The sequence below is a fragment of the Lactuca saligna genome, chromosome 5 (assembly GCF_052625555.1).
Source record: "Lactuca saligna cultivar CGN05327 chromosome 5, ASM5262555v1, whole genome shotgun sequence".
In the NCBI taxonomy this organism is placed as follows: Eukaryota; Viridiplantae; Streptophyta; class Magnoliopsida; order Asterales; family Asteraceae; genus Lactuca; species Lactuca saligna.
In genome coordinates this window covers 150102584-150174672 of record NC_136421.1, presented here as the reverse complement: position 1 = coordinate 150174672, position 72089 = coordinate 150102584, and the positions used below count along the sequence as shown (strand labels likewise).

The 72089-nt window shown below is 33.4% G+C and overlaps 2 protein-coding genes across 3 annotated transcripts; both read right to left on the bottom strand.

Annotated features, from left to right (window-relative positions):
- Positions 1-30158: 30158 nt before the first annotated feature.
- LOC144997135 (protein FAR1-RELATED SEQUENCE 6-like) lies at positions 30159-34560 on the bottom strand. Of its 2 annotated transcripts, none has more exons than XM_078956968.1 (3): positions 34008-34560; positions 31789-33908; positions 30159-31702 (listed from the first exon to the last, which is right to left on the bottom strand). In XM_078956968.1, exons 2-3 carry the CDS (start codon positions 32212-32214, stop codon positions 31430-31432), a joined length of 699 nt encoding a protein of 232 aa, XP_078813094.1. In that variant the 5' UTR covers positions 32215-33908; positions 34008-34560; the 3' UTR covers positions 30159-31429. Both variants share the same exon structure in this region; 1 of them encodes a protein (XP_078813094.1).
- Positions 34561-35242: 682 nt separating this feature from the next.
- Positions 35243-36938, bottom strand: LOC144997136 (uncharacterized). The gene is made up of 5 exons (XM_078956969.1): positions 36767-36938; positions 36066-36180; positions 35859-35948; positions 35664-35762; positions 35243-35510 (listed from the first exon to the last, which is right to left on the bottom strand). Exons 1-5 carry the CDS (start codon positions 36832-36834, stop codon positions 35403-35405), a joined length of 480 nt encoding a protein of 159 aa, XP_078813095.1. The 5' UTR covers positions 36835-36938; the 3' UTR covers positions 35243-35402.
- Between the last annotated feature and the right edge of the window lie 35151 nt (positions 36939-72089).

The following is a 72089-nucleotide window of genomic DNA, read 5'->3' as shown; positions in this document are numbered from 1 at the left end:
GAGTCAACAGTCCATGTTGACTCAACTCGCCGAGTTCTTCCTGAGTTCGAGAAGTCGTGGAATCCTCGACTTGCTCGCCGAGGTCTCCTTTTAACTCATCGAGTTCATATATGGCCAAGATTTTGGGAGAAACCCTAGCAAACTCGCCGAGTTTGCTAACACTCGCCGAGTTCAAGGCAATCTTCAACGAACTCGCCGAGTTGTTCATCCAACTCACCGAGTTCATGGCCATCTTCAACGGACTCACCGAGTCCCTTAATCAACTCTCCGAGTCCATGTAGATCTTAATCCATGCAGATGCTCTTTAAGCCATGGCAAGGCCCCATATTACAGATCCAAGCTCCTAAGGCATGTTTATTACGTAAAGTTGCAATCTTTACGTACATGCAAGGCTCTAAAGGCCCAAAATGATCAATCTAAGCTCTTTAATGGAGTTTTACACCTTGAGAGAGTTTCAACCTTGCACAATCTGGGAACTTTATGGATCTAGAGGTCAAGGGAAGTCCAGATCTGAAGTTATAACTTCAGATCTTAGCTTAAACATGGAGAGTCCCTCATAACACCCATCCAAGGGAGGTTCAAAGTGAAAAGAGCTTAAGGGAATAGCCTATTACCTTCCAGAGAGTGATGTCTGATGCAATCCCTTAGCTTTCCCGAGTTCTTGGCCTTGCCTTTTCTTTCTTCTCCAATTGCTTCCTTCCAAAGTTACTCCTTCAATCTTGGACACCAAAGAACACACATACACACACGTTTTAGGGTTTGAGAGGGACAAGAGGCATAAGGGGAGGCTGGTGGAGGCCAATGATCCTTTAAATAGGGTGTAAAAACCCAGAATTTAGGGTTTCATCTGCTAGCTCCTACTCGCCGAGTCCCTTGGTGGACTCGCCGAGTAGATCACTAAACACGCGTTCCATTCCCACTACTACTCGGCGAGTAGGGCAACCAACTCGCCGAGTAGGACATAAGACCAATCATTCTTTAATTATGTTTATACCTGGAATCAGGACGTTACAATTCTCCCCCACTTGAACTAGACTTCGTCCTCGAAGTCTGCTGCGGTGAATAGTCCCGGATAATGTTCTCGCATTTCTGCCTCTGCCTCCCACGTCCATTCGGGTCCCTTCCGATGCTCCCATTGTACCTTCACCAAAGGTATTTCCTTGTTCCTTAGTATCTTCACCTTTTTTTCTAGTATGGCCACGGGCCTCTCCACATAGTTCAGGCGCTCATCGGCCTGAATATCATCCAACAACACCACCGCCTCTTGATCCATAACGAACTTTCGCAGTTGCGAAACGTGGAAAGTGCTATGTATGCGACTAAGCTCTTCCGGCAGCTCAAACCTGTAAGCCACCTTGGCAACCCTGGCAGTGATCCTGAACGGTCCGATATATCGGGGACCCAATTTTCCCCTCTTCCTGAAGCGAATCACGCCCTTCCAGGGTGAGACCTTCAGGAGTACCATGTCTCCTACCTGAAATTCCAACTCGGATCGGCGTTTGTCGGCATAACTCTTTTGTCGAATCTGAGTGGTCTGCAAGGGCTGTCTAACTTGCTGGATCTTTTCGGTAGTCTGCAAAACCACCTCCGTACTACCCATCACTCTGTGTCCAACTTCGCCCCAACAAACCGGGGTACAACATCTCCGCCCGTACAACAACTCGAATGGCGGGGCGCCTAGACTGGAGTGATGGTTGTTGTTGTAGGCGAACTCCGCAAGCGGTAGGTGGGAGTCCCAGCTCCCACCGAAATCAATGACACATGCCCTCAACATGTCCTCGAGGGTCTGAATAGTCCGCTTGCTCTGGCCGTCGGTTTGCGGGTGGAATGTTTTGCTGAAGTGCAACCGCGTGCCCAACTCCTCGTGAAACTTTTGCCAGAAGCGAGAGGTAAACCTGACATCCCGATCGGAGACAATGGAGATAGGAACCCCATGGCGCGACACGATCTCCCGAACGTACAATTTGGCCAGTTTCTCGGCCGATGAGCCCTCTCAAATAGCCACGAAATGGGCACTCTTGGTTAATCGATCCACGATGACCCATATAGCATCAAACCCCCTTGTCGTCTTTGGCATTTTGTTAATAAATTCCATCGTGATTTGTTCCCATTTCCACATGGGAATCTCTAGGGGCTGCAATTTCCCATGCGGCCTCCGATGCTCGGCCTTGACCATCCTACAGGTCAAGCACCTCTCAACGTACCAAGCTATTTCCCGCTTCATGCACGGCCACCAATAACTCAACCTCAAATCCCGATACATCTTGGTGGCCCCCGAGTGAATAGAGAAATGAGACTTATGAGCCTCTTCCATAACCGTCTACCTAACCCCACCCGTCATCGGGACCCAAACCCGACCACATCGGGTTAATAGTCCCCGACTATCCTTCACGAACTGGGTGTCCTCGCCTTTGATCCTTTCCAGCTTCCAATTTTCCGGGCGGATGCCCTCGACTTGGGCATCTCTGATCAAACCCACGAGCGGAGAATCCACTGATATCCTCATACATACCGCTGGGGAGGAAGACCCTGCTAACTTGCGGGTCAAAGCGTCTGCCACCACGTTCGCTCTACCGGGATGGTAAAGAATCTCACAATCATAGTCCTTGACTACGTCCAGCCACCTGCGCTTCCTTATGTTCAGGTTTGGCTGATCCATGATATGTCTCAAACTCTTGTGATCCGTGTAAATGGTACAATGGACCTCATATAGGTAGTGTCTCCATATCTTGAGAGCACACACCACTGCCCCCAACTCCAAGTCATGCGTAGGATATCTCTTCTCATGCGGCTTTGGCTATCACGATGCGTAAGCTATCACTCGTCCTCTTTGCATGAGGACCGCCCCTAAACCTGTGATGGATGCATCACAGAACACCATAAAATCCTCAACTCCCTCCGGGAGTGTCAACACTGGAGCCTCGCATAATTTCTGATGGAAGGTCTCAAACGCCCTTTGATGCTCGGGACCCCACCGGAATTCTACTCCCTTCCTAGTCAGACGAGTGAGTGGCACTGCAATCTTGGAGAAGTCTCGTATAAACCTCCGGTAGTACCCTGCCAAACCCAGAAAGCTCCAAATATCCGAGGGAGATTTCAGAACCTCCCATTGCATAACCACATCGATCTTGGTCGGATCGACCAAAATCTCCTCTTGGTTAACGAGATGTCCGAGGAACTGAACCTCCCGTAGCCAAAACTCACACTTCGAGAAGTTAGCGTACAGCCGTTCCCGTCTCAGAGCTCCCAACAGCTCCCGCAGATGCTCCGCATGCTGCTCTCGGGTCTTGGAATACACCAAAATATCATCTATAAATACTATGACCGAGCGATCAAGCATCAGTCTACAGACTCGATTCATCAAGTCCATGAACACCGCTGGCGTGTTGGTGAGCCCGAACGGCATCACCACTAACTCGTAATGCCCATAACGAGTTCGGAATGCGGTCTTCTCCACGTCCTCCTCTCTGACCCTGACCTGATGATACCCAGACCTCAAATCTATCTTATAAAACCAAGATGCACCCTGTAACTGGTCGAAGAGATCATCTATCCTCGGGAGCGGGTAACGGTTCTTCACCGTCAACTTATTCAACTCCCGGTAGTCGATACACATCTGGTGTGAACCATCCTTTTTTCGGATGAAAAGTATCGGTGCTACCCATGGAGAACTACTAGGCCGAATGAACTGCTTGCCCAGCAGTTCCTGCAGCTGCGATGACAGATCCTGCATCTCCGGTGGTGCCAACCGGTACGCTGCCTTAGCAATAGGGGCGGCACCTGGCACCATGTCAATCCTGAACTCGACTTGCCTTTCCGGAGGTATCCCTGGTAATTCCTCCGGAAATACATCTGCAAATTCCCTGACCACCGGAACGTCGGAAACTGAAATATGCTCCCTGGCTCGCATATCTATCATGTACGCTAGATAACCTGTACACCCATACTGAAGGTACTGTCGTGCCCTGGAAGCTGAACAAAACCCTGATCCCACTCTGGTGCCCTCGCCATAAACAATCAGTTCTCCCCTACTTGGGGTTCGAACTACCACACGCTGCCCCTCACATTCGATCATGGCACCGAATCGACTGAGCCAATCCTTGCCTACAATCACGCATACCTCCCCCATGGGAATCAGAATCAAATCTATCGGAAATGACACCCCGAAAATTTCCAAGTCACACACTCAATAAACTAAAGAAGCAGAAACTTCGTGTTCGTTGGCGATAGACACTCACAACGGACACTCTAACTCGCCCACTGGTGCACTGAACCCCCTACTAAATGTCTGAGATACGAAAGACCGACTCGCCCCCGAGTCAAATAAAACCAAAGCAGGCAAGGAGTTCACTAAAAACGTACCTAACCATAGGTGCCACAGATAAGAATGCAACATATATAAAAATAACGAGATAAGGATAGAAACATACCAGCAACTACATCCGGTGCTGCTCTGGCCTCCTCCGCTGTAAGCTGGAAGGCACAGCCCTGAACCTTTGGAGGCTCAATCCTGACTGGTCTCCCATCCGTGATCCTCAAAGTAGCCGGAGCTGGAGCCTGCGCCGTCTTAGCGGCGAGTAACGGGCAATTGGCCTTCAAATGGCCAACCTGATCACAATGGTAACATAACCTCAGACTCTGAACCGGAGCGGCCTGGCGACAGTCCCTCGCGTAATGCCCCTCCCTTCCACACTCTTGGCATCCACTACCAGCTCGACACACACCAGAATGACCCTTGCGACACTTCCCACATGTGCGGCTCTCCTGACCCCCAGTCCTAGTATCAGCGGTCTTAGACCGCTTCGGCGCCGGCTGAGAATGTGTCGGGGCTTACCGCTGTTCTCTCAACTGATGCTCAATCTCCAACTCACGTCGTCTGGCGGCTTCCTACAACTCTAGAAGAGTATCACATTAATGGGTAGACACAAACTGACGGATATCCGTCTTGGGCATACTCAGATAACAAGTCATCTGAGCCTGCTCTGAAGCAAACTCCGGGCAAAACATCGTCCTCTCGGTGAACATCCGGGTGATCTCCGTCACTGACTCCCCATCCTGTCTCAAACTCAAAAACTCCTGTGACAATCGCTCCCGTTCAACCCGTGGAATGTAACGGGCACGGAACATATCCCTGAACTGCTCCCAAGTAACAGCAGCTCTCTGATCATCAGAGAATGAGCCAGTCGCAAGTCTCCACCAGTCCTTGGCCCCCGACCTAAGCAGGTTCAGAGCACACATGACCTTCTGGTCAGCAGGACACGAGCAGGTGAAGAAACACCCCTCCACATCTGAAATCCACATCATAGCCTTGATGGGATCCTGCGTCCCATCATAAGTAGGGGGCTTCGTGTTATCGAAGTCCCTGTACTGGAAACCCCTACCAACTCCTCCCCCCGTCGCTGATACAGCTGATGCAGCTACTGCGGCGGCTGTCTCTGCAAGGGCTACATAGCACTCATCAAAATACTCCACAATGGCAGTCTTAATCGACCCGAACATGTCTGGTAACTGAGCCCGGAATGCAGCAGCAACCTCATCATGCAGGATTTCCTGAATCCTGGCATCCAACTCCTCTGTACCCATCTACACCACTGGCTCAGGTGTTGTCGGCCCCTCCTGGCCTCCATCCCCTGATCCTGATCCCGAACCGGATCCAACCACGAAGCGTCTCGTCATCACCATTCTGAAACATATCACAAGATATTAAATAATTCATATAAATATTTGGGAGCCTACTCCCTACTAACCCTAGGGATTGCGACTTACTTGGCACGTGTATAGGTTCTGTGCTTTCAGTAGCATGGGCCCATACTACCTTCCACACTTACCCATATTCGTCCCAAGTATCCCCATAATGCCCTAACAATATGCACAATAAGGCGAGCACTCAACCCTCACCACTATAGGAATGCTAAATATCTCATATCTGACCTCTCAGTCTCACTCAATCCTTCTTACCCGTGAAACTTCCACCAACCCTGCAGCACTAATATATGCTAGCCATACATAACGCTGGACCCTATAGACTTTCGAATATCCAATCCTACCCCAAGCTCCCAATCAAACAAGAACAGAACATAAGGCCAAATCAAACATTCTCAGGCTATAAGATCTTAATTAGGTACAACTGTGATGCATACATTAGACAACTACAGTAATGATGTCAATCTCACATAAGGGATCCCTAGGCTATTAGGCATCATATAAGCAGGCAATTCTATCATGCAATTCCTGAAGATCCTTATCCTAGTACTAGCATATCACAATATCAAATAATTGTATGGTATTTTGGGGTTTACTTACTGGCTCCGGCTGATCGTACACCCTGCATCCTCCTTTACTTATTTTGAAAACCATTTAAAACCATTTTGAAAATCTTTCCTCGATTTGAGACTGGATTCACATGAATGTTCCTCCAATTCACTCAAACCAAGGCTCTGATACCAACTTGTAACACTCAAAATTTAAGCCAAATTTAAATTTTTAAAAACACATCAAATTCATCAAAACATTACAACTTTGTTTTCAAAATAAATTTATATCAGAGTTTTTCTCAGAAACATAACACAATAGGAGGAGCTGTACGATCAAGCCTTAGCCTTGCCACGATCCCCTGAGGTACCTGAAACAATAAACTTAAACTGTAAGCCTGAGAGCTTAGTGAGTTGCCCCCAAAATACCGATACACATACAGTTCACATAGCAATATCAACATTAGCATATCATATCAATCCAAACAGAACAGCGTGCACTGGGTCCACAGCTTTACAAGTTGGGCTACCCCTGGGCCCTCAGTACGAGTCTAGAATGCCTACCGGGCTCGCAGCTCGTATCTGGAATGCCATCGAGCCCTCAGTACGAGTCTGGAATGCCTACCGGGCCCTCATCTCGTATCTGGAATGCTCTCGGGTTTGTTGGCTACCGCACGGAGCAGTACAACCTCAACCCACCCCACATGACATGTCGACATGTAATAGATAAATGCACACACAGGTAATCAATCAGTATCACAGGCAGTCTTACAGATCTACCCGACTAGCACATCAACTGGCATGCATTACTAACTCAAACTCTACATAACAATAACTACTAGGATATCAAATCCAATGGGTCGGCCTTGGTGCCTTAAACCCCTTAGTATAGTGAGGATAACTCACCTCGCAACTGTCGTCGGAAATAAGAAAGCTCAACTCCCGGGTCCAACACAAACTTCACCACCTAAAATACCACACGACCTTTTTCATAAATCTCCCAATCCTAGAAACCCACAGAATTCAATTGGTCAACCCCTTGGTCCAAGTCAAATTCCACAGTCAAAGTCAACAGTCCATGTTGACTCGACTCGCCGAGTGCAGGCCTCCGACTCGCCGAGTTCTTCCTGAGTTCGAGAAGTCGTGGAATCTTCGACTTGCTCGCCAAGGTCTCCTTTTAACTCATCGAGTTCATATACGGCTAAGATTTTTGGAGAAACTCTATCCAACTCGCCAAGTTCAAGGCAATCTTCAACGAACTCGCCGAGTTGTTCATCCAACTCCCCGAGTTCATGGCCATCTACAACAGACTCGCCGAGTCCCTTAATCAACTCGTCGAGTCCATGCATATCTTAATCCATGCAGATGCTCTTTAAGCCATGGAAAGGCCCCAAATTATAGATCCAAGCTCCTAAGGCACGTTTATTACGTAAAGTTGCAATCTTTACGTACATGCAAGGCTCTAAAGGCCCGAAATGATCAATCTAAGCTCTTTAATGGAGTTTTACACCTTAGGAGAGTTTCAACCTTGCACAATCTGGGAACTTTATGGATCTAGAGGTCAAGGGAAGTCCAGATTTAAAGTTATAACTTTAGATCTTAGCTTAAACATGGAGAGTCCTTCATAACACCCTTCCAAGGGAGGTTCAAAGTGAAAAGAGCTTAAGGGAATAGCCTATTACCTTCCAGAGAGTGATGTCTGACGCAATCCCTTAGCTTTCCCGAGTTCCTGGCCTTGCTTTTCCTTTCTTCTCCAATTGCTTCCTTCCAAAGTTACTCCTTCAAGCTTGGACACCAAAGAACACACATACACACACGTTTTAGGGTTTGAGAGGGATAAGAGGCATAAGGGGAGGCTGGTGGAGGCCAATGATCCTTTAAATAGGGTGTAAAACCGCAGAATTTAGGGTTTCATCTGCCAGCTCCTACTGGCCGAGTCCCTTAGTGGTCTCGCCGAGTAGGTCACTAAACACGCGTTCCATTCCCACTGCAACTCGGCGAGTAAGGCAACCAACTCACCGAGTAGGACATAAAACCAATCATGCTTTAATTAAATTTATACCTAGAATCGGGACGTTACATAAATAATAAATTTTATAATAAGTTGGTATAAGCATTTTTTTTTTTGAATTATATGATAAAGTAGACATCTTTTAAAATTCTATAATCCCAATTGTTTCAATGGCCTCTACTCGCGTGTTAATCGTGAATAAAATTAAATATAATATATTGTTTAATGATATTTATAGTTTTTGTTATGGTTAATTAATATTACAGCGTTTCTTCGCTTAAGATTTTAATTTATATCATTGTAATTATTTAAAACATCAAACATTGCTTTTGTTGTTTAAGGTAACAACGTATTTTTATATATAATGTTACTTTTAACTATTGTTTTGTAATTAATTTAAAATAACATATTTGAAAACTCTTAATTATTTTAATTTGATTCCAAAATTTGAACTTTTTTTAAATTTATTTGATGAATATTGTTAGTTTCTTTTATTGTAACTATTTAAAACATCAAACATTATTTTTCTTTTTAAATATAATATTATATTTTTTTATAGAATATTACTTTTAAATAGTCTTATTGTAAGTTATTTTTAAATATTCTTGTGCGATTATTTTCTAATTTCAATAACGATGTTCATTTAAAATATAATTTATTTTTTGCTAACGTTATGTAAGTTATAAATTGATGTTATTATCATTTAAAATTATTTTCTTTAGTTTTAAGCCACTTATTATTATTAATAAGTTAAAGAAGACTTTTAAAAAACACTTAATATCTTTATTAAAAATATGAAACATACACTAAATAATAAACTGATAAGATAGATAATTTTTATTTCAAAAGAGATTTGAATGGATACTATGACTTATCCATGATTTTTATAATTTGATTTTATTATTTATAATTATTGGTCATTGATTTTAAAATCACTTATTATTATTAATAAATGAAAGAAGACTTTTAAAAGACATTTCTTATTATAATTAAAAGGTTAAGCATATACTAAAATATAAAATGATAAGATAGACAGATTGCATTTTAAGAGAGACGTACATGGATATTATGGATAATATGGCACATCCATGATTTTTAATTAACTATTATAATTAAAAGGTTAAACATATACTAAAATATAAAGTGATAAGATAGATAATTTGCATTTTAAGAGAGACTTACATGGATACTATTGTTGGATTAGGTTTCTAAGCTCATAACTATTTTGGTATGTACTTGACCCGATTATGAGCATGGTCATTTTAGGTTGCCTTCACCATAGCAACTAATAGGATGAATTAAGGAGAAAAAGGATTAAATATGATTTATTAATATATTATGTGAATAATAAATATATTAAAAGAGAAATCATATTGTTTAATTAATATTGATCAAAAACTAATTTTGTGGTCAAAAGAGATTAATTAAATTAAGGGGACTGATACTGTAATTATAAGATAGTTATAGAGTTGGGCTTAAGATCTATAAGGAAGCAATTGACGAATTCTATATGGGAGTCCATATAGAAATCATCCAAGGGGCCTTCTGGAAGGATCTTTGGGCTGCTTAAGGACTAAGTGGTATCAGAGCACCATAGGAATGATGTAATGTTGAAAACTCATCAGTGGTATCAGAGCCTAGGTTGTTTATCTAATGTATTTGATGCTATGTTTGATCATTCAAAGCTGAAATATTGCGAATTTCGAATCTTCCAGATTCACGTCGTGAACACAGTGTGTTCACCTCGTGAACACAGTCTGACAGCAAATTTCGAAAACTTTGCCCTAATTTGATTTGGATAATTACCATAAATTGTTTTTTCCAAATAAAAATCAGATCTTTCAACTATGGTAATTGATATCCTAATCAAATTAATGGATAATTGTCAATTTAAGATAATTACTTGTTTTAGAAGATAAAGATTAATTATTTGTATTTTGATTTGAATTATCTTGTAAGAAAAAAAATTGATTAGGTCAAATTTTGTGATAATTATTAATTATGTGATATTTAATTATTTTTCAAATGTAATCTAAAAGAATATTTTGAAAAGTTTCAAAATTTTCCCTCAAATTTTGGAATTTATAATTTAACTAAAAGGTATTAGTTTTGAAATATTAAATTCTAAAACCTTAGTATTTTGAATAGTTCAAATTACCCCCTTATGATCTTATTAAATTAATTAAGTGTTTAATTAAAAGAGAAAATTCATAAATTCATAATAATTTGGTTTAAGATTAATCAAATTAAAAGTCTAATTTGTGAATAGATTAAACCACCTAGTATTTTAAAAGTGTAAAATACACCTTTATACTATATAAAACTAAAAGTCTAATATTATATATGTATGAGTAAAGAGTCAATCTTACTGTTAGTAGGCCTCATTGACGAAGTTGGTCTATAAGGGGTGTTTAAGGAAACGGCCTGTAAAATGACCGTCATTGGGTATCTACTCTTACCCACCGCACTCTTGACTAGTGGAGGGTCGTTAGTTGAACAGGTAGGATAGGACACAACCTTCCATTATAAGTATAATGAAATACGAAGTAACTAAACACTTTTATAAATTCCCAAATTTTAGTTACTTTAGGAAAAATGTGGAGTTGGTGCTAATCCATGAAATTGCACATTGCACCTTGTTAGTCGTTAGTGGAGCGTGTGTGGTTAACTGGCACACTAATATGGGACCAATGAAAGATGGAAATAGGTTTCTCGATCAATGGAGCATGTGTGGTTAACCGGCACATTGATTGGGCGGTGATTAACATGGAGAGTACCAAGCTAATTTGCATGGTTATCCACACCTTGTTTGTGATCCTCGGCATCCCAGTCACAAACTTGAAGGGAATAATCGAGATTAAACATGCCATTAAAAAATTCAATGAATTTTAAAAGATCTAGGATTTTCAATTCATTTAAAACCTAATTTTCAATTTTCATTTTTCATGGTGGAAATTGGTAAATCGTCATTTCCCTACCTTCAAATGTTCTGCAACTGGATTACGACATCCCTCTTCCAAGTTGTAGAATATTGTGTTGGGTCCTAGCCTTAATATCTCATTTGGGTGTTTTATTAAGGACTCAATCAACTAACTTGAATTTCTCCCATTTTGTAGATGTCAAAGTCTATCAACTATGATCTTCCCGAATCCTTTGGAAAAAGTTTTCCACATGAAGATGATGTTCCACGATTGGATTGTGGAAATAGAAATCATGCTTCACTTCCTCCACCTCCTCCAATAATTATACCTGACCCACGTGTTCGAATACTTGAAAAGTTCAAAGTCACTCAAGCCCTATTGGCAACAAGACACAAAGATGGAAAGTTTGTGCGTGCACACGTCTTAGAGATGAAGTCACACATTGACAGGTTGAGGATGTTGGGTGTCGATGTCTCAAGGAAGTTGGTTGTTGATTGGGTTCTTCAATCACTTCCTGACTCATATAGTGAGTTCATTAGAGAGTACTATATGATGGACCACGACGTGACCCTCATTGATCTTACCAATTTTCTTATTGCTACTGAATTAGCACTGATTTGGCGCACTGGTCAAGCAAATTTGTTGGGAAGATCAACCTCCCAAACTTCCATGGACATTGCCAATGGCAACATTGGAAGTCGAGAAAAGTCTTCTCTTCCTAATGGAAACGGATTGGCCGAGGTCAAACCGTTTGACCAAATGGTAAAGAGAAAGGTTGGATTTGAAATTATCCCATGTACCATTTTAGAAGAGTCCATATCTTTCTACTGCCAAGAGAAGGGGCATTGGATGTGAAGCTACCATGTTTAACTGAGAGATCAAGAGGATGGGAGAGTCAAGATGTATGGCTCTGTTTCAGGTAAATCCACTATCTAATTCTATTAAGTTCCTATTTGGAGATTCTTAATACATGATGTGATAAGATTACATTTTGATGTTTTGTAGGATCGAAGAAAAGAAAGGAAGCTTAAAAGAATAGTGAACTAAGTTTGATCGCAAAGAAATGGATTTCGATCGCATGGTTTGATGATCGAATTTTGAGCTGCTACTTAGAGAGTTATGATAGATTGCTTAGGAATATGTAATAACATAGTTTTCATTTGAATTGTGTTGTAAGGACATGTTTTTTCTGCATTTTTATAAATATAATAAATTTTGATTTTTTTCTTATTTATAATTCCTTGCAACGACATTTGTGAAAATTGATATTTGTTTGTTTTTATTATTAGCAATGTTGAGATGGATGTGATTCTTAGATATGTTATTTGTGGTAGTGTTAGAAATTTACCAAATAAGGAAAGATTCTCATCGCCCAAGTTTCAATTGGACAGAAACTTGGAATCATATAGCTTGTATTGTGTGATGAATGAGAGCCTTCGTATTTGGGAAATTAAGACTTATTCCTTGTTCACACAAGTATGTGAGTCAAGTGAAGGACTAAAGGACAAGAACACAATGTTGTGCACTGGTCAAGTCCACCACAAAAATAAGAAGACTATTCGTCATGATTTACTAAAGGCTTAGTAAATATGGTTATGCTTACAAGATTAAGTGTGATTCCGAATCACTGGAAAAAGTTCCAATGAATAGCAGAATGAATAAGAAGAATCAATTAGGCAGAAAGATAAAAGTTTCTCCAATATGAAAAGGAGGGAGAGTACTTAAGTATCATGTTTATGATCAACTTAGTGATTATGAAACCGTATCACAATTGATCCTCCAAGGAAACCTTAGTACATAAGTATGACTAAGAAGAGGAATCAGGATTTTTTGAAATGGTTAAATCAAAAGGATGAGTCATACTTCGTTCCAAAATCGAGTCTTAGAGTAATACTCCAATATTGTGACTTGAGTGACATAATCTTATGAAAAAGGTTGAAGAACACTCATCAAATGTGGAGTAGAAAAGTTTCCTACTCTTGTACATGTGAAATTGGTAAGTTATGATGTCTTGGATAAGACAAACACCAACTAGAACCAATTGTGCAAGGTGTTTAATCTTGATAAGAAACCGCACTAACTCTTGAATATTTGTTTGACAAGAAATGTTTCTTGACAAAAGAATCTTATATGTCAAGAGGTCAGTGGAAGTCTTAAAGATCTTGAAAAGATTCAAGAATTAATCAAGAGTAAACCTATTATAAATCACTAGTTGACACAATTTGTTTCTATGCCATTCCAGTAAGGTTACTTATGCATATGAGTTCTACGAGTTCTCAATTGACTGCATAAAGGCAAGCACCTTATTCAATGAAATTGCATTGACTAGTATAGGTGAGCTGCTAAATAACTTGGAAGCAATGGTGGGACCCTTGATAGCAAGAAATTAAGAATGAACAAGTTCTGTCCATAAGAGTTTGGATTTGTCACAAACATTATCTTATGATTATGGTTATGAAAAATTCACATGGATAGGAGCACATACACCATAAAATCTAAGTGTCATAAGGTTTCTCTCCATTTCATGAAAATGATTGTGAGGAAACGCTTTCACCAAGAGAGATTTTAAGGAGATAGCAATGGTGATATTTGCGTTCTCAAATTCGATTATGATTACGACATCCCTCTTCATAGTTCGAATTGTGAGATTTGGCAATTAGTCTAAAAGTTTAGGACTTGTTTCTATAAGTTCTAAATTAGTTTATACATACATATGAGCTATCTAAGGAAAGGTGTATGAGTTTGAGAAGGTTAGATAAAGACTTATCGAAGCATATCGTATTAGAAATATGAACTTTGGAAATCAATAAGTATTGATTTCTAGAAGTTCAATTGCTTTCTGAATACGTGTCAAAGCTAGTGGGAGCATAAATGTATGCTGGTATGGATATAATTATCATGTTAGTGGGAGCATGATTATTATTTTAAGTGTTGCAAGTTAGAAATATTAATTATAGAAAACAAAAGTTTCACTTTGCAAAGTTGCAGGGGTTGAAAAGTTGTTTTGCTATAATTAAGGGAGAGAATATCATACTTCATTTCAAAAAATCTAAAAGATTAGATCAAGAAATCTCAATTAAATTTAGTCAAAGGACATATATGGATGTTATGTTGAAAAAGTCCCAACTTAAAAGAATCCTATATATGGCAATATTATAGCAAGATACTGGTAAAGTATCACGTTTTTCATGAATCATGTCCCATACGCTTCTGGTATAGGATCGATTGCATATGTTGTAATATTCGACCGTTCTAAATTTTCCAAATGCCTAGGGCATTAAGAGGGAAAAGGGCCAGAACCAGATATGACTAAAATAATTAAACATCTGCCAAGGATAATCTAAGGTTCGCTAAGGATTGGTCATTTGTGGGCAGTTGGAAGTATAGTAATGAATGGACCATATTTACATTATTATGAATAGATAGGATTCTATTTAGAATGTGTTGATATATGGCAAATATGGAAATGTTTCCATTATGAGAGTTGGATATTAAGAATTTATGTAGATTAGAAACTTTTACCCAAGAAGGATTTTCAAAGGAATGTACTTTGAATGTGAGACTTCATGTCTATGAAGCTGTCTTGTAAAAATCTCCAATAGAGCACTTTGTAATATCATTGGCAAAGTCTTTGTGACTTTGGTGATGTAACATTACGAAAGGATCATTGCATAAAATATTAGAATCTAACATATTCTGATAGTGGAAAGAACTGGTATTCTTACACTTGTGATAAGGATTGGGAGTTGTGAAATCAGCATCATTGAATATGTGTTCAATTGATCTATTTCACAAAGTAAGGACCATAGGAAACCATAGTATGCATGCTGGGAGCATGGGGTAGCTATTGTTTTTTAGATTCAAGTATTAAGTTGGTTATCCGAAACATTATAGAATGAATAATGTGTAATCAATATGGTGACTAAATAAAAGGTGTTTTATTTATACTCAAAAGTTTGGGGCCATATTGTGTTCGATTATTCTTGTGTTTCACTTAGATTGTTTTGACTTCCCGAATAATAAGATTATTGAAAACATCCACAGTCGGTCATACTTTCGAAGTAGGTATTGAGGCAATATTATCATGAAACTGACTATAGATTGTCTGAAGTGTTTTAGACATAGCAAAAGTCTGATGTAGTGTTCATGGGTGCTCATGAAATAAGATGTGAGTATTGGATTAAACACACACTCACTTGAATCACTTCATGTATTTTATCACGAGTGATTAGTGAGGCGATAATATCTTATATTCTTGAAACTGAGACGTGTGAGTTATAAATTGCAAGTCGGTTGCACATTGACATATGTAAACGCACCAGTAACTTGGTGTTATAAAACATATTGTTGTGTGTGATTTGATGAGTAGGTACAAGCGAGCATTTGAGTCGAAGTTTATCCATTCCTTTTACCCTAAGAGGGATAAAAGCGATATATGTGGGCCCCTCTATGATTTAATGATGACACCCTAAGCGCTTGGCCAAGCCTGGACTAAGTTGATGTGTTCAGTTGTAGTCTATTGTCAGTCGTCATAAATCGGAAATCGGGAAACAACACATAGACTGTAAGAATGATTATAATCCATGTCTCATGTCTATACGATATCTAGAATAGGGGAATATATGATCCCTTATTTAAAGGATGCGTTATTGATAAGATCAGAGTTGACAGTGGCTTATGAAAGCTACGATTGCTAATCAGATTATGAAGTCATATTTGCAAAATAGTTATTAGACTTATCCAAGTGGAAGACTGTTGGATTAGGTGTCTAAGACCATAACTATTTTGGTATGTACTTGACCCGATTATGAGCATGGTCCTTGTGGGCTGCCTTCACCATAGCAACTGATAGGATGAATTAAGGACAAAAAGGATTAAATATGATTTATTAATATATTATGTGAATAATATATTAAAAGAGAAATCATATTGTTTAATTAATATTGATCAAGAATTAATTTTGTGTTCAAAAGAGATTAATTAAATTAAGGGGACTGATACTCTAATTATAAGATAGTTATAGAGTTGGGCTTAAGATCCATCAGGAAGCAATGGACAAATTCAATATGGGAGTCCATATAGAAATCATCCAAGGGGCCTTCTGGAATGATCTTTAGGCTACTGAAGGACTAAGCAACTAGATTAGGGTTTCCAAGTTGAAAACCCTAGTAGCCTCAACTATATAAGGACCCTTAAGGCTCCCAAAAATATGGCTAAGCATTCCTAAGAGTATCTTGGACATTTTTGGTGCCTCTCCTCTCTCTCATGTTCAACCTTATTGCTAGTGGTGTTTGTGACTCCATTAGAGGTGCAACACCTGGGGCACTAGGCTTTCAGAAGTTAAGATCAAGAAGGTTTGTGATTGCAATTGTAGCATAACAATCAAGGTAATATTACTAACCCTATTCATATGTTAATTTCGATTATTGTATGTTAGATCTAGGGTTTATGAGCTTTGGATGATTATTGCATGCACAACTAGATAAACTGGATCCAAAGCTTTAGGGTTTGCATGTGCACCATAGGAATGATGTAATGCTCATGACCCATCAACTATGGATAATATGACATATCTATGATTTTTAATTAATAATAAAGTGATATGATGTTCATTTAAAATACCATTTATTTGTTGCAAACGTTATGTAATTTATAAATTGAAGTTATTATCATTTAAAATTATTTTCTTTAGTTTTAAACCACTTATTATTATTATTAAGTTAAAGAAGACTTTTAAGAAACACTTAATATCACTATTAAAATGTGAAACATACACTAAATAATAAACTGATAAGATAGACAATTTTCATTTCAAAAGAAACTTGAATGGATAATATGACTTATCCATGATTTTACAATTTCATTTTATTATTTATAATTATTGTTCATTAATTTTAAAACCACTTATTATTATTAAATGAAAGAAGACTTTTAAAAGACCTTTCTTATTATAATTAAAAGGTTAAACATATACTAAAATATAAAGTGATAAGATAGACAATTTGCATTTTAAGAGAGACTTACATTGATACTATGGATAATATGGAATATCCATGACTTTTTTAACTATTGCTTCGAAGCAACACAAACATACATACATACATACATACACACAGACATATATATATATATATATATATATATATATATATATATATATATATATATATATATATATAATATTAAATTAAATATTATCTATATCACTTTCCATAACATATGATTGATAACATGAATCTAATTTAATTTATATTAAATTCTCAACCACAACATGCAATGATTGTCTTAAAAGAATACTTAAACCAAGAAAAATATAAAAAAAAATTAGTATATAACAAACTTACAAATTAAAAACTTTAATATAATAACATGGCTCGAAAAATGGCTCAAAGCCCTCAAACCAACACAAAACCTTTAAACTTGTTTTATTTGTGAATTTTGTATATTATTTATATTTGTGTGTCTACTCAAAGAGATTGACATTTTTATAGTAAACTATCCATTAATTGCTTATTAAACATATTATATAAGTTATAAAACTTTTGAATGGTTAATCACTATTATGAGACTTTTGAGTGGTAATGATTCAAATAGAATGTATCAAATGGATATGGTTTGAGTAAAAATATCTCTATAATTATTATTACTAGTCAAATCCACGCGCGTTGTGCATGAATATAATTATTTAATTAAAATAATAACATTTAACAAATTCTGATTTAATATTTATAAATGTAAAACCAATGTCAATTGCAAAACAAACTCTATAGTTAATATGTTAGTTTTATGAATTTTAATAAATTTATATAATTAGATATTTCACCTATTAATTCATGATTTTATAGACCGTTGTATGTTGTGTAGATTATATATCAAACATATATTGATTCCTAAGTATAAAAAAAACAAAGTAGTATGAAAAAATAAATACTACAACTTTTGATGATTTTATAGAATGTTTAAGTTGTGGAAATTATATATAAAACGTATGTTGGTTTGTATATAAAACAAATAACAAATAGTATGAAAAATATTATAGCTTTTCATAAAATAAAAACACTACAACATTATAACATTTACATCAAACAAAACTTATTAAACACTTATAAATCATTCAAAATGAATATTTAGAAATCAACATACATTTGATATATATAAACATTGTTATAAAGAATTTATGTTGAAATAACCATTGATATGATAAAACTTATTTTTTTTCAACTCTTTCATTTTGAATCACAAATCTTTTCAAACATATGATTTTTTTTTAATCGGAACTTACTTATATACTACTAATCTAGCTACAATGTGTAAAATAAATAAGTGAAAAATAAAAAATAAATAAAAAACATTTCACATTAATAACCATAAGTTTAAAAAACTTTTAAATGTAGTGAAAAATATAAAGGAAAATTACAATAAATTTGAAATTATAATTAAATTTAAATAAAAAAATAAAAATAAATAAAAACTAATGAGTTATAGAATTTATTTAAAGTATACTTATTTTAAACTAATTTATAAATAATTTATTTAAAAAAAATTATTTCATATATTATTATTATTATTATTATTATTATTATTATTATTATTTCAAATAACAATAATTTATTAATTTAATGTAATTTGTTCTTTAGTTTTATGTTAGTTTAAACGATTATTACTTTTTACTAATTAAAAACTACTTATTTGAAATTTTTCATTATTATATTTTAAAATAATCTATCGTACTTTTTTATTGTACATTCATTTTTTTTCTTAAAGATATGAAATATTAGAAGAGAATGAACGGTCCAAATAAAATGGTTATTTGAATTTCAAAACTATAGTAATTCTATCTACTGTGACCAATCTTAAAAACAATATGTTGAGAGTGGGTTAGGGAAGTAGAAGTGTTACAGTTGAGGTATATTTTGATCACTTATATTTTCTTATGAAAATATTAATATTTTATTTATTTTACTTTTTTACGATAAAGAATGAATATGAAAAAGCGAAATTGAAAAATGTAATAAGATAATTTATTTTTCTTACTATAAAAACATTTAAATTTGGGTATATCCATATAAGTTTTTGTAGAACATAAAGAATTCATTTTTATAACACACATAACTATTGGTTTTCAACAATAAAGTCATATTATATTAGAAATCATTCGTTTAATTCGTCATTATCACCAACAATTTAGAATAATAATTGTAAACTCCTTTCATCAAAATCAATTATAAAAAACTTCATCGATGTTATTTACAAAATATACGATAGAAACTAATATAGTATACACATACCATAAAATACATGTTGAATAATGTTCTCTTATACACAAAATATATTTTCTTAAGATAAAAAAAGAAAGAGATAACATAAAAATACATACATGTTAACAAATTTTATTGCTCTAACTTATAAATAGCTTGATGGTTGATTTACCAAAAGCTTATGAGAAGTAATTATCAATCTCACGTCATCATCCTGTGATTAAGAAAGATGCATAACACAAAAACATAAAAAATGATCTCAAGTATACATTTACAAACATACCTAAATTTGAACACTGGTTAATATCTAAACCTTTTCATGAACCCAATTTGAGTTTACATTAATTTATATTTGGAAAAGTTGCAATTGCTTTCTTACATCAATGGAACCACTCATATAACTCTTCAAACCCTACAAATATAATCCATCATTTTGTGTTAACATACATGCAATATGTAATCTACAAATTTCTTTTGTAGGCTAAATATTTCATTTAACTCATCAATTAAATAGCATGATTTGAAGAGTTTTAAGAGTTACAAATCATAATATTTCAATTAATCATAAATTAATTTGTATAAGTTGAATAGTCTTAGAAGTTTCAAATGCATGAGGTTCAAGAAAAAAATGGTATTAGGGGTTTTTAATGCATGATGTTCAAGGGAAAATGCTAGTTTTATAAGATATATAGATTATTATTATTATTATTATTATTATTATTATTACTATTATTATTATTATTATTATTATTATTATTATTGTTGTTGTTGTTGTTGTTGTTGTTATTGTTATTATATATAAATAGATAGATAGATAGATTAGGAACACATTTATAAGTACAAATTGTTCCTTTATGCCATGGTCTAAATTCATTATGATGTGTGATTAATTGCTTTGAAAGTGAAAAGGTATGGGGGTGTCAAATGCATAAGGTGCTTGGAAATTTGTGTGGAGGCTTCAAATTCATGAGGTGATAGGAAAAATGTCTCATTTATAAGTATAATATGATAATATAGATATAGATAGATATAGATTTTACTATTAAACGTTTTATGCACATTCCATTATTATTATTTTTTGTACACATTTTACCATCTATAATTTGTTCAAAGAATATCATTATAAAAAACATATTTATTACATGCCTATAAAGTATTTTTACAAATAAGATCAAAATATTTCATGATATAAGTAAGTACTTTACATGCATATAAAATGCTTTTACAATATATGTGTTTTTTGTATATAAATAGACATTTCAATGTATAAATACATATTTCTATATTTGAAAATGAAGTTTGGTCGTGTAGTTTGCATCATTACATTTAATTGTATAAATACACAAATACTCAATTATCCAAACTATGGCGGCTTTATACTACATGATTAGACTAGTAGTTTAACTTCGGCTAAAATAATGGTGTATTGTACATTCAAATCTAATAACTTTGGCTAAAATAATGGATATTCATGTATTTATGTATTTATATATTTAAATGTGATAATGTAACATCCCAAAAATATCATATGTAAAAGTTTTGTTTTTAAGTCAACCAAAATCATTCAATATTCATATCAACCAAAAAAAGTATGTCAACGCGAAAATAATTATCATAGTACAATTCTGAAATCATGAAGAAAATGTTGGACACGGGTAGACGCATTGTCCTTCCCCTTCGAACCAGAAGTATCTAAAACATAAACTTAAAATGTAAGCACAAAGCTTAGTAAGTTCCCCAGATACTACATACCATACATCAAACATACATATCATACTATAACATATAACGATTCTATTTCACCCCTGAGTTCCTTCTGAATCCTTCGGTAACTTTCATCTGCTACGGGTCTATTTTGCCCTTACAGTTAAGCATACATTCATACTAGCAAGAGTCATAAAGACAACAAGCACATACATGTATATTAGTGAGTGTCAGGTAGACCACTACTATCTTACAACATAATCCAGTAGGTCGGCATTGGTGCCTTCAACCCATACGTACAGTGAGGAGACTCACCTCAATCTGAATATGGAAAAATCACACTCTCGGGTTGTTTTTACCATGGCTCCTTACACTGAACATATCCAAATTTAACCCTAATAAATAATTAGGTTAATAACCCATAATAAATGGTCCAAATTATAATCTAACATGCTAAGGGTAAAAGACCATTTTACCCTTCTCTTAATTGACCCATCTAACCATGGCCCAAACCCATAAAGACCTAAGGCCCAACAATAACCCACAAACCTTTTGGTGAATACGCAAAGTGTACCACCCTATTACGCCCAGCATACAAGTCTTAACAGCAAAGGAAACCAGAGTTGAACACGTTACGCTGAGCGTACCCACAGGTTACGCCCAGCATACTCCCCTGAAGCCCAAAATCCACATTAATCACTTAATACATAATGTCTAAACATCTAAATCACAAATCTTGCTCTTGTGAATGTCTCAACTGATAACTTCATCAACTTGATGCCTTTTCATGGCCTAAAGAAGCCCAAAACCAATTTCTAACCTTCTGTCTTCATATTATGATCAACAACTCATGCATGGTTGAGCTTAAGCCATCAACATATGATTTTTATGCGTTAGGGCCTCAAAAACATCAAGATATACTAGCCTAAACTTATGGAGTAACTTTTACTCACATCAATAAACCCAAGGGACCAAAATATGCCAAAAACCCTAAGCTAACTAGATATAAGAGATGAATCAACAAGGTTGAGACTTTATACCTCCAAAAGGTTAATCAAGATGAACAAGGTCTAGATCTACAAGCTTCAAACCAACCAATGCTTCTCTAAAGAGCTCCTCCTTCAATATGAACCAAAACACACAAGAATCACTCCAAAAGCTCAAGGACCTCACAAATAGGGCTAGGATTTCGAGATAATGCTTTGGGGACAATGGAGGTTGGTAATGAGGGAGGCCTTGAGGTCTTAAGGTGATTAAATAGGGTCCAAACCCTAAAAATTAGGATTTTCACTCTACATGAGTACGCCCAACATATGCATGCGTACACCCATCATATAAGAGGAAACTCACGATCATTTTAATGAACTACGTCCGACTTGCCTATCATGTATGCCAAGCGTAGGGAACAAATTTGCAAACTTTTAATAAATCAATCTAAATATGAAAAACACCCTAAATACTTGCGTTACAATTCTCTCCCATTTGAATCAGACTTTGCCCTCAAAGTTTGCCTCTACAAACAACTTTGGATAGTACTCACTCATATCCTCCTTAGGCTCTCATGTCCACTCTAAGCCTTTACGGTGCTACAACTGCACCTTTACTAAATGTCACACCCCCGAACCAGACGACGGAAATGTTTGAGGGCTCGTGTGACTATAAATTGAAATATCATCACAATGAATATACATGAAACATAACACAATCATCACCAAACATTACATAATACAACTGGTATTGTTCACATCAAATACATTGTCTTAGGTTACATATTCCAAAACATTAATTGTACGATGATTGACATTACACCAAAATAAATTCCTACACTTGAAGGTTCTTCTGCGTAACGGTTTCCTAAGAATACAAATTATTTTGAAAACGGCCAACATATATAATGTTAGTGAGTTCATAAGCATGTTTGAATGGAAGTCTTTGTATTATTTGTAAAACCCATAAATCCGATATTTTATGTAATTAGTATGAAAATGATGTGAAAACCGAGTATAGATTCATGTGTGAATTTGATAGTAAAAATATGTATAAGTATGCAATCTAGATTCTTTGAATTCTTTCTGTTGTAAGTAGAAGGTAACTAAATAATAGTGTTTCCCCAGAAAATCCGATATTTTCTGTTAGTAAAAGTGTCGCGATCATATAATCCCAAAACCAAGTATCGATGTATGTATGTTTTCGAATCGTCAAGATTAGTATGATTATACCGAAATCTTTGATGGAGTTAGTCTCTAAGTGAGTAGTTACAACCATGCTTGATAATGACTAATTCGCCTGTCATGGCTTTTTGGACGCCGAAAAGGTAAGGTTTGTCGCCCTAGACTGGCCTAGTCTAGCTGTAAGGAACGGGTAAAGCGTGGGGGTGTCATCCCTGTATAGATCTATACACAAACTCCCGCTCTCCCTCCATGAGACTCTAGTTATAACTACAGGCTACGATCGTACACTCAAAGGTATCAACCAACAAGTCTCACTAGATCCTCAACTTTTCACGATTGTTATGTTTTTCACCATTTATAAAGTTTACATGTATGTTTTTAAGCGTTCCAAATTCCAAGAGTAAGTGATGTATAGTCCAAGCCCAATTAGCATGTAGATGGGCCACTAAGGCCCAATAGACATGTAAAAGGGTCATTTAGGCCAAATAGGCATGTAAATGGGCCACTAAGGCCCAATGAACATGTGATCCATGTCTCAGGCCCAAATTAACATGTAAATGGGCTACTAAGCCCATTAAACATGTCATGGAACATATTGGGCCCAATATACACTTGAATGGACCACTATGGCCCATTAACCATGTAACGAGAGTATCAGGTCCCAATAAACATTAAATCGTTGTAATTTGTTTATTCGTTAAGATATTGCTCATTTTAGTTTTGAATGTTTTACCAAAATGATAGAAAGGCCCACTATTATAAATATGGCATCTGTAGCTCATTAAATCCTAAATTTACGATTTGTACTTGTTTTTCATAAAATTTTCACTTTAGGTCCCTTAAGACCTAAAATATACATTTCTGGACTTATTTCAAGTAAAATGACATTTTTTGGTCGTCTTTTATGAAAAATAACATTTTAGCCCATTCAATCCTTAAACTTTGTATTTTCGGCCCAATTATAAAATAATTTACAATTTTGGTCCAAAATGCATTCATTGACATTTTCAGCCCTTATTTTGTGAACCTTATTTGCTATAAATGACATTTTCGGCCCAAATTTTATAAAATTAACATTTTTGGCCCAACTTTGAAATAAGTGTCATTTTCATCCCCTAAATTTGTAGGTTTTCATTTTTGACTCGAGTTTTGATCAAATAACATTTTAGTTCATAAAAAATTATATTTTTGCAATTTGGGCCCAAAAAGCCCTAAGGCCCAAATTAAGGCCCATAATGCAAAATTTTACACTTTTGGTCCCTTGGAAGGTATGGTTGCTATAAAAACTCATTTTATACAAATGTGACCCTTTTGATCCTAATAAAACCGTAAGTGTCAAAATTATCTCAATCTTTTGTTTATTTGTCAATAATGATCCTTATACAAGATTTTTGTTTTGTTTTTCACATCTTAGGCATGTATAGCACTTTTATCTTTGTAGTATGATGTTTAGACTGTTTTAGTTTATGAATCTCACCTATTTTTGTTAGATTTTTTGAGATTCATCAAGTTTTATCACATAATCACAACATAAACCAAGAAAATCACACATAACATGCATAAATACATAGATATACACATAAACACTTGTATTCTCCCCCAAAAACATGTAAAAACCGAAAACAAGGGGATATGAACTCACAATGGGTTGATGATCACGGTTGTCAAGAAGAAAAAGGAAAGATCTCGGCCTTTAGTAAGCTTTTTTATTGGATTTCAAACTTAGGAAGTTCTAGGAAGCAAAATCACAAAAACATGTGTTGATAACAAGTGATTTAGGTAAAGAATGAATTAAACCAACTTAAGTTTACAAGATCTTACCAAGGATTAATGACATTAGTGAAGGATCCTCTTGAAAGCACTCTAGATCTTCGAAAATTTAGAGGGGGAAGGGGATGTTTTTTAGAGTGTTTGAGAGAGAATTTTGAAAGTGTATGTGTGTGTGTTTTTTGGGCTTGCTCTCGGCCGAGAGTATTATGAAAAGAGGGGAGGAGTGATTTTTGCATCGAGGATAATAAGCTTCATAGATGTATGTGATTTCTAGATATATGTTAATTAATTATATGTTGTCATGATCCTAATCCATCCTCCTTCCATTTCTTTTCTCTCTTTTTTTATCATATATATATATATATATATATATATATATATATATATATATATATATATATATATATGTAGGATATAGATCCGATAAGAAATTTTTTTTGGTAGGAAGGTAAGAAGCTTTTTTTCTACATACTTTTTTGACGAAGAAAATAAATGAATCACTAGATGATTCATTTGTAAGATGATTCACAAGAAAAAATTTCCAAAAAAACATCTTTATGATTCATTTTTAAGTAAATTAAGAAAAAATTCATTTTTATGATAATTTTAGTGAATAACAACAAAATCATCGTATAAATGAATCATCGATATGTTGTTTTGAGAATTTTTTTCTTGTGAATCATATTACAAATGAATCATCTAATAATTCATTTTGTTTGTTCGCGAAAAAAATATGTAGAAAAAAAAACTTCTTACCTTCCTACCAAAAATTTCCTTCTTATTTGATCTTAACTCTCTCTCTCTCTCTCTCTATATATATATATATATATATATATATATATATATATATATATATATATATATATATATATATATATATATGAGTGTGGGCCGAAAATGGGCTTGATAAGATGAAGGTGAAATGGTTTTGAGCCCAACTTTGGCTTTATTTGAATTTCATAGGCCCAATAATATTTTTCGGCCCATTGGTTCCTTAAGATGGTTCACGGACCAATAAAATTCCATTAGGTGGTTTAAGATCCATTAGGGTAAATGGAATCATTTATGGACCACCAAGGCCCATTAGAGGTAAACCAATCCATTTTAGGCCACTATGGCCCAAAATGATAAGTTTTATGAGTGTGGGTCCATTTAGAGCCCATTTAAGGTTTCTAATCCCAAGTTAGTCAAATTGAATGCTTATTGGTCCATTAGGCCCAATAAGAAAATCCTAGTCCATAATGAACTTGAACCGGAATTTTTAGGGTTTTCAACTCCAAATTGACTTTCTGAATTGTTTTGTATAAAGTTTTGAACTTTAGTGGGCTAACCTCGATTGAATTTGTTGTCATTAAAATTAACATAATGCATATCATCACGTTAGAGTTACAAGTATCATCAAAGATAGTGTTTACACGAGCACAGAATTTCCTAGCAAATTGTTAGTTGTGACATCAGCCCCCGTTAAAGGGAATTTCATCCCGAAATTCTTTTAAAGTTAGGATTATGAATGAGAGAATATGTGAGGGTACTTCTACTTCATTTGATCTTCGCGTTCCCACATGAATTCCATCCACGCTTGGCGTTCCACCGAACTTTCACAATTGGAATGCGACTCTGCTTTGTACGCTTTACTTCCCTGTCCATAACTTCAACCAGTTCTTCGATGAACAGGAGATTCTCGTTCATCTAAATCTATTCCAAAGTAATTACGATTGTTTCATCGGATAATCACTTTTTCAAATTGGAAACATGGAACATGGGGTGTACGTTGTTAAGCTCTGCAGGCAGTTGCAACCTATAAGCCACTGGACCAATTCAGGCAAGAATCTCAAATGGTCCAATGTATCGCGGGTTTAGTTTCCCCCATTTCCCAAAACAAATCATCCCTTTTCCACGGAGAGACCTTCAACAACACCCGATCTATAACTTGGAATTCTAAAGGCTTTCGCCGTTTATCAGCATAGCTCTTCTGTCGGTCTCACGATGCTTGAAGTCGAGCTCTGATTTGAATTATCTTTTCCGTTGTTTCATGATTGATATCTGGTCTTGTGAGAGTATTGTTTAGTGATTTCCCTTTTGCGAACTGTGTGTCACCCACCTTAGCCCAGCATAGAGGTGATCTGCATTTGCGAACATATAACGCCTCGAAAGGAGCAACCTTCATGCTTGTGTGATAACTGTTGTTGTATGAAAGTCGATTAGCGGTAAGTGGGTATCCCATGACTTGTCGAAGTCTATCACACATGCTCGAAGCGTATCTTCGAGTGTTTGGATGGTTCGCTCGCTTTGGCCATCCTTCTGAGGGTGGTAAGCAGTGCTCATGTCAAGTCGCGTTCCCATTGCCTTTTGCAGCGACTACCAAAATAGTGAAGTAAATCTACTATCTCAATCCGAGATAATCGATACTGGCACCCCATGAAGTCTCACAATCTCCTTGATGTATATTCTAGTTATGTTATCCATCTTGTAGGATTCCCTTATTGGCAAGAAATGAGCGGATTTAGTTAACCTATCGATAATTACCCATATGGCGTCCAATCCGTCAGTTGTCTTGGGTAGTTTGGTCACGAAGTCCATAGTAATCTGGTCCCATTTCTACTCGGGTATCACGGGCTGTTGCAATAGTCTCGAGGGCTTTTGGCATTCCACTTTTACCTTAGCGTAGGTGAGGCACTTGCTTACATAAGTGGCAATTTCTGCTTTCATGCTTGGCCACCAATAATGTTGCTTGATATCCAGGTACATATTATCTGAACCAGGATGTATGGAGTATTGCTTCTTGTGGGCTTCATGCATGACTACTTCTCTAAATCCCCCAATCTTAGGAACCCATATTCTGTTCATGAAGTAGTGAGGTCCATCCTCTTTAACTTCAAATTCCTTATCCATTCCACGTAGTGATTCACTAGTGACATTCTATGGTTTCAATGCGTCCAATTGGGCTTCCTTGATTTGTGAGGTTATGTGAGATTTGATGGTGATTGATAGAGTTTTCACGCGACGACTTGAATATTTCTTTCGGCTCAGGGCATCAGCTACCACGTTAGCCTTGCCTGGGTGGTACTTGATCTCACACTCGTAATCATTTAGCAGCTCAATCCATCTCCGCTGCCTCATGTTTAGTTCATTTTGATTTAAAATATGTTTGAGGCTTTTGTGATCAGTGAAAATGGTGCACTTGGTACCATAAAGGAGCTGCAATGGGCGGTGGAGAACCCATTTTTATGTAATAATATATACAATTTTTGAAATGGTATCTTTTAATAAATTATATAAAATTAATGGTAAAATATGTACAAACAAAAAGCTCAATGGTATGATATGTAGATAATAAACAATAAAATGTCACATAGCATGTCATTAGCTTCTGACCTACTATTACCAATAAACCTGGCAATAGGGAGAGTTTGAAGCGAATCGGCCATGATCCAAAACCTTATAACAAATTTCAAAATACAATCCAAACTCGCTCCGTAACCTGCAGGGTTTTGCATAATCAAACTCATACCTTATCTACCGAATCAGCAGATCTTCAAACGTGCCTTGTAACCCGTAGGTTTTTTGAATAATCAAATACATTTTACTTAATAGAAGACTATAAATCTATAATTTAACTCCTCAAGTCTTATGTAAAAACAGTTTGGTATTTAGCCTTTGCTCTTTAGACTTTCGATTGGAGCTAAAATTAAACTTTAAGCAGTATAAAACATAAACGTATAATTCTAAAATTTATATGGGACTGGTTATAAAACGGAGCGGATCGGTGATGATCCGTACGCAAACCGTTTAATAAAATGTTTGGAAGGTCAAAACTCGTTCCATTGACAGGCCTACCAACAACACAATAATATTTTTTAAACAAAATGTGAAGTTTAATAGTTATAAGTATACATATGCTATAGTTGGTTAGTGATACATATACACAAAAAAGTTCAATGGTATTGTTGTACAATGGGAAATGAGTTACCATGGTAATCATCTTTGTCGTTTTGTTCATATTTAGGCAACTTCTTTTTTTTTTGTACATATTTGACCATTTAACTTGTTATATGTGTTCACATATTACCATTTTCATCGGCTATAGCAAGTGACAATGGTAATATTTGAACTCATTTAATAAGTTAAATAGTCAAATATCTACAAAAAAAATAAAGTTATATAAATGTGAAGAAAACGAAAAGTTAATTACAATGATAAGTCATTTTCCCCACTTTTAATAGCGATTTTATTTTTCATATTTGTTAGTATTATTTTTTTCAAACATTACTTTTAAAGTATTTATAAATTCCTAAATATTAATTAAATATTTATAACTTCTAAACTTTACTTTTTAATTAATAATTATGTTTTTATTTTGTGGAAGATTTTATAGAAAAAACATCATAAATGGTACCTGTGGTTTCCCAAAATCTGAAGTTTAGGCCCTGTGGTTTAAAAACATCATAGATGGTCCTTGTGCTTTCAAAACTTTTAACAGATGGTCCTTATCCCTCACACCGTTAGAACCCCACCGTTAACTCTTATTTCATTAAAATAATATAAGGGAAAATCGGTCTTTTCACCTGTGCCCTCTTCTTTATAACCAAATGCAAGTCTGATATTTTGAAAACGCTTCTCGCACCCACCCTCTTCTACTCTCACTCTACTATGCATCCAATTGCAAAATGAATTCTGCGAGTGTCAAAGATGGCAATTTGTAGATATGGAATGGGAACAACGAAGTTGATGTCATGGACGGATCGTAACCCAGGAAGGCAATTTTTCAATTGTTCAAGATATGGGTGCGTAAGGTTGGTTGACCCTCCGATATGTGCCAGGGTATTGGTGGTGATTCCAGGTTTGATAAGATCAATGAATCGGTTGGAAGAGAGGGTTATGATTGCAAGTGCAGAACTGTGGAACTACCAGCTGATGTTGTTTTTTTGGTTTTATTTTAACCAGTAAGGTGGTTTAAGGATTTGGATGGTAATAGGATGAGGGGTTTTGGTTTCTTTTGTACGCATCTAACTACTTCAAGGGGTTTTGGATTGTGATGGAATGGGTATTTTTGGTTTCATTTTGTTGTATGAAGTGTAACACATTAAGTTAATGGAAATGATGATTATGTATTTTGTTATAAATCAATGGCTTTGATGTGTATTTTCGTATGATACATTGTTATAACTGCATCTTGCAAATGCTTAGGAATGGTATTTCAAATCTACATTGTTATACATGCATCTTTTTGAGAAAGGTTTGGAGAGGGTAATTCATAAGCAAAATGTTGATAAAATCATTACAAGTTTGTGTTTAAACATGACACTTAGTTTCAACATACTTACTGATGGAAGGTCTTAACCCATACAAATATTACAAAAGACCTAATTACCATAATTTAAACAACCAAACCATAATTCAATTTTCAATAGACCTAACTACCCAAACATCTAATTAACTACTTAACAGAATTTACAACCCCTTTTCCCTTTCCTTGTGTCTTCCCCTTTGTTCCAACTTCACCAATGCCTCTCTGCCCTTTACATGTTCTGGACTTGTGCCCCTTGTTATGACACTTTGAACATGTGACTGCAAGAAATTTCCTGCTCAATTTAGTGGTTTGGTTGTTGGACTCATCAACACCTCTCCTTCTCTTCTTTTTTGGCCTCCTAACCCACACATATGCATTTATTAATATTTAAAACATAAACATACATGCTGGCATTAAAAGTACATATCTAGCCTAGTTGACATAACAACCTGTGTGTGATGTTTTGGTGGAGTTAAAGTGAATGGACAATCACTTTTTGGCCACATTGAACGACCATTTATTGGATCAATTTTGTTCAGATACATGGCTTTCCATGTTGATAACTTATAGCAAGGATGGACCCAATCCTCAACATCAGGGGCATCTTCTCCATTTACAATTTTGTTCCATATAGCAGAAAAAATATGCCTACATGGAAAACATGTAATCTCCCAGAACCTACAAGTGTAACTTCTTTCATTTAGGTTCACCACATACTGATCCTGCCATGTGCTTGCAACTTGGTACTTTCCTGCCCCATTATACTTAGCTACATACTTTGTTGCTTAAGTCTTAATCTCCTCTAAAATTATAGTTGCAGTAGTACTTAGTTCCCCTTGACACTTATCTATTTCCTTTTGCACAACACGCAATATCTTCATGAGATACTCTCTAATATACTCTAAGCAGGTGATGATTGGTTTATCCCTACCTCCCTCTATCTTAGCATTGAATACCTCACACAGATTATTCAACAAACAATCAGTGTGTGCCCTACCTGTGAAAAATATATTCAAAAAGAGAAATTACAAATTTTATATTAAAACATAAAACTCAACAACTTCTAAATGACATAACACTGAAGTGAGATTTAGACCATGTCTCTGCAGGAATCTTACACAACCAAGAATGAGCTTCATCATTTATTTTCTTCAACCCATCCATTGCATATTTAAGGTGATTTAATGTTGTTGATCTACCACATTCCCAAACCAAGTCACTCAACTCTTTTCCTTTCCATTGTTTCTTCAAATTCTCCTGAATATGCCTCAAACAAAACCTATGTTCTGCATTGGGGAATACTTTTGCAACTGCTGGTATTATCCCCTTAACAAATGCAAATATAGTCAGTTTCATTTATAAAAATAGAAAGTAAGGTACACTATCATGATAAATAATTAGGTAAAACATACATTTTGTCTATCAGAAATGAAGGTAAATTTTGAATTTGCTCCCAATTCCAAGTCTTCTCCTAACAGTTCCATGAACCAGGTCCAAGAACTAGTTGTTTCACCCTCTACCACTGCATATGCTACAGGGTATATTCCATTATTTGAGTCTAGACCCATAGCAGTTAGTACCTGCCCAGTATATGGGCCTTTCAAGAATGTACCATCAACTCCCAGGAAATCCCTTAACCCAGCTTTGAATCCCAACTTCAATGCACGTAGACATACATATATTCTTCTAAAAGTTCTTGTAGTAGTCGACAAGCATGGTTCAGGATACACATCTATCCTAACAGTTGAACTAGGATTAGTGTTTAGCAATTCTAAAGCATAATCCCTCAGATACCCATATTGAAGTTGGTAGTCCCCACTAATCACACGTTCAGCCATTTGCTTTGCCCTAGCAACTTTTTGAATTGACACACCAAGCTCCAGCTTCTTACATAACTCCTCGTGTAAAGCTTTGATTGGAATTTTAGGGTTACTCTGAATTTATGGAACAATTAAGTTTGCTAAATATTTGGAAGTACAAGCTTTAACTAATCTTGTCTGCAAACATTTATGGACATCGTGTACTGTTTTCACCAACCAATCCTTATTCTCATATGGCCTCGAGATTTGGACTGCCCAAGGACATTATCCTTTTTTACTAATCACATTTTTGCCCTTGCACTTTACCTTACTTCTAGTTGATGGCCCACCACATTCAACTGTTTAATTAGATTGTCCCTTACACTTTAACTTACTTCTAGTTGATGACCCACCACATTTAACTGTTTCAGTAGATTGGCCCACAACACCTCCACATTTGACCCTTATCCGGATTTTATCATTTTTTGCTAAGTATAGGGACCTCCTTGTATTTACAGCATGTGAATGCATGTGGTCCACAACTTCCTTCTTTGTTTTGAAACACTGCCCCACCCTATATGGTTTTAAATGGATCTCCCCATGTGAGCATGAAGTTGACCTACTCAACTCCTTAAGCATTTTTGTCCTTTCATCTTCATAAAATCATGCATACTGACAATCATCACTTTGAATAACTTCCAACTCTTCATCAACTATGTCATTCCCTATACTTTCGGTTTTGCTTGTTTAAAATTCCATGTTCATCTCCATCCACGGCACTTTGGAATTCACTCATGTCTACATCTCCATCAAATTGCAAGTTAGACTCATGTACAATGTAGTCACTATCATCAGAATCATCTCCACTATAATCAGAACCATCTTCATTCTGACTATAGAAAGCATCTCTACTATCATCACTTACCATGCCCTCTAGAATTTCAATTTCTACTTGATTCTCTTCACCATTTGGTACACTGTACTCAGCATCAAAGTCGGCATAAGTTGAATAATCATCTGTAAATGCTTCAAATTCATCGAGTCTTACACTTTGTTGTCCATCAATATCTTCACAAATTGGTTCCTCTGCAAGATTGCCTAAATTACCCTTACACACTTCTTCTATGTGGCCCATGATTAATCCTTCATTCACATCAATGACATTACTTCGTTGGCTAACTTGAGACATAACATATGGAACAATAGTCTTTGAATGATCATGACTTTCATCCATATCTATTACCTGTGACTGGTCAACAACATGGTTGGCAGGGTGGTCTAACTCAAGCTTTTTACTACACGATCCTACTTCTCTTCTACAAGGTTTTTTTCTATTAAGTTCCGGTGACACACTCTCAGGTTCCAGTTCCTCAATAACAACTTTGGAAGGAAACTTAAAATAACTAGCTACCCTAGTCTGACCAATTTCAATATAGACCTTTACAAGTCTGTGTTTAGGGACATACGAAACCAATTTAAGAACATCTTGGTCATTACCTAAAGGCAATACCCCGTAGTCTAAGGGAAATTCAAGGATACAGAAATGGCAGTAAAGAGTTTGTTCACCTTTGTATCCTAATTCTCGAACCATGTCATCGAGTTCATGGACTGAAAATAAATTAGTGTCAACGTCATCTACGTATGATACAGTACCATCGACATTTTCCTTCCAGGTGACTTGGTGAAGACACCACTATAGTGTATCTTCAATGTGAAATAGTTATTATATCCCTCTGCAAACACAAAAATAGAAAGGGTAAAGAAGATGATTTATCTTCACGAATACATTTAAGGAAAACAAAAACTTAAGTTTTTTTTATGAAAAATCTTACCGTATCTCGATTGCAAGTCCTTCACGCACGTATTTTTTTCACGAATACATTGTCTTTTGGTGTTGTGTAAACCCTAAACCCCAATTTCGTTTCTTGGATGAGAGTGATCTGTTGAAGACGAAGTCACTGTACTCTTGGGAAATGAAGAGTGTTTGGGGGTTGACGTAAAGAAGACAGTGGCATAATCATTTCCCTCAATAAAGAAAAGGGCACAGGTGAAAAGATTGATTTGCCCTTATATTATTTTAATGAAATAAGAGTTAACAGTGGGGTTCCAGTGGTGTGAGGGATAAGGATTATCTGTTAAAAGTTTTGAAAGCACAAGGAACATCTATGAAGTTTTTAAACCACAGGGCCTAAACTTCATATTTTAGGAAACCACAGGGATCATTTATGATGTTTTTTCTATTTTATATAGCCTCCTATTTTTCTTTTTCTTTTTTGTTTTTAAGTATATACAATATTTTTAAAGTAAATAGTATCTAAAAATAAAATTAAATAAATTAAATATGTAACAATAGGTCTTTTAAAAAAAATTAAGTAGCAAATAAAAAAAATCTATATAATGTAATTGTTTTAAACTTTTATTTTTTTTAATACAACATTTTAAACTAGTATTAAGTTATCATCTAAAGTTTGTGGAACACTTTAAAAATATTTAAAAGAAAGTTTAGAAAAATTTGTATGAAACTTATAAAAAGTTCTATGAAAAAGAAAGTTAAAAACTTGTAAGAAAAATTTTAAATATTTATAAAATGCTTGGTTTAAAAACACCTGTATAAAAATTGTATAAAAGTATGAAAAAAAATAATATATAAGCAAAGTTTAAAAGCTTATAAACAAATAAACAACTATAGGAAAAATATTATAAGAAATTATAAAAAAAGTCTTCAAAAATTATTAAAAAAAAAAACAAAATATTTACATTTAAACAACATTCTTTTCTTATACATATTTAACTATTTAACTGGTTAAATATATTTATATATTACCATTATCACCTTCTATAATAAAAATATATAAACAAGTTTAAAAAGTTGAATAGTCAAATGTATAAAAAAATTACTAAACATAAAGAAGACGAAAAAATAATTAGTTCGTCAAGTCATTTTCCCAAAAAAATTTATTGAAATTTAAATAAAAAAATAATTTTTACAGCAAATAGTTTTGCAGTAAAAAAAGTTTCTTAAAAGAAAAATAAAATAAAATAAGGCTTAAATTTGTTTTCTTCTACATAAGAAAATCATTTGAATCTATTAAAAGGACAAGTGAGAATATCCATGATTCCTTAAACATTACAAAGATGAATCAAAAACAAAACAAACAATATTAAACAGTACAAAGTTGCATCAACTACCACTTTAATTAACAACACAAAACTATCTCCTCTTAAACTCAAACAGTCTTTGTTTTGGAACCCTTCTTCTTGATCATTGTTCTCCTTGGAATGGAAGAGCTCTTCATTCCAATGAAAAACATGAGTGCCCCCAAAAGCGCCAAATTCTACATAAACCCAAAATTGTAAAAAAAAAAAATAGCAATACACTTTTATAGATTTGTTTATTATAGCTTTTTACTTTTATATCTTTCAACCCATATCCATTTAATCCAATATATCAAAAACATTATACAAAAAGATATATGAGATATACACACCTGTGTAAATTTGATAAAAAGTTGAGCAAATTCTTTCTTCTCCATGTCGTAGTTGTAGAAATCATATAAAATTGGAGTAACAATCAGCTGGTGCAAAATCTGAAAAATGATGTTAAAAATAAAAAGTCAAATAATTATTTATTAGCATAAAATATCAAGAAAGTGATGCTTATAATCAGAAAATTAATTACTAACCAGAAGAAAAGCACCGATTTTGCTGCTGAAGATGAAAAGCAAGCTTCCAATACCCTTCAAGACTATTGCTCCAGCAACCAAGAGTTTGATCTGAACAAAATATTTCATATTATAAGGCATTGTAGTTAAAATAAATAAATAAATAAAAGTACAAAGCTCTAGTAAAATGAAAAGTACATGTTGCTATTTCTTGTATTTAGGTATTACCTCAAATTCAGGCACTTGGAAACCAGTATGTGTTGTGACATGCTTTGTGAAAACACTGAACTTGGGCACAAGAGCTTTTGCTGTAGAACCTCCATCATTGCCAAAATCATTGTACCTATGTTTGATAAATACTCAAAAAAGTCAAGATAAATTACATGTTTTTTATAGTTGTTTATGTAATTGACAATGTAAATTACTAATTGCACATCATCAGTGAAAAAAAACCCCTTCAATGGAACATAAACATGTTCATTTGGCATTCTCAAAAGTGTTGGTCGTGATCTAAAAGGTTTAATTTGAAATTTTACTCCGTTGAAATTTAAATCTCAAAAGAGTTCACTTTAAGCCTTATGCAAAATAAGACATATTTGCTGATGATATATACAACTGCTTAAAATTCGTAGAGTGTTAGATATATTTTTGGGGATAGAGTACAACAGTTTCGATTTTTTAGCTGAAAAGAGGAAAAGTTCAACAATATCAAGAAAGTACCAAAATTTGAAATTGGAGTAAAAAAAAAAACTCATAGAGCAGATTACACAAACACGGCTAATTTCAGCAGTCTTGTAACGACATTTGCTAAAACAAGTAACCAAAAACAATCATAAACCAACAAATGCCAGATCCAAAAACAGATACACGAAACAGGGAATCAGCACTAACATCAGCGTAATCAGATCTGGAGAATACGATGAACTTACTCTTGCCAAGCAGAGAGAACGAAGACGGAGACGAAGAGAACACGGCCGAGAAAAGATATGAACGCCATTGACGCAGCTCTGAGCTTTCTCTCTCTAGAAAAGGGAAGAGAGATCTCGCTCTAGGAAAGGAAAGGAGATCTTAGGTATGAGAGAAACTGATACGACTAAGTTAAAGCGCCTATTTAAATTCTTGGGAAATTTTCACCGGTCCCTCCAATACAAATTTAATGGCGAAATACATTTTGGTCCTTCATTTACTTCTATTAGTCAGTTTTCGGACTTTAGATGTATAAATAGCCAATTTACCCCCTCAATATAGTGGTTTCATACTTTCATATCTATTGAAGTATGAGTTTTTATCCCAACATTTTTTCTGTTCATCTTTTAAAAAAGCAATGTCAAACGATCACATAATACACACGTATGTCATCGATGAGTCTAAAAATATTAGTGGCTGGTTTGAATGATTTTATAGAACAAAATAACCTTTCGTTATATACCAAAAATATCTTTGGCTCAAAGATAATATGTTAACTATAAAACAACAATGTATGTATATAAATTGTTTCTTTTTTATGAATCTAACCAAGTATGGTAATAAATGGTAATGATGCACGTTGTTATCTTATGCATCATGTTCATTCATAACTTCATTCGGTTGCACCAAATAGAAATTACATGTTAGTATTTTAGGGTTTATTTGGGTATTGTTGTAGATAATAATTTTTTTATTCAACTCCCTATGTTAAAGCAACCTAATCAAGAATTGAGTTATACAACAAAATAAAAACTCATAATTATTGATAAAATCAAATCATAAATGTTGGATAAACAATGAGCTATTTTCTTAATGTTTTGATTCACTTAATTCCTAATTAACTATTCATGAGACAATAGGCATATCGTGATAAAAAGAATATTTGTAGTATGGAGTATTTGCAAATAGTAATATCTTTATTTTAATTGGCCATAGTGTATGTTTTAAGAATTTAAAATAGATAAAAGTATTCTTATCTTTTACATCACATAACTACTAGAGAAAATCATTAGCTTTATATGTAGTACAAGAAGACTACCTAAACAACTAAAACTCTAAATATATATTTAAAACTAAATAAATAAAATCAAATATAAACCTTTCAAAAGCTTGTGTTTATTGTCTAACGGATTTGAACATTTTTAAAAACAAAAAGCATGAAAATTTTCTGTGCGAAAAATAGTTGAAGGTCACTTGGTGGAGCTTCTTAAAATAGAGTGGGTAAGTTTTATAGGTTATGGAAACGCAAGGGGGGTAAAAGTAAAAGTATGCTAAGGTATTGGCTCCAATCAAAATTCAAACATTATCTAGGAAAAGGTACATTGTATTACGAAAACGTGTATATGTCGATAGCCACGTCGAATCAAAAGGGTATGCACCTAATCTAGCACAATGGTCGGCTGAACCCACACGTCGGTTTTTGTGTATGAGTCTAAACCGTGTCCTAAATATATTAATCCCATTAAAATGATAACTATTTGTTGTATACTTGTATTTATTATTTACTTCGATGGTTTTTGGCCTACTATGAGAATCACATCATAAAGAATAGTATACAAATGTTGTATGATGTATAATCATTTATGTTCTCATTCTCAAGTTAGATTGGAAAAGCTTGAAAGAGTTGTGAACATGGCCGGCCTAGAGGGGGCAAGGTGGGCAGTCGTTTCGGGCGCAATGATGGTTCTAAACCTGACAATTCTTGTATTCGTGTCATGAAAACGTGTCAGCCACGAATTTGACACGATGAGAAATAAGCTTTATCTTAATTTTTAAAATATATTTGTGCCGTGTCTCTCACAGATTTGTATATTCGTGTCTGCAATTGTCAGGTCTAGATGGTTTGGGACCCGAATATTTATGAATTTATTTATATTGACATAAAAGTTATATACAAAGTATGCAAAAAAATTATCATAAACTTGTTGTAGGTGAGATGGCGGAGCTGCTTGTTTTCATTTTTGAAGGTTGCGCGTTCAAATCTTTTTATAGATTTTATGACGGTTTATTTTAAGCAATAATATATATATATATATATATATATATATATATATATATATATATATATATATATATATATATATATATATATATATATAAAACTTAAGTAAGTGTAATACCAGTGTGTCTACTTCACTAGGTTTATTGGTATCTTAAATTTTGAAAAAAGATCACCTAGTTGGATTCTTGTCAAGTAAAAAGGTTTTTTTAGCTTAATTACTATAAGTTTTAAACAAATTAAACATAAAACTAAGTTTAGTTCGTTAATATTTATTTGGTTTTTATTGCTTTGTATATATTTCCACCAATTAAATTTCTATATGTGAAATTTATTTGTTTATAATAATTTTTTTTAGTTAAAATACCTTATTTCAAACATTAACATTAAATTTATTTTAAAACTTAATTTAAATGGGGATAAACATAAAAATGATCATATTATTATGGAAAATGCATGTAAATGATTTTTATCGGTTTACCAAAATTATTATCAAATTCGAACTAAAAATTCAAGATTTTGTTTATATATATATATATATATATATATATATATATATATATATATATATATATATATATATATATATATATATATATATATATATATATATATATAGAGAGAGAGAGAGAGAGAGAGTATTTTTTTCTCATTTGCATCAAATATTTTTAAAAAATTCTTTTAATCCATTAATTTGAAATGTTCATCGGAATTTGGGCTTCTCCTTGGAATTTAAAAGTAGTTCATTCCCTTCGAAACGATTTGATCAATATCCAAAACATATTTTTGTTAGAAAAATTCATTTATGTAATATAAAGTTACTTCGAAATGGATTCATTTCGGATAGTGGTTATTTCAACAAATGGCTCAAAAATATCTATAAAGAGGTAAATTTATGTTTATGATGGTCATTTTTGTGATTATCTTCAAATTTGTTTATGAAAGGATCTTTTTTGGTTTTCGCCCCGGGTCTAAAATATGTTAGGACCAGCCCTGGCTGTGAAAGTAAGTGATGGAGCGTAGATGTTGTCGCTTACCGAGACCTTCTCTAGAGAGTGATATTTTTGTTAAATGTAAGTATATATTTTGTAAACTACGAATACTCATGTGTTGCGCATAATAAAATAATATATTTGAAATATTTGCAAATATATGTTTTTTTAAATATATTAATAACGTTGTTGTTAACTCTTACATAATAAATCTTATAATAAGTTAGTGTGAATATTATTTGTTTTGAATTATATGATAATATAGACATCTTTTAATATTATATAATCATAATTGTATCAATGATATCTACCTACTGGTTACTCATGAATAAAATTAAAATATAATATATGGTTTAATGATATTTATAGTTGTTGTTATAATTAATAAATTTTAAAAAATTTATTTGCTTCAGATTTTAATTTCTATCAATGCAATTAATTAAAATATCAAACATTGATTTTGTTTTTAAAGGTAACAATATAGTTTTTGTATATATGATGTTACTTTTAACTATTGTTGTTGTAAGTTATTTAAAATAATATATTTGGAAACTCTTAATTATTTTAATTTTGTTTCAAAATTTTAACTTTTTAAAATTTATTTGATAAAAATTGTTTGTTTCTTTGATTGTAAATATTTTAAAACAACAAATCTTTTTTTTTTTGTTTTTAAAAAACATTATGTTTTTTTATATAATCTTACTTTTAACTATTCTTATTGTAAGTTATTTTTATGCTACTTATTTGAAAAATCTTAATGATTATAAAAAATAGTTTCATGGCATTTTTTTATTTTTTTTGTTAATTTAGGATTACAATTTAGATTTAACACCATAACTTATAATTTTTAACTATTTATAAAATAGTCACTCGACTTTTTTAAGTTTAACTAAAATTTGATATTAGTTAACTATTTAACATTATACTAAAATTACTAATTTAACTATTTTGCATAAAATCATAAATTATACAAAATTTATGACTTTAAAATGACAATTTCTCACATAGGACAACATATCTAAAATGATAACTTAATTATAATATGTTAGAAAGTTAAAGTCATAATATTATAAATAGAAGTAAAATAAGATATTTTAATATCATAGTCTAGTTAATTTATTATTAGAATTTAGTTTTTGCATTAATTTAATATTATTAACCAATTTATACTAATTATTAGAAAGTAATTGAAAAGTCATGGATGTTTCAAATGCATGTAATGCAAGTAAAAAAACATCTCTTTTATAAATACTAGGCGAATGCCCCGCGCGTGGCGCAGAAACACATATATAGTTGAAGTCTTTACAAATATATGATTTTTTAAATATAACAATAACGTTGTTGTTAAATTTGATATAATAATTTATATATACTAAATTGATATAATATATTGATTATTTTGAATTAAATGATAATATATACATTTATTATAACTTCATAATCTCAATCGTTTGAATGACTTCTACCCGCGAGTTACACATGAATAAAATTAAATATAATATATGATTTGATGTTATTTATAGTTGTTTTTATTGTTAATTAATTTTTTAAAACTTATTTGTTTAATGTTTTAATTTCTATCATTATAATTATTTAAAACATCAAACATTGTTTTTTTATTTAAAGCTAACAATATAATCATTTATATAGAGTTGTTTTTAACTATTGTTATTGTAAGTTATTTTAATCTACTTATTTGGAAACTTTTAACGATTATAAAAATATATTTAACAAATATTTTAGTTAAATTGAAATTACAATTTAGTTTTTACTTTTATCACTACAATTTATCACTTTGAACTATTTACAAAATATTCTTTAGTTTTTTTAAATGGACTGAAATTTATATTTGAGTTGACATTGTAATGCGCATAAACACTTATATAGTTAAAGTCTTTACAAATATATATTTTTAAAATATAACACTAACGTTGTTGTTAAATTTGATATAATAATTTGATATAATATATTGATTATTTTGAATTATATGATAATATATAAATCTATTATAACGTCATAATCTCAATCGTTTGAATGACTTCTAGTCGCGAGTTACATATCAATAAAATTAAATATTATATATGGTTTAATATTATTTATAGTTTTTATTTTTAACTAATTATTTAAAATTTATTTGCTTAATTTTTTAATTTGTATTATTACAATTATTTAAAACATCAAACATTATTTTTTGATTTTAAAGTTAAAAATATAATCATTTATATAGAGTTATTTTTAACTATTGTTATTATAAATTATTTTAAGCTACTTATTTGAAAATTTTTAACGATTATATAAATATATTTAGGAAATATTTTAGTTAAACTAATATTACAATTTAGTTTTTCCATTTATCACTATAATTTATCTCTTTTAACTATTTACAAAATATTATTTGGTTTTTTTAGTGGAACTGAAATTTATATTTAAGTTGACACTGTAATGTTATATTTAAATTAACAATTTAAGTATTTTGTCCAAACTGTTCAAAACTTGTAGCTTTAAACTGATAATGAGTTACATGCAACAACATTTTAAATCTAATAAATTAAGTATAATATGTTAAAATTTAAAGACATAACTTTATAAATAAAATTAAAGATATTATTTTGAAATTGAAATTTAGTCTATTTATGATTACACTTTAGGTTTAATATTTATTTAACCTTATTAACCAACTTACAATCATTATTAGAAAGACACTACAATTTATCACTTTTAACTATTTATAAAATAATCTTTGGGTTGTTTAAGTTAAATAAAATTTATATTTAAGTTGAGCCTATAATGTTATATTTTAAATAATAATTTAAGTATTTTATACAAATTGTTCAAAAATTATACCTTTAAAATGATAATGGTTTACATCCAACAATATACTAAAACTAACAAATTAAGTATAATATGTTAAAAGTTAAAAAGCATAATTTTATAAGTATAATTAAAGATATTATTTTAATATTGAAATTTAGTTTATATATTAATACACTTTAGATTTGATATTTATTTAACCTAATTACCAAATTATAATTAGTATTATAAAGAAATTTAAAAGTCATGGAGTTTCAAATGAATGTGGTGAAAGGAAAAAAGAATGAGGGTTTTAAATGCATGAGATTCAAGAAAAGAAGCTAGCTTTATAAGTATGTATGATACTAGGCGAATCCACGCACGTTGCGCGAGAATAGAATTATATAGTTAAAATAATAACTTTTACCAAATTAGTATTTAATATGTTTACTTTGAAACAAAATGTTAGTAGTAAAGCAAACATATAGTTACCATATTAGTTTTATTAAACATTATAGTTTAATTTTTAAGTCATTGTGATATATACAACTATTTGATAATTTTATAAACCGTTTAAAATTGTGTAAATTATATATCAAATGAATGATAATATAACGGGTAACAAAACGTATGAACAAAAATATGAACTGCAACTTTTAAAAACATAAAAATAAAAAAAACATATGTTATAACATTTGTATTAAAAAAGATATATATACAACGAATAACAAAAAATATGAGAAATAAACACTATAACTTTTAATAATATAAAAACACAAAAAGATCTATTATAACATTTATAATAACTCTTCATATTTAAATCACAAATCTCTTCAAATATATTAATGTTTTTAATGAGCAAAACTTTATAACCTTATAAAAGAAAGGAAAAAAAAAGGTTATTAGTGATTACTAATTAATAATCATAAGTTAAAAACTCTTAAGTTTCAAATGAATGCGGTACTTGAAAATGTGTATTTATTATTATTATTATTATTATTATTATTATTATTATTATTATTATTATTATTATTATTATTATTATATTCGTCTAAATAATTGGTTTTGATGCATCATTTTAATTCCTTCAATTATTAAACATAAAGATATTTAATTATAAATTTATAACATACATAGGTGCATATACATGTTAAAAAAAATCACATATAATATATATATTTTCGTAAATATCATATGTAATTCTTATCATGGTAATATGGATAAATTACTTTCATATGAACAACATATTATGATAAGTCTATCATAATTACATATTAAATGTTAAAAATATATTATCTTTTAAATATTGTCTTTTAAATATGTTGTATAAGATAACCCAACAAAAAAATAATAGAAAATAAACATGATCAAAATAGAGAAACTACAATCAAATAAATAAGAGCATTTGTGTGGTTGAACATATAAATAAAGATGTTACATAAACATACATTTAAATCAAAAGAAAAAAACTAATAATCATCAACTTTGCTCAAAAAAAAAAACTTATATCCGTTTTTTGAATCTTTTTTCTTCATTTAACACCACTCAACCATAGAAACTTGATGAAAATTCTTCACTAACCTGCAATCAAAATATTTTTCTTGAAAAAGAAGAATATGAAAGATATTACAAGCAAAATATTGATGTTTGGAGAGTCACATTCAAGATTGAGTAATACATACAAATCACATGTAACGATGAAATGAGAAATTAAATATAAAGAAAGAATAGAAAATTTTTATTTGTTTTGGTTGAAAGATATTCCAAGCAAAACATTGATGTTATGATATCCTTCTTACATGTAAGATTTTATATAACACAAAAGACACAAAAGATTGACTTTTTGTAGTAAATTTACGTTATAAAACTTTTGAGTGTTAAATCATAATTAAGAAAACTTTTGAGTTTCATTAGTTAAAAAATGGGGTTTCAAATTAATGTGGTTTGAGTAAGTTAAAAAATAGGGGTTTCAAATGCATGAGATTAAAAAAAAAAATGCAACCTTTATAAGTATGTATGACTAGGCGAATTCCCGCGCGATGCGCAGAAACACCTATATAGTTGAAGTTTATACAGATATATGTTTTTTTTTAAATATAACAATAACGTTATTGTTAAATTTGATATAATATTTTTTATACTAAAATTATATAATGTATTGATTGTTTTGAATTATATGATAATATATACAACTATTATAACTTCATAATCTCAATCATTTGAATGACTTCTATCCGCGAGTTACACATGAATAAAATTAAATATAATATACAGTTTAATTTTGTTTATAGTTGTTGTTGTTGTTAATTATTTTTTTAAAATTATTTGCTTAAAGTTTTAATTTTTATCATTATAATTATTTAAAACATCAAACATTATTTTTTGATTTTAGTTGTAACAAGATAGTCATTTATATAGAATTATTTTTAACTATTGTTATTGTAAGTTATTTTAAATCATTTATTTGAAAACTTTTAACGATTATAAATATACATTTAGAAAGTATTTTAGTTAAATTGATATTACAATTTAGTTTTTTTTTTTTTCATTTATCACTATAATTTATCACTTTTAATTATTTACAAAATATTATTTGGTTTTTTTAGTGGAACTGAAATTTATATATTAAAGTTGACATTGTAATGCGTAAAAATACCTATATAGTTGAAGTCTTTACAAATATATATATATATATATATATATATATATATATATATATATATATATATATATATATAATAATAACGTTGTTATTAAATTTGATATAATAATTCGTATACTAAATTAATATAATATATATTGATTATTTTGAATTATATGATAATACATACATCTATTATAACTTTTTAATCTCAATCGTTTGAATAACTTCTATCCGTGAGTTACACATGAATAAAGTTAAATATAATTTAAGGTTAAATATTATTTATAGTTGCTTTTACTGTTAACTAATTTTTTAAATTTTATTTGTTTAATGTTTTAATTTCTATCATTATAATTATTTAAAACATCAAACATTATTTTTTGATTTTAAAGGTAACAATATAATAATTTATATGGATTTTTTTTTTAATTATTGTTATTGTAAGTTATTTTAAGTTACTTATTTGAAAACTTTTAACGATTATAAAAATATCATTAGGAAACATTTTAGTTAAATTGAGATTACAATTGAGTTTTTTCATCTATCACTATAATTTATCATTTTTAATTATTTACAATACATTTTTTTAGTTTTTTAAGTGGAACTGAAATATATATTCAAGATGATATTGTAATGTTATATTTAAGTTAACAATTTAAGTATTTTATCTAGACTGTTCAAAAGTTGTAGTTTTAAACTAATAATGATTTACATATAACAACATATTAAATCTAATAAATTAAGTATAATATGTTAAAAGTTAAAAACATAACTTTATAAGTAAAAGTAAAGATATTATTTTAAAATTGAAATTTTGTTTATTTATAAATACACTTTAGGTTTGATATTTATTAAAACTTATTAACCAACTTATAATCATTATTAGAAAGACACTACAATTTATCACTTTTAACGATTTACAAAATATTCTTTTGGTTTTTAAGTTAGACTCAAATTTATATTTAAGTTGACCATGTAATATTATATTTAAATTAATAATTGAAGTATTTTATACAAATTGTTCCAAAATTGTATCTTTAAAATAATAATGGTTTACATCTAACAATATATTAAAACTAACAAATTAAGTGTAATATGTTATAAGTTAAAAAACATAACTTTATTAGTAGAAGTAAATATATTATTTTAATACTGAATTTTAGTTTATATATTATCAGTGTTGTAAAAATCGGTCTAGGCGGCGCCTAAGCGCTAGGCGGTTTGCAACTGATTACGATTAAGGGGTGCTAGGCGGAAATTGGTCAATATCGGTCAAACTCGGGCTAGGCGGTCCTCGGCGGTCCTTGGCAGGAAGATTTTAAAAAATTCAAATTTTCAAATTTTCAAATATTATACCAAAATTTTCAAAACTTTAAAACTTTAAATTTTTAAATATTCAAATTTTCAAATATTATTACCAAATATTTCAAAAATTCAAAATTTAAAAATTTTAAATTTTCAAATACTATTTTTTATTAGGATATATTAAGTTTTAATATAGTTTTATTAGTAATTTATGGTCCCCGATTAATCCTCCGATTAATCCCCGCCAAACCGATTAATCGCTTGACCCCAGTCGACCGCCGAGCGATTTTTACAACCTTGTATATTATTACATTTTTGGTTTGATATTTATTTAACCTAATTAACCAAATTATAGTTATTATTATAAAGAAATTGAAAAGTCTTGGGAGTTTCAAATGAATATGGTGAAATGAAAAATAGATTGGAGTTTCAAATGAATGTGATGCAAGGAAAAATGTTTTCTTTATAAGTATACTAGGCGAATACCCGCGCATTGCGCAAAAACACCTATATAGTTGAAGTATATATATATATATGTGTGTGTGTGTGTGTGTGTGTCTTCTAAATATAACAATGATGTTGTTGTTAAATTTGATATAATAATTTATATACTAAATTGATATAATATATTTATTATTTTGAATTATATGATAATATATACATCTATTATAACTGCATAATCTCAATCGTTTGAATGAATTATACTCGCGAGTTAATCACACACACACACACACCCATATATATATATATATATATATATATATATATGTGTGTGTGTATATATATATATATATATATATATATATATATATATATATATATATATATATATATATATTCTAGGCGAATGCCCGCAAGTTGCGCATAAACGCCTATATAGTTGAAGTTTTTACAAATGCATGCTTTTTTAAATATAGCAATAATGTTGTTGTTAAATTTGATATAATAATTCATATATACTAAATTGATTTAATATATTAATTATTTTGAATTATACGATAATATATACATCTATTATAACTGCATAATCTCATTCGCTTGAATTGACTTCTATCCGCGAGTTACACATTAATAAAATTAAATATAATATATGGTTTAATGTTATTTATAGTTGTTGTTATTGTTAATTAATTTTTAAAAATTTATTTTCTTAATGTTTTAATTTCTATCATTATAATTATTTTAGACATCAAACATTGTTTTTTGATTTTAAAGGTAACAATATAATCATTTATATAGAGTTATTTTTAACTATTGTTATTGTAATTTTTTTAAGCTACTTATTTGAAAACTTTTAACGATTATAAAAATATCTTTAGGAAAGATTTTAGTTAAATTGAGATTACAATTTAGTTTTTGCATTTATCACTACAATTTATCACTTTTAACTATTTACAAAATATTCTTTGGTTTTTTTAAGTAGAACTGAAATTTATATTTAAGTTGGCATTGCAATGTTATATTTAAATTAACAATTTAAGTATTTTGTCCAAACTGTTCAAAAGTTGTAGATTTAAACTGATAATGGTTTACATACAACAACATATTAAATCTAATAAATTAAGTATAATATGTTAAAAGTTAAAGACATAACTTTATAAGTAGAAGTAAAGATATTATTTTAAAATTGAAATTAATATATATTTATGATTACACTTTAGGTTTGATATTTATTTAACCTTATTAACCGTCTTATAATCATCATTAGAAAGACACTACAATTAATCACGTTTAACTATTTACAAAATATTCTTTGAGTTGTTTAAGTTAACTAAAATTTATATTGAAGTTCACCTTATAATGTTATATTCAAACTAATAGTTTAACTATTTTATACAAATTGTTCCAAAATTGTATTTTTAAAATGATAATGGTTTACATCCAACAATAAATTAAAACTAATAAATTAAGTATAATATGTTAAAAGTTAACAAAACATAACTTTATATGTAGAAGTAAAGATACTATTTTAGTATTGAAATTTAGTTTATATATGATTACACATTAGGTTTGATATTTATTTAACCTTATTAACCAACTTATATTTATTATTAGAAAGAAATTGAAAAGTCATGGGAGTTTCAAATGAATGTGGTGAAAGGAAAAATGCATGAGAGTTTCAAATGAATGTGGTGAAAGGAAAAATGTTTCCTTTATAATATAGTATGATATGATATGATATAATGACTAGGCGGATGTCCGCACGTTGCCCAGGATATGAAAAAATTATTTTATATTAAAAATAACTAAATCATTTCTATTAACAATTAGATAATAATTTCATAAAAAACATAAAAGAATGATTTTTAATGTTATCATTATGTTGAACTATATTATAAGAGATAAGATTCGAACTTGAAATTGTTGTGCATATATAAAGTTATATGGTTAAAATAGAAAAAAGTTTAAAATTTAAAAAAATAAATAAATCATTATTGTTATCTATTAAATAATCATTTCATATTAAATTAAAACGTTTATATTAAATATTATCATCATTTAGAAAATACGATAATAGAGACATCTTTTTATCTATCTTAAATATTATCATTATGTACAACATATCATAATAGAGACATCTTTTTATCGTAAATAGTAATTTTTTGTATCATAAATATTAATATAATTATGTATAACATATGATAATAACGACATCTTTTATAAGGTTAGAACTTAAAATTGTATTACATATAGGGTTGTAAAACTTGGCTAACACAACCAAATACTCAACATGTTAGTTAAACTCGATCTCCAATGGAAGCGATTTTGCTTAACTTAGCCAAAAGACACTCGGATATTAATCAAACTCGATCCAAATCTAAAAAATCTAGTCCAAAATCATTTTCGAATTTCTGAAACTTAATTGGTCACTTATCGACAAAAAAATGTCACCAAAAAATACTCTCAACGTCCTACAAAAGTAAATGCAATGAAGATCTCATGACTTAGTTCATTTGAAATATTTCACAGCCTTTCTATCTATAGAGGATGAGACATTCTCTTATTTACTCTCACCGTCGATGTGGAAAAAAGATATTTTAATTAAACTATTTTTTTATTTGCCAACAATTTCATTTTGTCAAATAAAATAATAATAAAAATAAAATTTTATCCAGAAAATTTATAGTTCAATAGTTCCATTTTTCAGTAATCTCATAAGTTACTATAAAAAAAATTATTAAATAACTTTTTGTTAAATCATAAAATCATATATTCAGTTAGGTACTTAATATAGAAAGATTGTTTATATGTATTTTCATGATTCAAAGTGTCATTATAAAATGAATTCATTTATAAAATATAATCAAGTATATATTTCGTGCTTTTGAATCAAAGTGATTTTCAAACAATTATAATTTTATATTTAGGTAGTTTTTTATATTTATATAACATTATGCAACTTATTTATAATATTATTAGAAACAATTTGAATAACCATGAGAATTTCAAATGTATGTGGTGAAAGGAAAATGTTTCCTTTATCGGTCCAAATTGATCAAATTCGGACCTATTCAACTTAAATATATCAAACTACATAACGTTTTTTTTTTCTGCTGAAACCTGGTTTGTATATATTTCGTGTTTTTGAATCAAATTCATTTTCAAACAATTGTAATTTTATGTTTTGGTAACTTGTTTATAATATTATTAGAAACAATTTGAAAAAATCATAGGAGTTTCAAATGTATGTGCTGAAAGGAAAATGTTTCCTTTATCGGTCCAAATTGATTAAACTCGGACTTATTCAACTCAATATACCCAACTATATAACGGTTTTTCAATTAAAACTCGGTTTGAACCTAAAAAATTCCTTATCAAAACCATTTTCGAAATTCTAAAACTTAACTGGACAGTTGCCAATTGTAACGTCTGTAGATTAGGGCTACTTAATTTAGAGACGATAAGCGTCAGAAATGAATTTTTGATGAAAGATTATTTAGAATGAATGATCTTAACTAATTTATAGTATATGTTACAAGGATTCCGTACACATAAAGAACGCCGAAATCCGAGTTATAACGAAGAAGTTATGACATGTCGAAGTTCGCGACAGAATCGGCATGACGCTGAATGACGTAAAAAGTGAATTTATGTTAGAGTGATATTTAGCCTTAGAAATCTAAACGAAATTCGCAGAGTTCGTTAAACCGTGAGCGTGCATAAAAATAACGTCCAAATCTGACTTTGTATGAGGAAGTTATGATTTTTCTAAGTTTCGACTTAGCGGTATGCAGCCCGAATACTCGATTTTAGATTGAGCGGTTTTTAGCTGACATAATCTAAACGAGAATTGAAGATCTCGTCGATAGTAGTCTAACGGTAAAAAGACAGACGAAAACGGACGTCAGATGAAGAAGTTATGAATTTATAACAGAGTTTTCCTGTCCCGGCCTACTAAAAATAAATAATAAAAATAAATTCAAAATTAACCAACGGAGTCTACACGAAAGTTGTAGAGCGTAGTCTCACCTACGTGTGGATATAAAGAACGTCAAAAACGGAGTTCGTATGAGGAAGATATGAATTTTTGAAGTTTATTAGATAATTAAAATATTAAATTTAATTATAAATACCCGATATTATCCAAAGGGGGAGAGTCAGCGACCTTATCCACATTACGCCCAGCGTAACTTAATTTACGCCCAGTGTAATTTGGGGTTTCAGCCCCTATAAATAGATGTCGAGTGCAACCGAGTTTTGGTGCTCCATTCTTCCCTTTCTCTCGCGTTTTTACCTCGTTTTGTGTGCAATAAATACCCCGAAGCCCCGGTATCATTCCCGAGACCCGAAGCAAGTCCCAAAGCCATGAAGATCCTGAGAAGTGAAATTCCGAAGCCGAAACTCTGACCGCAGGAAGCCCGGTTTTTGTAAAGATCTTCTGGTTTCACCGAAGAATACTACTTCTACAAGCCGTAGCGTTGTCCGATCATCTTATGATCAAGTGATTGTATAGTTACTTTCTTCTAACACATAAATATAAAGTATTAGCTATGAAATACGTGTTATATGTTATATATTATTTGTCTATTTGAGATGGGCATGAAATTGATGTTTTTATACGTGTGTTTAATGATTTAAACTGTGTTTGTATTTATATCTACAAAAAAATATTGGGTAGAACATGGGTAGATGGAATAGTTGGTGATGATGCGACTTCGTACCTATTGAGTAAAGCCTTGGTGACGATGCGACTTCGTGCCTATTGAGTAAACCCTAGCGACTATGTGACTTAGTGCCTATCGTGTAAACCTTGGCGACGATGTGACTTCGTGCCTATTGAGTAAGCCTTGGTGACGATGCGACTTCGTGCCTATTTGATGAACCTTGGTGACGATGTGACTTTGTGCCTATTGTGTAAACCTTGGTGACTATGAGATGTAGTGCCAATTGTATGAACCCTGGTGACTATATGACGTAGTGCCTGTTGTATAAACCTTGGTAGCAAATGGAATTTGTGCCAATTCCTTAGGTAAATCCTTAGGAATGAATGAATGAAGGATAGTTGGTTCTTAGGGTAAACCCTTGAGAAAATAAAGGAGATATGGGGATGGGTATTTGGGTTGATTGTTTGATAATTGAATATAATAAATGTATTAATTGTGGGTTGAAAACCCTATATGCTCACCAGGCTCCCAAGCCTGACCCACTCAGTTTTCTTTGCATTACAGGTAATGGCACAAGGGTATAAGTTGGTGGACTTGACGATAGATTTTGGATTATAGATCAGTAGTTATAAATAACTGTTGTAAGGTCTATTTTATATTGTTTATGCTTTTGGTCTGTATCAGAACATGACATCCCAAGGTTCTATTATTTAATGGAAATACATTCTCTTGAGAAACGTTTTGATAAATTTTATCATATTTTGTTTTGGAAACAAATTCCACAACTCTTTTAATCAAAAGATTACTCTGATTTTATAAAACAAAGCATAAACAAATCGGTCTTTTTTGGCTGTGAAATTGGGGATCTCACACCAATAAAGACAATCTCGCCAAAGAATACCCTCAACATCCTAAAAAGGTAGGCATAATGAAGTTCTCATGGTTTAGTCCCTTTAAAGCATTTCACAACCTTTTCTATTTATAGAAGAGGAAACGTTCTCTTGTTTACTTTCACCATCAATGTGGGATGAAGACATTGTAATAAAACATGCTTTCTTGTTTATAAAACATTATTTAACTTATTTAGTAAAATATCATTTCTCTTTTTTATCCTTTCTTTATTGTTCAATAGTTTCATTTTTCTATAATCTCGTAAGTTGCTATCCAAAAAAGTAAGTTTTTATTGAATTAACTTTTTGTTAAATTTGAAAATCATAAATTCAGTTAGGTACTTAATATAGAAAGTTTGTTTATATGTATTCTCATGATTCAAAAATTCATTATAAAAAGAATCCATTTATAAAATATAATATGAGTATATATTCTGTGCTTTTGATCAAATCGATTTGTCAAACAATTATAATTTTATGTTTAGATAGATGTTTTTTTTTATATTTATATAACATTATATAACTTATTTGTAATATCATTGGAAACAATTTGAAAAATCATGGGAGTTTCAAATGTATGTGCTGAAAGGAAAATGCTTCATTTGTCGGTCCAAATTGATCAAACTCGGACCAATTCAACTCAATATACCAAACTACATAATTTTTTTCTATGAAACCTGGTTTGTATATATTTTGTGCTTTTGAATCAAAGGGATTTTTCAATCAATTATAATATTAGGTTTAGGTAGATGTTTTTTTTAGATTTATAACATTATGTGACTTATTTGTAATATTATTTGAAATAATTTGAAAGATCATGGGAGTTTTTGTGAGAACAAGGATGATCTGGTGCGCGGGGACAAGGTTTGAAAACTCAAACCTTGAATGAATGCTTAAGATCAATGTCTGCGAATGTTTTCGAGAGAATTAAAGTAACTTAGTAAATGCCAAAATTAAGTGAAAGATTCGTTCTTGACTTTGCATTGAAAGCTCTTATAAATAGGAGTGAAGATTACATTGAATAAACTACGACCGGACAATAGAAATGTTCCTGACATTCTGATTGTCTAATATTACAAAAAGACTAAGTCCTTTGAAATGTCATATCAGTGCAAAGACAAATTTCATTCATTGCACAAGGACAAAATATAGTGACTCCGGATCATCACACATTCTGGACATGAGGTCCATTCCGGAATGCCTTTGCTTTAAGCTTCTCATCTTTTGCTCTTCAGGTTCGGACAGATTCCGGACCACTCTCTACTTCGGAACATATGCATACTTCGGAATTGGCACTGGGACTTAGGATTGCTAGAGGTTCACTTTCAGGTTCCAACAATCTCCCCCTATGTGAACTTAGCAATCTAATCAATTTATACAACTTCTTCTTTGATGAAAGTGTAGGCTCTGAACAACGATTCTCTGACTTCAATATACTAGGTCAGTTAACTCACAATCTTTGCTTTAACCTATTTCGGAACTTTAGATTTGGATGCACGAGAGATGACCTTCTGAAGGGCTTTAGTAGAAACTAGGTGTTTGTCAAGGACTCGAAAAAAGTCATTGTTTGTCTCTCTGGTTGTGTAGACAAACCCTAGAACCGGTTTATCGATAGGACCATCTGCAAGTAGTTCAGCTTCCGGAAGAATGAAGTCAATTTTTGTAATAGTCGCATCTGCAAAACACCGCGACATAGTGCTTAAGGAAGCTCAGAGCAGTATGGTAAGCACCCATACCGATATCATCTCTTTGAATTCCTCAGAAGTAAGCAACAATGTGAGAATGTCATTAGGATTCATCGAAGGGAAATCAACATCAGTGATGGTCCGGGGTGTTGGTTTGTTCTGGAGGATGTGAAATCAAAATAATGGGCAGTTGAGTTCGAACTTCACTCGAATTTTTCTTCTGAAACCATCAACTTTGGTAATTCTCTTCCTCGTCCACACTTCCTTGAGAGGTTGTGTATTCTTGGAATAGAATGCTTCAAGCATTTCTCGCTCAGTCCGGAGAGTCACTTCCGGATCGTCAGAGGGGTGAAGAGGAGCAAACTTAATGTAGTATTTGTTGTAAGGAGAGAGAGGAAGATCGAGCTGTTCAGAGTCACTTGTAGGAACATCGTAATACATGAATGGAATGATTTCATGATTATAGAGAATGCCTTCTCAGCATAGAAGAGATATTCCACGCATCAGATCAGGATTGTCCTTGAGAGCTTGGATCCGGATATTGTCTTCTAGTGCCTGGTTAATTTCCTCCTAAGACCATCCATGTTTTTGATTTGGATGAGGTCCAGAGTGGGCTACTTGTTTTTTGGTTGTTAAAGGCTTTTTGTCTTTATGTATCTTCAATGCAGTCATGATAAGCTTCATGTTCCCATCGATTACAAATTCCGGAGTGGGGTTCGGAAGAGGTTCTTCTGGAATTTCATCAAGGATCCGGAGTGGGGAACCCTAGTCTAATAGAGCAATTTTGGGATCGGAATGGGAGGAAGCATTGAGGGAGTGGCTCAGAAGGCTTGGGCAGTAAGTAGGGATTTCGCCCTAGCCATTTGGATACCCATCCAAAGAGCATCACGAAGAGAAGATGGCCAGGAGACAGTGAACCGAATTATTTTTTCTTCATCTGTCATTACCTTCGGAAAAAGCTTCTTCGGAGCCTCGAGACCAAGAACTCCCTTTGTAATATACACATCTTCATCACTGTCTTCATCATTGCTTTTGGAAGGGGAGATGGAAAGGATCTTCAGTTCATCTTCATCATATTTTTTTTCATTTCGGAGTGTGAACTCTGAGGCAGGCTTCCATGTTTGGCTAGGACCTTCTCCTACTCATGCATCGATGAAACGTTGAACCGGTGCAAGCATTAGTGAATCATTCAAACCATCGAATTTTTCAAACACTTTTTGAAGTCTAGTGTTGAGTTGTTTGGTGAGAGCATCATATGCTTCGAAAGTGGGCGCTTGAGCAGCAAGATGATCGAACAGGTGCCCAAGGACAGCTAACATCTCATCAAACTTTTAATTCGGAACATCGGCAATGTTCCAAGTGGATCGAAGCAACTTGATGAGGACTTGTTGGATAATAAGATTCATCTCATCCTTCTGCTTGATCTCCTTCTCCAGTCGTTGGATCTGTTTCTCATGATGAACATGGGTCTGCTTAATAATATTGTTGGTAGCAGACACCAAGTCATCATGGACCTTTAGCATAGTGGTGATTGTGTTGAGATATTGTTCAATTGAAGCATCATACTTAACTTCAACTTCTTCAATGGAATGATTGAGTCGGATGGAGATCAGTTGATCTAATTGGGCTTCTCGTTCAGCAATTGAAGGTCCGGACTGATTTGAGAGAGACTGAATGATGGCATCAAGTTTGGAATCAAGTCTAAAAACCTTTTGATCCAATTTGGTGTTGATCTCTGTTACTGAGGTTTCGATTAAGGAGACTTTCTTCATGGTGTCTGACACATTTGTTTGAATTTCAAGGAGAGCAAAAGGATCGATATAATCACCAGCTGAGGATTCAATGTCAGAATCGGAGTGTTGTTGTAACATCCCAAAAATACAGGCCAGAAATTTCATTATTAAATATGTCATTATAAAACCAACAGTTTAATAAAACATCTGTAATATCATATCATGTCAAAACCAAGGTAGAAATAATCAACATGTTATCATAAAACAATATCAGAGTGTAATCCCAAAGATCTCATGTGCGGAAAACCATAGTGTGATGCGCTGCGATCAAGCCGACTCCTTTCCTTTAAACAAAAAGTACCTAAAACCAAAACTGAAAACCGTAAGCACGAATCTTAGTGAGTTCCCCATCATACCACATACCACACAATCACATATAACATACATACTGTCAGGCATATCTGGGTGCCCGACCTACCCCTTTGGTCCTATCGGCTGGATAATGCCTAGCATATCTGGGTGTTGGCCTCCCCTTCGGTCTTGTTGACCAGATACTGCCTAGCATATCTAGGTGTTGGCCTCCCCTTCGGTCCTGTCGACCAGATACTGCCTAGCATATTTGGGTGCTCGCCTCCTCTTCGGTATCTTTCAACCGGTAAGCGGGGACTATTTCACCCCTACTACTACCACATAATATCATATCACGTATATCATAATCTGGCTAGCATGGCTGGGTACTAACCTACCCCTTGGTCCTGTCGACCGGTAACCAAGGACTATTTCACCCTTACTACCACTATTACATAACATCATAACATACTAGCACATAAACATATAAAGTAGTAGCAAACCTAGATGAATATCACAAAGACAATCATCTAACATATAACTCCTACTGGTGGGCCGATATTGTGGACGTAGACCCACCTCTACTGGAAGGTAACTCACCTCACACTACTGAAGTCCCGTAGACATAACCCCACACTACTGAAGTCCCGCTAACTCAACCCTAGCTGCTGGATGACAGACTCCCGAACTGTCAACACTAAAATAACACCCAATTAATAATTGGGTTCCACTACATAACCATAAGTACATACTTGGATAATTACTACATTACCCCAAGCTTGGCTTGTTCAAGCCCAAGGCCCAATCCATAGGCCCAAAGTCAACCAAGAATCAAAGCCCAATACATGGCCCAATTTTCTAAATTAGGCCCAAACCTTTATTAGGTCTTACCATAAGGCCCAACCAAAAGTCTAGTCCAACATTTGACCTTCTAATGGCCCAATGTCATATAATCATTAAGGCCCAAACCATGGCCCATTTATGGCCCAAATTTCCAAATTGGGCCCAACTCCTCATATAAGCCTTACCCCAAAGCCCATTAATTACCCAATCATCAAGGCCCAATAGAAGGCCCAACAATAAACCCAAGTTGAAATTAGGGTTTCTCATAAAAAAATGATTAGGGTTAAGTGTCCTACTTAACCCATTAAGGACTTAATCCACTAAGGACTTAATCCATTAAGTCCAATGTTGCTTAGATTAGTTTTTGCCAATGGTTGTTATTTAATATCTCAAGTTATTAAATAATTTCCGTGTGTCCCGATTAATTTCCCTAAATTAAGGTTTTGATTGCATTAGGGTTTTCCAAACCCTAATTAGGGTTTCCAACCTAGGTACTAGCCCATTTATTAACTTGTTGGACTTTTAGGTTATTTAGGGCTTTATTTGGCAAGCCCACTAGAATGTCATCAAGACCATTAGGGTTTTATTGGGTCAATTAAAGTCCATTAGACTCATTAGGGTTTTTACTAAGCCTATTTGGCTTTATTGGGCCCATTAGGCTAATAAGGCCCATTAGTGTTTCAACCATGCCCAATCGAGTCAACTCACAAGACAAGCACACCGTCACCCAACACGGCGGCTGGTGGCTAGAGTTTCATTTCATTATTCCGATTTCTAGTTACAATTTAGAATGATAATCTCAACTAAACACACACAACCACTAAGACACACACACATGGTAGTTCATGGCAGCAGCCACCACCTCACGGTGGTGGTGGTGGTTGTCCTAGAAATTTCTGGCCAAACAAAGCCACCCACGACGTATGATATTCACTCTAGTGGTAGAAACACACACACACACACATCCTTTTGCTCGGATAATAAACCTAACACCCACCTGTGGTGGGTAGCGACGGTAACAATACAATATGGCGGCAACAGCAACGACAGTTAATGGCGGTGGTCACTGTGGTCTTATTTCTCCGGCTTCGCAGACGAGGAGGAGATAACATGGTGGTGAGCGATAGCAATACCCACGAACCGTGAAGCTCCGACCACCTCAAATAACCCACATCGGGATTGCGACTCAACTCCTTTTCCGGTAGCAAAACAAAGACAACGACAACGCATGATGGTCCTCCGACAGCGACAAAGGGTATCCGACTTGGTGGTTGACAACGATGCTTCGACTTCAACAGGTAAGGAGGCGACAACTAAGCGAATGGCAGCGGTCACTAGAGGGGCTTCAGTGGTTAACGAAACAAAGAGAAGTATATGGTGACAACAGGTATTCCCGATGGTCCTCATCGGCAGTTTCATCCTCAACAGTGATGGCACGGCGGCGGCTGGTAGGTCACGATGGAATGGTGGAGGCTGCAAGAAAGTGAAGCTTAGGTTTAGTGTTTGGAGGGTGGTGGACGGTTATATACCTGGGTCCTTTAAGATCTATCCCATAATAACATGTTTGGTCCCTCCTTCCCCTTTCTATTTCAAAATGAGTCCACATTTTACCTTTTTAAACCCATCTTCTGAAATCCCTTACCAATGAAGTCCCATATTTTACTAAGTAACCCCTCCCTCTACAATTATTATCAAAAGTGGTCCATAATCTACTTCTTAGCCCCCGCTTAGATAAATACTTTCATATTAGGTCTAATACTTACCAAATATCCCCCTGTCTTCTAAAATCTTTACAAAATAAATCCTGAATTTATACTTTAACCCATGAAATATCCGACTTATGGCATTTGGCTTCCAAAACCAACATCTCACTGAATATTATGGATTTTAGGGCTACTACTCTTTCCTAAAATTTATCTGTTTATTTATTAAATAAACAGGGCATTATAGTTGTGGCTTTGCTTAATGTGATGAGGGATTCGTAGATGTACCAGGTTGAGTGGTGGCATCATCTTCATGTATCTTGATATTGGAGTTAGATTCACCATCCAGAGTGGTTGAGGAGGATGATCCGAAGTCAAAGGCAGACTTGGATGATGATGGCCTAGATTGAAAGCAGACAGAAGACATGAAGTTGGGATCTGGAACCGTTTTTCCTTCATCAATTAGCATAATTTATTCAAAGAGTTCTTAATCCGGGTCGGTGTGGAAGATGTTGTTGTGAGGGTTAACTGGTGGTTGTTCCGAAGCAAGCTCTTTTTCATAATCAACATCAGTAGGAGGAATATATGGAAGATTGCTTTGAATAGATCTGTTATACATTGAAATAAGTGCGGCCTCCACTTGAGCTCTTGTAAGATCTGGATGTCTGGATACAACCCTGTTCACATAATCTTCCTATTTGGGATCGTTAGCACATGGTTGTCCTGTACACCTTCCAGGTATCAGACCAGTTGTGGCATCCAAAGTCGGAGGGACTTCTCCAGCTACAGAATGCTTAGGATCCGGAATAGGGGTTCTGGAGTGTGTGTGTGTGTGTGTGGAAGAAACAAGAGGGATATAAAATGTGACTCATGGGAGGTGCAAGGAACTATGGTCAACACCGACATCACCTTTTTGTGAAGGTGAGGGTGGATTATATGGAGACTCCCTGTAAGTGTGTGCTTGTGATTTTGAATCACCGAGGGGTACCTCGGATGAGTGGGCAGGGGGGGGTGTTCAGATGGGCAGAATCAACCTGAATGTCATGCGTTCCTTCCTGTTGAGAGGAGGAACTGACTTTGGATTTCTTTTTAGGATTTGGCTTTGAGGGAGAATTCTTGCGTTTGGTTGATTTTTTTTATCTTTAGTCTGGAAATGGAAGGATTGGCCTATTCTGGAATGGGCTCAACAGAGACTGGGTAGGTTGTGTTGGGTCAACCGCAACCGAAGTCTCTAAATGGTGCTTCAGATAAATGGAATCGGAAGGGATTGAGGCCAACATATGGTTCGGGAGTCGTCTAACATGACTAAAGGAGGATTGGTCCGGAATTCTATATGCCTTGATGACTTTGAAAGAAACACATACATCTGGAGGAATCATGGAAACAAGAAGTGGTTCGGAAAGCTCCTTGAAGAGTTGTTGGATCATTAGTGCCCAGAACCTAGGGCTTGAAATCTCGTTATCCTTCCTCTTGATGGCAAACTTGCAGAAGTGTTGCCATAGAACCTCCGGGAGATCAACTGCATTGCTGCGTCCGAAACAGATGCTATAAACCACATATAGCCAGTCCTTGCTAAGAGTATCCCTACCACCGTGCTTTCCGGATAGCTCTCGAATGATGAAGTGCATCAGCATTGTCCATAGTCCAGAGACGACTAATTTCTTGAAGTCTTTATCTCTGTAGTCTTGATTGTAACCAATATGATTCAGGAACGTTTGAAACTCTTCAGTTGTGGGTTCTTGAACTTTGAAACCTCTGGGGTTTTCTTTCACGCCGATCGCTTTGAGGAATGTTGATTTGTAGATGGGCACAATCCTGTCGCCGATGATCATAGTTTCCAACATGCCATCCTCAAGTTTGATTCTTGTAAATTCTCTGTGAAGGTGATGAAGTGGGAGAGGTGGTTCAGGGACTTTGGTGAGAGGAATGGAGATGGGGTGATTCGCTATGAACTTGACCATAACACGGACAACTTCATCGTAATCGATGGGATTTAGCGACATTAATTGTGTTGTATCCCTGAGTAACGGTTCAGGCGATGCTGATGATGATGAACCTTTGGAGCGTTTCTTCTTTGCAATGGACTTCTTTGGAGTTGAGGCGGTTGGTACATATTTCTGTGGTATGTTTTGAGTATTCGTTCAACATGTTTTGGTGGTGTTCCTAGTGGGGTAGGTTCGAAAAATGGACGATCACCAGTCTTCGGGTAATGTTTCTGAAGTATAGACTGATGGGTTCCCGATTTTGGGAAGTATAGTGACGAAGTTGGTTTGTGGTTAGAGTTATGAGAATTCCCGGGTTGTGTGGATTTATATGGAAGTTGGGTCATAAGTTTAGGGAGAGAAAGAAAATTGTTACGGTTGAGCATTTTAAAGTTATTAGGTTGTTTGTTGGTAGTTGTGGGATTCCAAGCGGTCTCTTGATTTTTCTTTATAAGATGCCTTAATTTTGAAATGATTAGAGGGATTTTATGGATTATGTTGGTGTTGTTTCAGAAATTGTAACCGAGATGGATTTTAAGGATGAAATCTAATTTAAGTGAGGGAGAGTTGTAACATCATGTTTCGAGGAGTTTCTTATTTGGGATTTTGGACAATAAATGGATCAAGTAAAGGCCTTGGGATTTAAGGGAATAAGGATTAGACCCTATTAGATGTTGATAATATTGGTTATGCAGTACAAGTCCTTGGTTTGTGTATTGGACTCAAAGAGTAAAATGGGAAAATTGATGTTTCAGACTTATTGATTAGAATAAGGATTTTAGTTCGGTATGTTTTAAGTTAAAAGTAATTAGATAGGATTGTGGGGCTCTTCAATACCTTTCCGTTCATATAATGAACTTTGAATACAAAGTTGGAACAAAGAATTTATGGTTGTTTGAAGTTAAGCTGGAGAGTCTGGTAGTACGTTGGGTGTACTAGGTTGAAGAAGTCGCATTTTTTAGGGTGTTACGTTGGGTGTACCTGTTGGATTAATGTCTAAGTCCATAACTATATTTGGTATGTACTTGACCCGACCCGGCATGGTCCATTTGGGTTGCACTTCACCGACACAATTTATATGGATAATCTTTTGAGAATAGTATGTTTATGATTACATATTAAGTTCTAATATATTATTATGGAATCATATTATATAATTAGTATTGATCAAGAATTAATTTATATTTAATTAAGTGATCAAAAGGAACTAATTAAATATGGACTCTTATATATATGGAATGGGCCAAGTTCATTTAGGTTGGGCTAAGCTTTCATGGATAGTCCATGGAGTGTTTAACCCATGGATCCTAGGAAATGAAAGGTCATGGGTATTAGGGTTTAACCCTAATCCTCCACACTATATAAAGATGTTCTTGGTTGGTGAAATTGGCACTAGTGTGGATACACTATGAAGGGCTAGCCAATTTCACTAGAGAGAACCAAGTATCCATATTCTCTAAAGTCTTCCAAGGTGTTTTGGTGATTTGTGATTGCACTTGAGGCTTCCACACTATTGGGGCTAAGCTCTTAAAGCTTGAAGACATCAAGCTACATCAAAAGGTATGTCATCTAACTAGTACTTTGTAGTACAAGTGCTTCATAATATGCTAGTTAGGATTAAAGCCTTGGAAAGTTCTTATTTGCATGTATTATAGAGAAAACATAGATCCAAGGTTTATAGGGTTGCATGTACACCATAGGAGTGTTAGAATGCTCAAAACCCAACAGTGGTATCAGAGCCTAGGTTTGTTTTCTTGTTATACTTGCAAAACTGCTTAAAAAATCGAAATTGTTGCTGTCTAATCATCAGACTCGGCGAGTCCATCAGGAGACTCGGCGAGTCCATGCCTAAAAAGTGATCAAATCGATCCAACTCTCCGAGTTGGTTCATGCACTCAACGAGTTGGACCCCCAAACAGCATAAATTCGACTTTTTTGGCTGGAATTGGACTAGGAACATTACCCTAAGATGTTTTTGAACTTATAAACTTGTTTTTGATGTGGTAATGTTCATGCTAATCCAATTTCAAAGATAATTGTCAATAGATTCCTGTTTTGTATTAGTTTAAGGGTTAGAATAATTACATGAAAAAGTTTGATTTGAATTATCTTGTTCTTATGAGTTGCTTAGATTAATAGAAAAGTTGAGTGAAATAGTTGTTTTCAATCCAAATTAATCTAAGAGTTGATTCTAAAATGTGTTTTTGTAACTTGTCCTTAAGTTATATGAAAAGTCACCTTTAAGTTTCATAAAACTCATAAAGGTTGGCAAAGGTTAAAAAATGAAGAGTCTAGTTCTAATTATTTGGAGTTATGACTCCATAATTTGTCCTCAGGTTATGGAGGACCAAGAGTCTCTTCATTAAATATAAAAAAAAGTGTAACCTTAATTAATTCCATAAGTTATAAAATAAAGAAAAGTTAATTCTTTTATTAGTTTAAAGTCTTCCATAATTTGTCCTCAAGTTATGGAACTTGAAGAGTTTTGGATTAAAACTACTTTAAACACATAAGTTATGGAATTAATTAGTTTTGAATAGTTTCAAAACTTTCCCTCAAGTTTTGGAATTTGTAAAGTTTTCTCTTATGAATACTTTAATTCCAAGTTAGCCCTTAGAATTTTAAAAGTTAAAATTCAACCACTTATACTTTATAATATTATAAGTTAATAATATATATATATATATATATATATATATATATATGTATAAGAGTAAAGTCAGTCTTACCGCTAGTACGCCTCATTCACGAAGCCGGTCTATAAGGTGGGTATAAGGTTGTTGCCTATAAAATGGCAACTTAATGGGTGTCCACTCTCACCCACCGCTTGCTTGACTGGTGGAGGGTCGTTAGCCGAACGGGTTTGACAGGACTAGAATTCTCCCTTCATTAAAAGTATTAATGATAAATACTAAGTAACTAAACTCTTAATAATACCCAATCTTAGTTACTTAGGAAAATGTGAATAAGGTGCTAATCCATGAAATTACACTTTGCACTTTGTTTAAGTCGGTTAGTGGAGCGTGTGTGGTTAACCGGCACACTAACTCGTATTTAACAAAGTAGGCAAAGGGTAACTTAATGTTTATCATAGTATCGATGGAGCGTGTGTGGTTTACCGGCGCATCGATTGAGGGGTAAACACTTAAGGGTACCAAGTAATTTGCATGGTTACTTCACACCTTGTTTTGTGATCCTCGGCATCCCAGTCACAAAACCTGAAGGGCACACTCAAGATTGAAACATGCCATTGAATAGTTCAATGAATCTCAAAAGATCTAGGAGTTTCAAAAACCAATTAAAACCTAATAATACATTTCGTTTATCTTGGTGGAAATTGGTGAATCATCATTCACCTACCTTCAAATATTTTATAGCTTGGATTACGGCATACCTCTTCTAAGTTATAAAATAGTTTGTTAGGTCCTAGCCTTAATATTTCATATTGGGTGTCATATTAAGGATCCTAAATGAAGATGATGTCCCTTGGAAATCATACTTCTTTCACCTCCTACGATTATTTTCCCTAACCCACAAGTTCTTGAAAAGTTTAAGGTCACTCAAGCCCTATTGGAAAGGCAAGGTCTAGGTGTGATCACATCTTGGAGATGTAGTCACATATTGACAAGTCGGGAGAGTTGGGTGTCAAAGTCTTGAGAAAGTTGTAGGTTTAACTACTTTCTAAGTCACATAGTGAGTTCTTTTGGAAAACCTATGAAACAGACTATGACAAGACCCTTAATGATCTTATCTATTTGCTAAGATCAACTTCCTAAAACTTTATGGACATTGCCAATGATGATAGTGGATATCTAGTAAAGCTCTCTCTTCCCAGTGGAAAGGGATCGGCCATAGTCAACTCGGTTGACCAAATGGTAAAGAGAAAAGCTAAGTCTGTGATAGTCTCGTGTACTATTGTCAAAAGGGTCCATATGTTTATATTGCCAAAGGAAGGGGCATTGGTTGCGAAGTTGCCAAATTTACCTAAGGATGTTAAAGTCAATAAGTTTGACTCTACTTCAGGTAAAGTCCACTATCTAACTATGTTAAGTTTCTATTCTGAGATTCTTGATACATGATGTGACTAGGTCACATGATGATGTTTTAAGAATTAAAGAAAAGTGAAGAAACTTAAAGAAAGAATATGCTGAATCTGATCGAGTAGATGGATTTCTATCGCGTAGTTTGAAGATCAGATTCTTGAGCTACTTCTTAGGAGTTATGAGATATTTCTTAGGAATAGATAACAACAAGATTTCATATGGATTGTAAGGATAAGTTTTTCCGCAAAGTTTTAAAATAAAAGGAAATTTTTGATTTTATTTATTTTAAAATATCCTTACAATGGCATTTGAGAAAAAATTGTTGCTTATATGATTCCATTAAGAGCAAGAGTGGAAATATGAAATTGATTCTTTCATTTGTGGTAATGTCTAGATTTACCAAATAAGAAAAGATTCTTATCACACAAGTTTCAATTGGACCAGAACTTGGAATCATGCAAGTTGTATAGCATGATGAATGAGAACTTTCAAGTATTGGAAAATTAAGACTAATTACTTGTTCACATGGATGTGTGAGTAATGTGAAGGACTAAGGGATTGAGTACACATTCTTGTGCACTGGTCAAGTCCACCACAAAAGATCGATAAGACTATTCGTCATAGTTTACTAAAGCTTAGTAAATATGGTTATACTTACAAGCTTAAGTGTAACTCTGAGACATTGGAAAAGGTTCCAATGTAAGGCAGAGCGAATAAGAAGAATCAAATTAGGTAGAAGGATAAAAGTTTCTCAAATCTGAAAAGATGGGAGAGTACTTTAGTATCAGTTTTTTGTGATCATCTTAATGATTAAGAAACCATAGCACAATTAGTTCTCTAAGGAAATCTTAGTGCATTCTTATGACTAAGAAGAGGAACTTGAATTGTTGAAATGGTTAAATCAAGAAGATGAGTCATACTTCGTTCCAAAAACAATTCTGAGAGTCATACTCCAAGATTGTAACTTGAGTGACATGTCTTAAAGAAGGTTTAAAACATTTGTCAAATGTAAGAGTAAAAGTTGTGATGTTTTGGATAAAACAAAGACCAACTAAGGCCACTTATGTGAAGTGTTTGTCTTGATTAGAATCCACACTATCTCTTGGATGTTTGACAAGGGAGTCTTAGATGTCAAGAGGATAGTGGGAGTCTTAAAGGTCTTGAAAGTCTCAAGAACTAATCAAGAATAAAACCTGAAGTTCTTCACTAGCACACGACTTGAGGTTTATAATCTATCGTGTTGACATATTCTGTGCCCATTCCAGTTAAAGTTGGCTTTGCATATGAGTTCTTAGAATTCTCAATTTGTTGCACAACAACTTGGAAGCAATGGCATGCCCTTGAGCTGCCAGGTGGCAAGAAATTAAGATTGAGTTCAGTCCATATGAGTTTGGATTTGTCATTATCCTTGTCTTGTGACTATGGTTTTGAAAATTCACATGGATAAGAACACATACACCATTAAATCTAAGTGTCATAAGGTTTCTCTCCGATTCATGAAAATGATGGTGAGGAAACACTTTCACTAAGTAGATTTTAGCTAGATAGCAATTGTGATATTTGCATTCTCAAAGTCGTTGGTGGAGCGTGTGTGGTTAACCGGCACACTAACCTGGACTTGTGAGAAGTGGAAAAAAGGTCTAACCATTATGATTACGGCATCCCTCTTCATAATTGTTTAGATACGCAAGTGTGCTATCTAAGGGAATGTGTATGATTTTGATAAAGTTTTATCAAAACAATCTAGTATCAGAAATCTGAACTTTGGTAAGAAAGTCAGTTGATTTCTGAGTACATGTCAAAGCTAGTGGGAGCATAAGTGTTATGCTAATAATCATCATGTTAGTGGGAGCATGATAATTATGATAAGTATTGCAAGCTAGCAATGTTAATTATAGAAAACAAAAGGTTTCAATTGGGAAAAGTGGTTTTGCTATAATTAAGGGAGAGGAAACTATACTTCATCTCAAATCTATAAGCTTAGATCATGAGGCTTTAATCATTTAGTCAAGGATATATATATGAATTTCATGTTGGAATGGCTCAAAACCCAAGGAAATTCTGTATATGGTTCCATTATTTGCATTCTAAAATTCGATTATGATTATGGCATCCCTTTTCATAATCTGAATTATGAGAACTTGGCAAATTGAAATGGAAATGTTATAGCAAAAGACTGGTTTAGTCTTTATGTGATACATCATGAATCTTGTCCCATATGCTTCGGATATAGGATCGATTACATGTGCTATATTCATCCTTTCTAAAATTTTTCAAATGCCTAGGGCATTAAGAAGGGAAAAGGTTTAGAACTGGATATGACTAAAAGGATTAAACAATTGTCGAGGACAATCTAAGGTTTACCAAAGATTGGTTGCTCAAGGATAGTTGGAAGTATAGTGATAATTCTGGAAGGACCATATTGACATAATCTGGAAGGAGGCAACTCTTGTTCAGAAGTGATAGTCAAAATGGAATCTGGAAATGTTTCAAAGTTAGAATTTTCAATCTGTTTAAGATTAGGAAACTTAATGCAAGAAGGTTGTTTCCAAGGAGCTGATCTCCTTTGGAATACTCTGTAATGATTGTTGTCAAGTCTTTCTGACTTTTTGCATAATCATTACAAGAGGAACAATGCATATAAGTTTAGAATCTAACAGATTTCAGTAAATGGCATGAATTTGGAATTCTTGTATTTGCAGTAAGGATTTGGGAGTGTGAAAAGAGAATCATTGGAGTTATGTTCAATTGATCTAGTTCACAAAGTAAAGATCATAGACAAACATAGTATGCATAATTGGTGTGTGGCATGACTAGTGTTTAGAAAACATAGTGTACATGCTTGGAGCATGGGACAACTATTGTTTTAAATTCAAGAATAAAGTTGATAGCTGAAACAGTATACAATGAATAATGTGTAATCATATGGTGATAAATAAAAGGTGTTTTATTTATGTTCATAGGTTTTGATACCATATTGGATTCAATTATTATTGTGTTTCACTTTGCATGTTTTGACTTCCCGAATAAACTAGGTTATTCTTCCGGGATGACTAAGTTATTCAAACCATCCACAGTCGGTCATATGTTGGAAGTACATATGAATTAAGACTGTCATGGGTTGGCTTGTAGAGGTCTAAGGTGTTGGACAAAGGGCTACAACACTCATGAGTGCTCATAAGTTCTGAGTATTGGATTCAACCCGCGCTCATTGGAATCACTTCATGGATTTTAATCATGAGTGATCATGAGATGATAATATCTTATATTCTTCAAACCTAGAGATATGAGTTGTTACTATGAGTTGGTTGTACATTGATTGCACGAAAACGCATTGGGTAACTCGGTGCTATAAAACGTGCCTTTGTGTATGATTCAACAAGTAGTAGAACAAGCCATATGAGTCGAAGTTTATCCATTCCTTTTACCTTTGGGATAAAAAGTGATATCTGTGGGCCCCTTGATGATTTGATGATGACAAATGGAAGTGCTTGGCCGGGCCAGGACTAATTTGATTTGTTCAATTAGTCAATCATCATAAATTGGAAATCGGGAAACAACAAATGGACAGAGAGAATGATTATAATCCATGTCTCAGTCCATATGATATCTAGAATGGAGGAATATATGATCCCTTATCTAATGGACAAGTTCGTTGACAAGATCAGGGTTCGACAACGGCTTTAAGAGCTACGATTTCTAGTTAGGTTTGAAGTCATACGCAATAATAGTTTTAGACTTATCCAAGTGGGAGACTGTTGGATTAATGTCTAAGTCCATAACTATATTTGGTATGTACTTGACCTGACCCGGCATGGTCCATTTGGGTTGCACTTCACCGACACAATTTATATGGATAATCTTTTGAGAATAGTATGTTTATGATTACATATTAAGTTCTAATATATTATTATGGAATCATATTATATAATTAGTATTGATCAAGAATTAATTTATAATTAATTAAGTGATCAAAAGGAACTAATTAAATATGGACTCTTATATATATGGAATGGGCCAAGTTCATTTAGGTTGGGCTAAGCTTTCATGGATAGTCCATGGAGTGTTTAACCCATGGATCCTAGGAAATGAAAGGTCATGGGTATTAGGGTTTAACCCTAATCCTCCACACTATATAAAGATGTTCTTGGTTGGTGAAATTGGCACTAGTGTGGATACACTATGAAGGGCTAGCCAATTTCACTAGAGAGAACCAAGTATCCATATTCTCTAAAGTCTTCCAAGGTGTTTTGGTGATTTGTGATTCCACTTGAGGCTTCCACACTATTGGGGCTAAGCTCTTAAAGATTGAAGACATCAAGCTACATCAAAAGGTATGTCATCTAACTAGTACTTTGTAGTACAAGTGCTTCATAATATGCTAGTTAGGATTAAAGCCTTGGAAAGTTCTTATTTGCATGTATTATAGAGAAAACATAGATCCAAGGTTTATAGGGTTGCATGTACACCATAGGAGTGTTAGAATGCTCAAAACCCAACAGTACCGTCGTTGTGTAAAAACCTTATTCTATTGGTTTTGAGCCCTATTTAAGGTCTCCAACCCTTTGGGGTTCATTCCTATCATGAGCCTCCACCCTCTTGAGCCTATGACTCAAAACCTTAGCCTCCTCTAATTTATTTAGAGCTTTGACATCATTTATGAGCTTATTTCTACATTAGAAGGTGGAATCTTGAAGTACAAGGTGATGGAAAAGTCTATGGGAGAAGGATTCTAGCATGGATCCAATAAGATTACATCTTTTTTGGACCATTGTGAGTAAAAAGCTTCAAACAAGCTCATTAGTTTTATAGATCTTCTTAATCTTCATATTTGTCACTTTTTGGTTTCTTTAGTACATAGAGTTTAGATCTTGAATGTTTGTGACCTTTTTATGGATAAAGTTGGAAACTTTATCCATCTAAACATCATATTTATTTATATATGATGGTTGGATACTTGGACTTAATTGATTAAGTTGAGAAAGATGCATTTTTTGTCCCTTTGAGACTTAAAGACTACATCTTGGTTGTTTGGATCATCCTAATGGATAAAGTTGGAAACTTTATCTATTATGAAGCTATTAAGAACCATAAAAATGAGATCTTGGTCCTTATATCCCTTCCATGCAAGATTCATGATGTCTTAACGAATTAATAAGTTAGGGTTTTAGCTTTTGGGCTTTGTCTAGCCATGGAAAGTCATAAAGGTGGAAACTTTATGACTTAGAATGATGTTATGGGTCAAGATCCGAGTTTGGATGAGAGGTATACAAGGACTAAGTTCTTAATATGAAGTTTTGGATTCAGACAGAGTATATTGGGCGTACCAATGGCTACGTAATGCGTACTGGGTTAGAGTCTTGTGGTTATGGATGAGATGTGACTACGCCCAACATAGTAGCTGAGTACGCAGGGTGTACTGGGATAACTTAACCTTCCCTTGACCTTTTAACCTGCTGACTTTGAACTTTATACCTGACTTAGGGGTATTTTGGGTATTTTGAGTAGTATCTTGAGACTAGGTTATTGTTTGCTGTGTAGGCGACCTGTAGAGTCAGCAGTTGGAGCTGTGATACGTTCAATTATCCTTTAAGATTGTGAGGTGAGTTTTCCTTATTGTACGTGCGGATCGAAGGCACCAATGTCGGCCCACTGGATTTCGTATCTTGGTAAATTGGATTGATGTTATGTTGGATTGTTGGTTATATGATAAACTTGTAGATCTGTATCATTACCTGTGTTCACTAGGCATGTGTTAGATTGGAAGATTTGTATGATTACTTGTACTTGTTGGTTATTAATTGTTATTGTATATGTCAACATGTTATGGTTTGTTGGGTAGAGACAGTCTTGGTTTACGTTGAAGGATAAGATACCCGAGATAGTCCAGATAGACTATAAGCCTACAAGGCGGTCCAGTCAGAAGAAGGCCCGGAGAGAGGTACAGATAGGCTGAAGGCCTACAAGGCGGTCCAGTCAAACTGAAGGATTATATAGTCACAATGTTATTTGTATTAATTGTGTGTGGTACTTTGGTGGAACTCACAAAGCTTTGGCTTACAATTTAAGTTTTATGTGTCAAGTGCTTCAGTGATCGGGGGAAAAGCAAAGGTGTGATCGTGCACATCCTTCTTATTTTATGATATTTCATTTTGGGTGAAACGTCCCAAAAATACGACCTAAAATTTTCATTTATAATTTAATAAAAATAGTATTACCAAAGACATCATCAATACAATCCAAATCAAATAAGTGTATCAAGCATCATTTCCATAAGAGTAATTAACAAAAGTGGAACTATGTGGTGTGTGCGATGCAGTCATCCCGAGATCTTACCTTTGGAACTAGAGGTACTTGAAACATAAAGTAAAAATCGTAAGCAAAAAGCTTAGTGAGTTCCCAAACTACCCCATACCATACATAATAAATCACATATTGGGCCTCCGCCCGCCATTGAGCCCCGCTCGGCAAACAAATCTGTTATTCTTAGACCCCACCTGACATCGGGCCTCGCCCGCTATGCACATAAAATATATATCACATAATCATGCTAACACATACGATAATCATAAAACAATAGCATACATTTCAGTCGTTGGGTATCGCCCGGTATCGATCCCCATCCAATATACATAGAAGCACATAACTCATGAAAGGGTCACGTAGACTCCTAGCATCCTAACATAAACAATAAGGGATGACATTAGTGCCTTAAACCCGCTAAAAACAGTGAGGAAACTCACCTGGACTGCTGAATCTTACTGAAAATCCCTAGCTGTTGTCCTTACGAATCCCCAAGCTATCAATACAAAATAACACCCAATTAACATTTGTGTTCCAAAAAAAACCAACGATCCATACTTGGGGTAAAAAGACCATTTTACTCCTCACCTAGTTTGGTCCAAGACTAAGGCCCAAACTTATGATCTAAAAGGCCCAAAAATCAATTAAATAACAAAAGCTCACTTATGGCCCAATTTTCCAAATTGGGCCCAAACCCTTACATGGGCTTTACCCTAGAGCCCAATAACATTTCTCTAGTCCAATACACTTTTTATCAAATGGCTAAATAAGAACTCAAACACCCAATCCCAAAAGAAAGCCCAATCTTGAAGCCCAAAATGCAAAACCCATATGATTGAGTACGTGGGGTGTACTCAACTGTACGCTAAGCGTACACGCTGTTTGGCTTGTACACCGCGCTTACAGACTTGTACATCCAAC

Bases quoted from the DNA above. Each gene is read 5' to 3' on its own strand.
- LOC144997135 (XM_078956968.1), bottom strand. From the start codon at position 32,214: ATGGCTGAACGTGTGATTAGTGGGGACTACCAACTTCAATATGGGTAT. The intron at 31,703-31,788 runs GTATGTTTTACC...GCATTTGTTAAG, and splicing joins TCATTTCTGATAGACAAAAT to GGGATAATACCAGCAGTTGC.
- LOC144997136 (XM_078956969.1), bottom strand. From the start codon at position 36,834: ATGGCGTTCATATCTTTTCTCGGCCGTGTTCTCTTCGTCTCCGTCTTC. The intron at 36,181-36,766 runs GTAAGTTCATCG...TATCAAACATAG, and splicing joins GTTCTCTCTGCTTGGCAAGA to GTACAATGATTTTGGCAATG. The intron at 35,949-36,065 runs GTAATACCTAAA...TATTTTGTTCAG, and splicing joins TCCAAGTGCCTGAATTTGAG to ATCAAACTCTTGGTTGCTGG.